This window comes from Myodes glareolus, chromosome 22, assembly GCF_982192425.1.
Source record: "Myodes glareolus chromosome 22, mMyoGla1.1, whole genome shotgun sequence".
Lineage (NCBI taxonomy): Eukaryota > Metazoa > Chordata > Mammalia > Rodentia > Cricetidae > Myodes > Myodes glareolus.
The window spans coordinates 19,161,898-19,233,986 of record NC_142047.1 but is presented as its reverse complement, the minus strand read 5'-3'; the positions used below and the strand labels follow the sequence as shown (position 1 = coordinate 19,233,986).

The 72,089-nt window shown below is 44.1% G+C and overlaps 1 long non-coding RNA gene across 1 annotated transcript; it reads left to right on the top strand.

Annotated features, from left to right (window-relative positions):
* Nucleotides 1-37,449: 37,449 nt before the first annotated feature.
* Nucleotides 37,450-58,577, top strand: LOC146890279 (uncharacterized). Its single transcript, XR_015735942.1, has 3 exons — nt 37,450-37,788; nt 54,421-54,562; nt 56,252-58,577. It is a non-coding gene; the product is annotated as an uncharacterized LOC146890279 (long non-coding RNA).
* Nucleotides 58,578-72,089: the final 13,512 nt, after the last annotated feature.

Below are 72,089 nucleotides of genomic sequence, written 5' to 3'. Positions count from 1 at the left end.
CCAATGCAGGGGTCTTTCTGTGGCTGAATTCTTGTGTTTGTTTTCTTGAGGGGAGGAAACTAAGCTTTGAGGTAGTGAATGAGGCTGCTTAAAGAAAAACAGAAGGGGAAGAGGGGGGCCTGGTCTGTCCGGCTCATCCTCTTCCTGTGAGGCTATTACAGTTTTTCCAGTTGTCAGTTTCAGGACCAGCCTGATGTGGAAAGGTCCCTCTTCCCTTCTCCATCCACTTCTTTCAAAATTCATCCTAACAAAGACCAGTCTAGTGATTCCCGGGGCCTGCACAGGGCTGGGTGTGAGCTGTCCCCTCTTGGACCACTCTGTGGTCTGGTCTCTGTTGAAGATTTTTTTTTTCCCCTTCAGGGGGCCCAACTGCTGCCACATTGTCAAGTGCTAGCTGGTTACTATGGAAACAGGTCTCAAGAGGGCTCTGCTTTTCTCCCTTCTTGAATGAGGAGTAGAGGGCTTTGTGAGGGGCAGTACTTCCCCCTCTATGGCCAGGAGAACTGGCTTTGGGTAATGGGGCTTACATAATTTTACCTAAGGACCCCACTCTTTGTTAGCAAAAGATGGTCTGTTTTTCTTTCTTGCTTGCGGAATATGTCCTTGCTCGCTTCTGATAGTTCAGATCTGATCTCTTGTACGAAATGATTGTGACGACAGAAGGAACAGTTCAGAGCGTGTTAGCCCTTGATAGAGTAAGTCTGTTGATGAACACAACATGGACGAATCTCCAAATCACTACATAGAGAAAGAAACCTTGCAAAAAAGGAGTGGGCGCTGCAAGATTCCATTTATATAGAATTCTAGAAAATGACACAGAAATCAGATCAGATCAATGGTTGCTAGGGGATGGGGGGGCGGATGAATTATAAAAGAGCATGTGGAAATTTGGGAGGGAGATGAAAATGTTGCCTGGCCATGGTGCTGGTTTTCCAGGCAGGTACAGATTTCAGAACTGAACAATTGGTTTACTTTAAACAGGCATAGCTTAGCATACCTCAGTTAGACCCCAGCAATGTTAACACAAAGCAGCAAGCTCTTGTTGGCTCCTCGTTTTTATTTATTCATTTTCGTAATTCCTCTTACCTGAAAGTGGCTACAGCCTTGGTCGCAAGCAGTCTGGGTAGAATTATACAGCAGGCAAAGTTTGCACCTGTTCCCTTTGTGTCTGCCCTGGACCCCCAGGATTCCTGCCGTGGTTGGAGTATCACTTGTTCCCTCTAACTCATATAAGGCTTTACTCTCCGAAACCTTGTGCTAATGATATTAAGAGGGTGAAATCTTAATCGGACTATTGTGTTTGCAGGTAGAATTTTGGGAAGTCATTAGATTAGATTAGGTCCCTAGGGTGGAGACCTATGCCTGAGTCCTGGTGGCTTTATAAGGAGAGGAAGGGACACATAGAGGTGTGTATGTGCTCACTTCTCCATAATAAGAAGCGACTGTACATGGGCCTTTATCGGGTTGTTTTGATGGCACGTCTCCAGAATCACAAGGAAATAAAAAATTAGCCTCTTTTCTCTTTATAGAATCCCATCTTCACCATGCTGTTACACTGACCAACACTGATCTCCAGTGGGTGGGATTTTAAGAGCTAAGGCACCTAACTTGAGTAGGATTGGAAGTCTCTATTTGACTCCCTTTGTCAGACGTTAGAATTAATGATTCCTTCTGTGTTCCTGGACCCTGTTCCTGTTTTCCAGCTTAGTACTTCCTTTTCTATGGTTATCATTCAGCCTGGAGTTTCTCATAAATAAGATACATACAATTGTATGTTTCTCTGTGTGGAGTCACATGCCTTGGAAGGGCATTTCAGACAATAACAAGCCAGACAATGACAAGTGCATACATGACAATGGTCCCATAAGTGCTATTATATAGTAATACTTTAACCATTATACTCAGTGTAAGATCAAGAAGTTTAGACCATGATGGTATTGCCCCAAAACACTTTTTTCATACTATAGACACATATGCACTTGTTCATTTATTTCTGTCAAAAACTATAGTTTTTGATATAATTTATGTAGATGGAGCATTGATTAAAAATAGTTTGCAGTTCCCAAACCAGGTCTCTCCTCCACCATGTACTCAGGACTATTCTGGGCACTGGAGACACACATTACCGCAGTCCCTTGGTTGAAGGTTCTAACAATGTAGTAGGGAATGTAACTTGAGATGCGAGCTACAGAAACTGTGGGGATAGCTGCAAAGATCTTGGTAGACACAGGAAAACAGGACTCGTGGAAGTGAGCTGGAAAGGGGGGGCACGATGCAAAGCCAAGGGACCGAAGGGCTCATCAGCAATGAGCCGGAGAGGAACTCGCTGTTTGTAGTGGAAACAGAGTTCTAGGAAGACACACACCTCAGAGAAGTATTTAGGACCTAGATCATCACGGTCCATTTGAGACTCAAGAAGGGAACTGGATTTTTGTATGTGGTCCATAGGCAGTTTTTACAAGGTTTTTAATCTGACAGAAAGCTAGATCTAAATTTCAAAGGTGTACTTAGCTATAGATGTATCTTTGCATAGACAAGAAAGCAACTGGGAATCAGTCTAGTAATGGTACCCAGATCCAAGCTATGAGTGGGTATGAAGGCAATATATATATATATATATATATATATATATATATATATATATATTAGAGGAGATCATGATTTCAGTTTGAGACATGTTGGCAGGTACCAAAGTCTCACTGAGCAATTGGGGAAGAAGAAAAAATTATATGCATAAAATTCTGGGACTAGGTCTAGTGTAGAGAGATTTAGCACACTGAGGGGAACTGAAGCCACCAGGAAGGTGGCTAGAATTAAAACTGTGGGTGGCTTCCATGCTCGTGGATGGGGAAAAGTGATGTTGTGAAGATGGCATCCTACCAAAAGTAAGCTGCAGGCCCAGCACAATCCCCGTCAAAACCCTGACACCCTTCTTTACTGAAATAGAAAACCAATCTGAAAATTCATATGGCAGCACAAAAGACCCCGGATTGACAGTGATCCCAAGCAAAAATAGTGTCGCAGCACCGCCATAGCTCATCCAAAGGTATGCTGCAGGATCGCAGTAATAAAAATGTCATGGAGTCGGCCCTAAATCAGACAAGCAGACTATATGCAGATTCACAAAATAAAATGGAGTACTCAGATAAAAGCCCACACAGACATAGACAACTTTGTTCTTCCAAAAATACACATTGGAAAATAAAAAAAAAATAGGAAAGGAAATAAAAGAAAAACAAACCAGTCTCTTCAAAAAAATTACACTGGGAAAAATGTGTATCAACACATAGAAGAATGAAACTGCATCCTTATCGCCTATCGTGCACAAAAATCAACTCCAAATGGACCAAAGACTGCAGTGTAAGATCTGGAAATGCTCGAAGAAAAGCTTTTTAAATATGACCCCCTCAGTCAGGCCAACAAGATGCAAACGAGACCCCATGTTTTAGAAAGGGAACTGTTAACTGAGTGAAGAAACAGTCTACAGAATGGGAGAAAATCTTTGTTAGTCACACGCCTGACAGATGATTAATATCTACTTGCCAAGGAATTTAAAAAGGTAAGCACCAGGAAAATGAAAATCCCACCCCCAAACAAAACAACAACAACAACAACAACAACAACAACAGCAACCCCACAAACATGTGTTAAGGAACTGATCAGAAAGTTCTCAGAAGAAAAATGCAAATAGTCAATAAATATTTTTAGTATTTATTCAACATCCTTAGCCACCAGGTAAGTGCAAATTGAAGCTAATTTGCTATTTCTCCCTGAAGTAACAGGGGCATCATCAAGAAAGCTGGTGTGAATGTGGGGAAAGAGGAACTCTCCCTTACCGATGGTCAGAGTCTCCTGGGAACCCAGGGTGGAGTTTTCTCAAAACCCTAAAGTAGAATTTCCATACGATCCAACTCTGCCATTCTTGAACACATCCCCACATGACTCTCCACCCTATCACACAGGTGCTTGCATGTTCAATTCATAAATTCAAGGAAATGGAATCAGCCTGGTTGGCCAGTAATTAGTGAATTGATTAATGTCAGCATTTTATTTTAGAATTTTTGTGGTTTTTTTTTTCCGTTTTGAGACAAGATCTCACCATGTGGCCCTGTCTGGTCTGAAATTCATTCTGTAGACAAAGAAGGATGCAAAGTTACAGAGATCTGCCTGACTCTGTCTCCAGGGTACTACCACACCGGGCTACACAATGGAATTTTATTTGATCACGAAAAATGAAGGCATGAAATTTACAGGGAAATATTATATTGAGTGAGGTGACTCAGGCTCGAAACGACAAGCGTCAAATAATCTGTAGCTACACAGGCACATTTCTGCGGAGCAAGTATGTGACAAGAAGGAATACAGGATTCTTACATCGGAGATAGTAATGGAGTACACGTGATGTGAGAAGCAGGAGAGAGAAGCTGGAAAAGGAACAATTTAACTACGGAGGAGGCAGGAGATGGGGAGGGAGAGCAAAACCAGCCAAACAATGTGAAAAAAGCCATGAGAAAACCTGATACATGATGAGCTAAGTAAGAAAACAAGGGTTTTTAGAAAGAGTGTGGGTGAAGGAAGCTTCTTCTAGAATCGGTATGCTGTTGTCAATGGATGAAAATCCCGGTGTAGACATAGGCAACTTCCCCGTGAGTTCTTAGTCAGGGAGGCCTCTGAGATCATTGCAAACAAATATGGCCACTTTCCACTACAGTGGGTTGCACACAAGAACCAGATGGTGAGATCCTATTGCTGGAGACACTCTATAGCTTGAATGCAAGATAAAGAGAAGTCAAGTTGAAACCAGCTAGACATTTTCTCTCTGCTGGTCTTCCCTGATAGTACCAGAAGGCATTATGCAGGCTGTTATCAATTGGCCAGGCCAGATGACTCACTGGTAAAATAGTGGTATGCTGTGGGTGTAACCAAACGCTTTCTGATTGGATCTGACAGCCGCTTCACAGGAGGGAATTCACATCTGGCCTGTAGACCTGGTCAAGAGCCCATGACCGGAGTGGTCATAGGCCCTAGTGGAGAAGCTACTGCTGTAGTTTCGCTAACTGCACATCATGTGCCTGTCTTAAACCACCTCCCAAATAACTTTATGCCCAAAGAATGGTGTCTCTGTCAGCTCTGCTCAGAGGAAGCTTCTTTTGGCAGTGGCCAACAGTGACTGTAGAGACTCACAGACCAAGGACAGAGAGGAAGTAGTTGTCTTATGTCCAGTCATAAATAGGATATCTATAGCAACCCCTCCAAGGCTCAGGGAATATCACGGAAGAAGGGGCAGAAAGGATGTAAGAGCCAGAGGTTGTGATAGGAGAGAGGTGTGAAACACTGGGCACGGGCAGGGCATGGCTGTTGCCCTTGTGAACTCACAGCTACTCATGGGTACATACACAAGTCGGACCTGTGAACAGCCTATCATGGAAGAGGGAGGGGCTGACAGGGCCATCTCTTCTCTGAGGCTACGTGTGCAGTTGTTGGTTCCTGGGAGAGAGAGGCACAGATATTTTCTCCTGCGCTGCAGTCACTGGTAAAGTGTCCACACTCTTGCAAACACACTGTCACCCTGACGTCTATTACCTGAATGAGTCTCATTAGTTCATCTCCCATCCCCATCAAAAAGAAGGGGAACTAGTTGGGATAAGGGGAGTGGCCAAGGGTAGGAGGGAGTCAAAGGTGCAAGAGTGAGGAATATCATAGGAATATGATATCAACATGCGCGGAAATGCAGTAATGAAGTGCACAGTTATGCATAGTTAATATGTGCTAATAAGAAATTTTAAATTATAGAAATTGTGGGATCTTAGTAGAGACTACCCCATGCTTCACAGGTACTAAAGTTCATATAATGTGGAAAAAAGTCTCTAAATAGTGCTAAGCGTGACTGATGTCTGATTGCTGATTGGACAATTTTAAGAGCTCCTATGCCGTTCCTTTCCATGACTCCCCCCCCCTTTTTTAAACCTAGACGAACATTATATACCCAGGCAGGTATTATTTCTTTGCTCCTTTGCAACCAGCCTTTAAGGCTAGGTACCAGCATGATTTATTTAAATTTTGGCATGTGATAAGGTGTGGTGAGGGAAATTGAGTGTTTCCTCCCCGCAGTTCCCATGTTGAGCTGTGGAGCAAATTGTTCTTGACGTCCCCGTTGACATTTCGTGAGAGCAGATTTAAACGGGGAGGTATTCGCTGAGAGAAGAATTGTAGTCATTTCCGCGTAAGGAAGGAATAAGGAGCTGCAGGTTAGGTTCTGAATGGTGTAGGCATGCCTTTACTGCTATAAACTGAAACCACTGGACAGCTGTTCTCTCGGTGTCTGTGAAAACATTCTGGAGATTCCCTTTTGTTTAGCCCCTGGACTCTTTGATTTCTCCTTAGCTTGCCAGAGCAAATCATCATTCTGCCCAAATCACCCAGCAAACATAAGTAACTCCCGGTCTTTGTTTCTGTCAAACACTAAGAGAAACCAGTCACGGGGACGCTACCCGTTCACGTTCATGTCTTAATGCTAAGTGAACATTTTTCGTGTTTACAGTCTGCATTAATTAATGTAGGGCATCGTGAAAATGGTTTTTGTGTGTGCTGGGTGAGTTTCATAATGAGCAGCATCTCTGCAAAGGATTTCTTCATCATTTAGCAGTGGAGAACATGCTATTATTTTATAAGCACTCCTGATAAATCATTTGACAAATCCTTCTCAGCCTTTTACAATCATTTTGATTTCCTGTGATTTCAATTGTCTCTGCATTTTTCCTTGTAAATAGTTGAAGAGTAAGCACATTTTCAAAGAGCTGCAGGGAGGCTGAGATGCCAGTTGCATTCTAACGATATAGGGCATTATGGTTCCTACTGTAGCCAATTCTCTTTTAAATCATTGCAGTTTCGGCTCTAGCCTCCAGCTATAGAATTCTTTTCAGGCTGGCAGTGAACTTGGCAGGTTGCCAGGAGAAATATAAAGGTGTTTTGGTCCACCAAAGTATTTTGAGTGGTTCTTAGTGATACAGTGTTCCTCAGTACATCTGCAAAACATCCCCCACCCCCCCCCACCCCCGAAGTGAATTTTCATGTGAAAAGCCCGCTTAATCATCCCCAGTATTGTTTATCTCAATGCGGCCATTGCGGTGCCCCCCACCCCGGGGTGCCCACAAAATAAACAAGGGGATAGCCTAAAGAGTTTTCAAAGTGGCAGGTGCTGGGGCTGTGCCCTATTCACTTAGTTTGCAATAACATTTCTGTGCTAATCTGCAGGCAAACAAGAGACAGGTGACACTCCGAAGCAGGCACAGGGCACCAGGGAAGCCGGTTCCAGCCAATGGGGTCAGCTCCAGATAAGAGCTTCAGGAGGCCAGTGTGGGAGGGGAGCAACTGGGGTTTAACTCTCTTGCTCTCTGGGTTCTCATGGTGAAGCTCTCATATTTAAACTGAAGATGTTAAATAAGCCTTTTGGTTTCACATGGAAACAAAAGGGGACTCAAGATGAGAATGTCTTATGATTGACTATTGTATGTGTGTGCGCATACCTGTGTGTGTGTGTTTACACATACGCATATTGAAATGTATTTACATTTAAAGAAAATAAATACATCCAAACACGGGGAAGTAACCATCCGCTTGCTATGTGGGCTCTGAATTCGAGCCAGGTATGTCCTGTTTTCACAACAAGCCAAGGTATTTGCATGCCAAACACCGACACGTGCAGTGGAATTTAAGAAATAGATGATTAAACAGATTTTTCTATTCTTTCCTTTTCACTGATTGCCACACGTGTGAAAAAAAATGACTTCTCACAGACATTTTAAGGAGATGGATTAGGCATAGCCGTGCAGAGGCTCACTGGGAAGGCAGCCGTAGGAAGCTGCAAAGAGGACCACTGTTAACCAGCATCCCCTTGCTTCTTAAAAGTAGTTAGCCAGAAACTGGTGACAAAAGGAATGTTTTGTGCAAGATTCTTTTTCTTCAAAACTTTTTTTTTTTAAAGAAAATGAAGCACAGCTGTCACGAGCAACATTGAATGCACAAGAACATTGAAAAGTCATTAAATCTACTACGCTGCCCTGTAGGACTCTGGGATTGACTCAGTGCTCAGGAAAGGTGGAAGGCTTCCCACGAGATCTTAGAAAACACAACAAGAGCCAGATGGTAGCATTTTCCTTAGGAAGCTGTGGCAAGGTCTGTTTTGCTACTGTGATCAAGCACAGGATGTGCTTGACACGCCTGTTACGTCTTCACCCTTGGCTCTTTTCAAGCCCTGTCTTTGGTGCCGAATCCCAGGTGCTTCCAAGGTGGTCAGCCTTGGTTAACGAAAAGATGTTATTTACTGAGTGGCGAGTGACTAGAAGGAAGCTGTCTCCTCATGGGAAACAGAGCAACTAGAACCCCACATGGCAAGGAAACCTAGATCTTTTGGAGACATGGTGGGAATATGAACTTCAAAATATCCCTCTGGGAATCAGTGACGCAAACATGACACACGGCTCGTCTGAGATTCGGGAAAGGGAAAGACTTCTCTAGCAAGATCAGAGATGACTGTTGTTAAAGCAGTACCAGCTATGCCAAGGGCCTGCTGCCCTTCCTCAGGGGTTTGCTACGGTCGGTGTACCATTAAGAAGCCATCCGTGCAGGTGTGTAACAAGCAGGATTGCCTATTGGCCATCCTGAGTCAGGACCATAGTGGAAACCTTTGATGTTTCCAATCTCGAGGATGCTTTTATTATTATGCTTTTATATGCTTTTATTATTATTATAACAATGACAGTTTACCATGAAAAAGTGACTTGAGATTTTTTTTTTTAAGATAGCTTTTCATGGCTGTCATCTTTGGGTTTGGTTGGCAAAGTCACTCTGCAACATTCATGGAAGGTTTGCTGTTTCAGTGCTTGCCCGAGAACGAAAGTTAAACAAATCAGAAGTGTCAGGGAATGGTAGCTTTTGTGAGAATCAATGCATTAAGGGAATACATCATCTCAGTTTTACTTTTAAAATATTCTTTTAAAAAATGTGAAGAATTTCGATGAAATATAGATGACGTAGGTGATAGGTAACTACTGAATGGAAGCGATACCTCTTGCTAATAGGAAAAAGTTGACCATGGACCTGTAGTAACGATAAGAACACATACATTTTTTTTGGTAGAAGTACACATATATACATTATGAATATATAGTATGCATATATTATATACACACATACAATATATATTTATATAAATATATAATATGTATATATGTATATATTCATATATATGAACACACATGGATGATATAACCTTAGAGGAAGTAAAGACTTCCTGAAGAGAAGCCATGAGTCTTTCCAAGGATTGTGGTGATGAAGAAGAAAGTTCTAGGTAAAAGCATATGGCATGTTGCCAACACATAAGTGTAACCATTTTCTCTGCTGCTAGCACAAAGCCTGGCAGAGTATCTTAAGGAAAGGTTTATTTATGCTCACGGTTTCAGAGGGTTTAGCTCACAGTTACTTGACTTCATGAGCTGAGGCAGAACACAGTGGCAGTGGGGACAGGCGGTGGGGAGAGACATTTCACATTAGTCTGGAAACAGAAAGAAATAGGCATTCAGGAAGAGCCAAGGGCACAGGAAGAGATCTAAGACCACACCTCCGGTACCTCTGTCCTCCCGCTGGCTCCACCCCCTACCTTCCACCACTTCCCATTAGTACATTGTATCACTAACCCAACAAGGAGTCAATCCATTGACTAGGCCAGAGCCCTCAGGATCTAATATGCTCTAACCGTCTCCAGAAATGACCTTGAAATGTGCCCAAGGGTATGTTTCAAGAATCTCCTGGAGGGTTCTCAACTCACGCTCCTGGCTCATTTCATATGTGGGCATCACAGAACATTACGTTTACTTCTGAAACCATCTTTACTCTGATGACCAGCTCCGAGTGGGAAACAAACAACCAAATAGTCCTTGAACTGCGTGTTAACACAACCGAGAGTGCTTGTACTTCCACGGGGCTCTGCACTCTTCGAACCTCATGCCTGCCAACAGCTGTGTTCAACGGAGAACAGGCATGCGGGTATCATGCCCACTTTTCAGGAGAATAGGTAAACTGGGAGTTAATGGCTATGCCCAGCAAGAGACCCCTAACCGTACTTTCTAGATGCCACTTCATTGTGAGAAGGGCTTTTGTGTTTTTTTTTGTTTTTGTTTTTGTTTTTTTGAGTTGGAATCAAATCCCTGTCAACCTTAGCTTTTCTTTCTTAGTTTCCAAGCACTTAGAGTAGGCTATGACATTAATATTAATAGAACCCACTTGTCTTCTTCACTAGGGTCCCTGAGTAGGTAATATTGATTTTAGGCATTTTAGACAGGCCACTCGTTGGGTAATTTATAGTCACACCCTACCCCCAAAATCTCCACATCTTTTGAACCGAGGGAGGACGTTTGCTGTTGTCGGTCTTCTAGAACTTCCGTGACGATGCTATATTCCAAATCTTTCCAGAACAAGGCTGCAGCCCCCGTCGCTGGTTCATCGTCTCACTTCGGACTCCCAGACGCAAAGGAAATGGCGGACAGCGACATCCTTCTCGCTGATTCATGCAAACAAAAGAAAGACAAGAAGAGAAAGAAGAGAGACTCACACTGTCTACTTGATGTCTGCAAAATTTGAGAAAGGTCTGGCCCACGTGATGAGACACGGCTGCTGTCTCCTTGTCTCTTCCTTCAGCTCTTGGAGCCAGGCGCATGCTGAAGAAGAGAGGCACAGAGCCCCTCAGGAATAACGTCCTGGATCCCTGCCCCCTCGGTTTCACATGGCAATGCGCATCTGTTTTCTCTTGCATTGGCACCCGGTTCTGTACCCTGAGAACCCAGAAGTGGATCCATCTCTTGCCTTCCTGAGGATGAGCCATGGACTCAAAAATGTTGGAAATTCAGCTAGGTATCTGAAAGGTAAGCCAACCTCTCAAATTTTATGGTGGTTTTGCATCTACAAAGTAGTTTCAAATTTGTATTTTTGCATGTGGCGCTGGGGCTCAAATTTATGGCTTCGTCCATCCTAGGTCACAGTACCCCACCATGGGGCTACACCCCAGCCTTTCTTACCACATTTCATAGTCCTCCGTGGAATCTCGTGCTTGAAAGAGGACAAGTTAGCTGAGAGACACTGAAGAACCCAGCAGGGAATCAAGGTCTTCTCAGTGTGCCCCCCCCCACCATGGTGTTACTGACATGATTGTTTTGCTAGGGAAGGGCCAATGAAGTCGCTCCTTACTTTCTACTTCTTTCTTCTGACCCCCCATGTCCTTGCAGGCGGCTCCTCAATTGACTTTGAAGATTCAGGTAACCGATTTTCTTGCTGTTTGCTTAGGAACACTCCTTTTGGAGTACACGTAGCTGGCTTGGACTTTTAGACAGATCCCCAGGGGATGGCTTATGTGTGCAGTGCTGAAAGTCGATTTAACAAAACCATTAATTTGAGTTTCTGGGAATAAACAGTAGCTGTCAGCCGCCATCAGAAAATACACAGATAGCGCTTTGTAGTCCAAATCACAAAGGGCCTCAGCCGACGCAAGAATCAAGGAAAAATAACTTTGCTGGTTGTTCCAGTCTCTGTATTGCTTTAACTTTCTGGCCAGGACGGCTCATTTCAGTGTGGTTTTCAGAAAACTCGATATTGTGTTGTGCTTGCCACATTTCATCAGTCACGCTGTGTTAAGTGCATTAGGAGGCCCTATGAATTCTTTCACTCTCAGATTTACTGCAAGATGAGGCAGAAATCCATTTCTGAACCCAAGGAAAAAGACGGTTAAAGATGGTCCCCTTCACCAGGGGAGACGGACCTCATTTTTGCTCACCATTCTCTTGTGACAATCCTCCTGCCAAACTCAACCAGTACCTGCCGCCCACCCCCGGCACTCTGTCCCCCCGCCCCCCCTGTAAAAAGACTTGGAACTCAAGGAAAGCTAAATTTCCAATACGGGGAAAATAGTTTTCAAAGATGCATGGCTGATCTTGAAGTTATATTTATGTTTTAAAAATTGCAGGAGGTAGCATTACTATGATGAACTTTAAAAAAATATAACAATTTTCGTTCAAATCTCCAATGAGCTGATGAGCCAGGAGAGAGCACCTCCTGCTAATCTCCACCGCCTGGAGTCCAGGCTTCTATAGGAGCAGGCTCATTTATTTTCTGCTCTGAAATCTTAAAAAGTATTTAATATGGAATATTTCAGATGCACAGAGAAATAGAGTGCCATATCTCAAAGCATCGTTCAGATAAGTGTGAACATTTTGGCATTCTTTTTAAGATCTCCCCTTTCTTTTTTTGAAGATGTATTTATTTTTATATTGTGTGTATGAGTGTTTTGCCTCCTTATTCACCTTGCACATGCAGTACCCTAGGAAACCAGAAGAGGGCGTTGGATTTCCTGAAACTAGACACAGATGATTGTGAGCTGGCGTGTGTGTGCTGGGAACTGAACCCTGGTCTTCAGCAAGAACAGCCAATGCTCTTAACCAGTGAGCCATCTCTCCAGCCCCAATATTTCCCATTTCTTATGTGAACAACTGAGCAACACATTTTTTATGTATAGATACGCACATATACACCGAAATATTTTGGGCCTACACATGCAAAGACACATGCATAAAATACATGCGTACATTTTTTTAACATATGTACACATATCACTGGCTAGAGGTCATACAATTTGAAGACATTATTATTCTGCATGCAGTATAGATTTCTAGGCTCACATTTATGACACAATATGCTTGCAAGCATTCCTGGGAGGAAGTAAAGAACGATCTAAGCAGAGTGTTGTTGCATGTACCTACATCCTAGCCTTGGAGAGTTGAAACAAGAGGATTCCAAGTTCAAAGCCAACTGGGGCAAGAGAGAGAGAGAGAGAGAGAGAGAGAGAGAGAGAGAGAGAGAGAGAGAGAGAGACTATCCAAAGATACAAGAAAAACTCTACCAAACCCTTTAAGTCTTTGTTTATTCAAAAGCATATGACTTTGGTCTTTATTTAGACAAAAATATAGTAAAACAAAAACAAAACATTCTAGCTGGAAGCCCGACAGATTTGCTTACATGCTGCTTGTTAGTGTTAGTGTATTTCTCTTCCATTAGAGGCTATTAGTGGGTTCTCTCCTAGGGTCCCCTGTAGTTTTTTCCTTGTTTTTTTTTTTTGCTTATTTTTGTTTTTGTTTTTGTCTCTTTAGCCCTTTACTCTTAGTTCTTTGGGGGCCATGGCCCAGGTCCCAAATAATCACATTGGTTATTAATGCCTGGTCTTTGCTTGACTTATTTCTCACCCAACTTTTCTTAAATTACCCCTTCTGCCTTTTGCTTCTGGGCTTTTACCTTTTCTATTCTATGTTCCTTTCTTTCCTTCTTACTCTGTGGATGGCGGTGTCGCTGGGTGACTGAACCCTGCCATCCTTTTTTGGCTTTTCCTCCTTTTCTTGCTCCTTGATCGTCTCTTCCCAGTTTCCTCCTATTTATTCTATCTGCCTGCCAGCCCGACCTATCCTTTCTCCTGCCTCGCTATTGACTATTCAGCTTTTTATTATATCAGTCAGGTATTTTTGGCAGGCAAAGGAACACAGTTTCACAGAGTTAAACAAACATAACATAAAAGAATGCAACACATCTTTGTATCATTAAACAAATATTCCACAGCATAAACAAATATAACACATCTTCAACTAATATTTTATAATAGTTCCCTCTTCTTGACTCTGGCCAGCCTGAGTTGTAGCCAGACTCAAATGCTCAGTGGGAGGTGAGACCTTTGCTGTGAGACTCCAGCTTCATCTAGCTTGTCGCTCTGAATTTGATTTTCTTTTCTGTCAAGATATGAATCTTTTAGTCTTTGACTTGGTTTTACCCCCTTTGTTTTTCATATTCTATTGGTAGGTGACACTGATTTAAAGGGGAATAATAATAATAATAACAACAACAATAATAGCAATAACAATTTTGGGGATGGAAGTTCAATTCCAAGCCCCTTCCCCTGGGAGTTGCCCCAGTCTAGACTCCACCTCTGAGAAAGTCTGCCAAATGATGACCCCTCCTCAGAGATGCTCAAGACCACTCCTACAGGGTATTTAAATTGTACCCCAGGGAGCAAACGAGTGATTTTCTCATCTTCCTTCCCAGTCTTCACTCTGTGGGGCTGGAAGGCCACTGGGGAGTGTTTGTATCCATTAAACCTGGGTTTTTCCTAATTCAGTTTGATTTTGTCTGATCTGGATTATCGTGTCAGCAGAGAGGCTTATTAGGGTGCAGAAATCTTTCAATAATAATAAGCTAAAATTTTAAATTTTACTCTCATTACGATTGTGTAATATTATTTAAAAGTAATAGCAATTCGCCCTGCTTCAAAAGACATGAAGTAATTGGGCACGAGAAGAGTTCACAGGAAATGTATGTCACACAATTAAAAAATAGAAAACGGACACAAAGCAACTGAATAGTGAAATAATAAGCTGAGAAAAGTGACAGAAAACCATTTCAAAACAGAGGAAAGACCCAAAAGTTACACTAAAATGATGGGTAAGAGAGTAGCTATACAATATAAATCAAAGGGAAGGCAAGATTCTCTTCTCCTTCTGCGTTGTGCATAGGCATGCCTGTTGGGATTTGAGTGGGTGTGCATACATGTGAGGATGAGTGTGGGGGCCTCAAGTTGACATCAGGTGACTTCATTTCTACTCCATTCATCGAGGCAAAGTCTTTTTCCTGAAACTTGCTAATTCCAGCCAGTCATCTTGGCCTGGGGATTCCGTCTAAACCTCCCGAATGTCAAGATTGCAGGAGACCCCCTACACTTGTGGAGCTTTGACATGGATCTGGGGGTCCCAATTCTGGTCCTCACCTTACCAGGGAAAGTGGGCTGTCTTCCCAGTCTCCAGAATAGGATACGTCAAATGGGAATTATAGAAAGAGAAAACTGGAACAAGGAGAAAGCAACAACAGAGTGTCAGTACTCTTAGGTCACAAAATTTAGCTCAGTGGATACCAGGTAGAGACGTGAAAAAAAAAAAAAAGACGCATATGTGCACCCATTAGCATTGTGTTTTTTGAATCATTGGCATATGTAGAAAATAACCTATCCAACCTCAGAATAAAGAAAGAATGTGGTTTATGTTAAGGAAGGAAATTCGTCAATCAATGGATGGCACATGCACAGCAAACTGTGCCGAGTCTTAGAGATTTTCAGTGTTTTAGAGATTTAAGTGTTTCTTAGAGTTTCAGTGTTCTTTGTCCCTTTAGAGTTTCCCTCACGTGTGAGAGCAAAAGCATGGAAGATCATATAAAAGCGATTAGGGCAACAAAGTTAAGGAAAGGTTGTTCAATTGCAGGATGATTTTGTCTAACATTTCAGGTAGGGTGTGGACATATGCTGCTTATTTCTTAACAGAGACGGATAAATTTGTTTTCATGTATTAGTGTTTGAATAGGGAGCTTGGTTGTGTTGTATAGGGTGAAGCATCTTGGAGCTAGCTGAGGTAAGGGGCCTTCTTTTAAGAACTGGGCAGCTGAAATCAGTCATAGAAATTAAAAGTTAGAACCCAGTGGAAACCAAAGGCCCACACTCAAACTCAGGGGCTACTTGATCCATATCTCCCCTTTAGGAGCCACATGGTCTATACTACCTTGTAATATGAAGGCCGGGCTTGCTTGTTGGGGTTTCTGTCGTGCCTGGTACCCCACAGCTGGCAAACACCAAAGAAAATCACACAGAGGACTCCATAAATTATAAAACTGATTGGCCCATTAGCTCAGTCTTCTTATTAGCTCTTGTAACTTTTATTAACCCATTGTTCTTATCTTACTTCTTGGTGGTCTGGGCAGGAATGTGGAGTGAGCTTCCTGCTTCCCAGAATACTCCTGTTCTCATTGCCTTGCCTCTACTTCCTGTCTGGTTGACCCACCTATACTTCCTGCCTGGCCAATCAGCATTTATTTAAAACATGATTAGCAGAATACAGACAATTCTCCCACACCACTATCTTTATTTCTTTTTCAGTTAGTCTATCTGTCCATAGCTCAAAGATGCCATGCATTGTCAGTCTACAGAGTAGACAGCCGGGCCTGGTGACAGATCACCTACATGTCTGTGACTCTTCTTCTAAGGCTCACGGACAAGGGCTCAACTTGTTGACCTCAAGTTGCAGACAGTTAGCCAGACTGTAATGGTGGCATAACTGGCTAATTTTCTAAGAAGCTAACTTCTGACAACATACCCTACTTAGGAGAGTTCTTTCTGATGATGAAACACGTCTTTTCCACATTTAACCAGATAATCTTCAGGAGTAACATGAAGGAATGCTATTCTGTCTTTTCTGTGCAAGTCCCTCAAATCTCCACAGAGAGTGGTGCAGGCCCTCAGCCTACCATTTTTTCTTCAGGTTGTGCTTATGTTATTAATTTTATTAATTTTAAAGAGTTTTGAGAGAAATACGAATTGACACTATTTTGGTTCCGTAGATGTTCCTGGAATTCCTTTTGTCTCACTGTTGATCATGCATTGCCCACCTCACTTCCTGAGGTGGTCTTTTTTGTTTCTTATTTTGTTTTCTGAGATACTGACCAATGAACCTCTATGGTCACTGGCTATGTTTGTCAAATATTCATTTTACTTTAAATTAGGTATTTTATTTTATGGTTCTAGACAATTTTATCCTATTGGTGATCATTCCATCATGAGGTAGGTGTGCTAACTTATATTGCATACTAGCCAAACATCCCACCTTCTTCAGTGCCCCTTCCAGGCAAATGCCTTCTCGACAAAACCATCACAGTGTTCCAAGGCATTGGGAAGTCAGCCACAGTCCAGAGACATAGAGCCAACTTCTCCTGGTTGTTTAATTACTTGGGGAGAGTGAGGGAAGGACATGGACTCTTTGACTTTTTCCTCTGGAGTGCTGAATGACAGCCACTGCTTTTAAACAATAATTGATATTTTCAAAACCATATCAACACGGTTTCTTAGACTGGGTAACCTAGGGGTTCTTGGTAACAAAAGACAGTTTTTCAGCTATGGACTCTTGTGACCCATGCAACCCTGTACAGCCATCTACTGTTGATTGGGAAGAATGAAGCAGATCATGGTTGGACTGTTGAGGTGAAGAGCAGGTGCATCGTTCAAACTCTGTGCTGAATCGCCTTTACAAGGAAATGTTTGTCCACTTACATCTGTGTCAAAATAGCAAAAGCAACCTGATCCAAATGGAGCAAGCCATTTTCTGCTCTGTTGCCACAGTCAAGGGGCTAAAGAGAAATTAACACCCATGCTGTTGGTGATGGGATTCAGTGCCCACAGCCCAGGCCTGCTTATTACAGCCTTCCATTGTTTCTTATCTGACCCAGATTCTCAGCGCTGCTCAGAACTTAATTCAAGGAGTGGTTCAGTATAATGAGTTTCCAACTCTGTGCAGAAAACAAATTTGCATTTTTTCCAACTGATTAGTTTCTCTACTGATTAACTCAGCAAGGTCAGCCTTTGGCCACTGATGCTGAAGATAGGCAGGGCTGATATTTTCCAGTTCCAGAGTGAGGAGGCCTACCTTACAGTTCTGCTTTTCGTGTTGACGGACAAATTACAGCTCCAGGAGGGAAGGAAGCATGGTCAGGCTTCCATTTTTAAGGGATTTAGCAAAACTGAAGATCCCCTTCCCTTTTCTTTCTTTCTGAAAAGAGGGCAGGGCTTTGCTATGTAACTCAGGCTATTGTCAAACTGGTGATCCTCCTGCCTCAGCCTCCCAATCATAGGGATTACATAAGGATGTCTCCACACCCAGGGCCTCTTCATTCTTATCATCAACCACAGAGCTTTTCAGTGAGACTTGGTCATGATGGCCTTGGGTCATCAACTCAGTTTCACTGGAAATAGTGTGGAAAAGAACGGGTTCCGGAAACAAAGACCTCTGGAATGAAACTACCATTGTCCCATTTACAAAACTTGAGTTAGTTTTGTTCCTTGGTTCACTCATCTGCTAAAAGGTGACCATAGCAACTTCCTTATGCTGTTAGAATCGAATGAGGAAATATTGAAATGCCTAGCATTGTGTTGGGAACAGGGTAAGTTAAAACTTACTCTCTGCCAGTGTTAAAGTCTGAAGCTGATAAACCGTCGGTTAATACAAAAGCTTAGCACGCTTGTCCCTTCCCCATGTCTGAACTCTTCCCTGTAGACAACCCAGTTATTTCTGCTCCCTGGTCCAGCGGCTGGCCAGCTGTGACTATGTAGTCAAGATGTCCTCAGATGCTGAATTCTCCCTTGGTCATCAGCAGGTCCCCAGACCAGACACTGTTCCTTCATCCCAATCCCAAAGAGTACATCTGTGAGTCGAGGACACACCCTTATGGTGGGGTGAAGATTGTTCAGGGTGAATTAAAACTGATTTGAGATTATAGAGACACAGACTTCTCAGCCTGCTGTGGCCAAAGGTCTCGCTCTCTGACATTTTGCCATTGTCATCGTCTTAGCTGTTTGTTGTGCTTTCTAACCTCCGGCAGATGGCAGGGATTTCCATTTTTGGTAGCGTTCTAGTTTCCTCTGACTAGTGAGTTCTTTAAGAAAGATGACTGATTTTATTCATACAACACTGATGAGCAAGCGTAATGAGTAAGGAAGGCATGGGAAAGAGGCCACCGGAGACGCATCCGATTATCTTGCACACGCACAACGGACACCGAAGAACACTGGCCTGTTTCACCCAGGGTCCACTCAAAGGGCCGCTCTCTGTTCATCCTCATCCGAGTCCTGTGTTCTCCTCAAACGGACAGAACATTTCCTAGGAAAGAAGCTGTCTTTCTGCTGCCCACCCCAACAGTTGTACCACTCACCTGCAGAAAATCCAGCCGTTATCTGTCTACTGAGGAGAATGGTGCTCAACAGCGCTTCGTACTCTGGCGTTCACCCGCAGCAGTGTGATCCAAAGGAAACTGCTTACAGTGTGAACAGCTAGATAGCGCATTAAAAATGGAAACGTACCTCTCCTCGGCTTACCTTTCTTCCTCGTTAGCATTTCTTAGGGCTGGACATGGATCATGATGGGGGGTTTAAAAATCGTGAGAGGCTGGAACCTATTCCGGTTGGTTATTAGATTGAACGCAAGTTTGCCTTTGAGGTTCCACCAACAGAAACTGCCTACTTTGTTTTTCAGGAACTGGCAGCTGTTAGAGGAGCCTTTTCGTTTGGTGGCCCTCATTTCTCATTTTTTTTTTACAAGGCAGAACTGATTTATTCTTTGTTTATGCAATGTCATAGAAGGGACAAAGTTTGTGTCCTGATTCCAAAGGCAACCTGTGCATCCTCCCATCTGCTTTTTTTTAAAAACTGTTTTTATTGAGCTATACATTTTTCTCTGCTCCCCTTCTTTCCTCCCACATCTGCTTCTACCCTCTCCCATGATCCCCATTCTCCAAATTTACTCAAGAGATCTTGTCTTTTTCTACTTTCCATGTGGATTATATCCATGTATGGTTCTCTTAGGGTCCTATTTGTTGTCTAGCTTCTCTGGGATTATGAATTGTAGGCTGTTTTTTCTTTGCTCTATGTCTAAAAGCTACTTATTAGTGAGCACATATTATATTTGTCTTTCAGGGTCCGGGTTACCTCACTCAGTATGATGTTTTCTAGATCCATTCATTTGCCCGCAAATTTCAAGACACCAGAAAATGCAAAACTCTCCCATGCTCTTGGGTAGGTAGAATTAGCATATTAAAAATAGCAATCTTACCAAAAGCAATCTAGAGATTCAATGCAATGCTCATCAAAATCCCAGAAAAATTCTTTCATAGACCTTGAAAGAACTATACTCAACTTCATACGGAAAAGCAAAAAACCCAGGCTAGCCAAAACAATCCTGTACGATAAAGGAACTTCTGGAGGCATCACAACCCCTGACTTCAAACTCTCCTACAGAGCTGCAGTACTGAAAACAGCCTGGGATTGCCATAAAAACAGACAGGAGGACCAATGGAACCGAACTGAAGAAGTGGATATTAATCCACATATCTACGAACACCTCTCATCATAAAAATCCTTTTCTACTAGATCATTGAAAGTAAAGCTTAGCTGGGTGGTGGGGGAACACTCCTTTAATCCCAGCATTTGGGAGGCAGAGGCAGGGGGATCTCTTTGAGTTCAAGGCCAGTCTGGTCTATGGTAGCCAGGGCTGTTATATAGAGAAATCCTGTCCCAGAAAAAAGAAAGAAAGAAAGAAAGAAAGAAAGACAGGAAAGAAAAAAAGAAAAGAAAAAGACAAGCAACCAAACAAACAAAAAGGAAAGGAAAAGTAAAGAAAAAGAGTAGCGCTTTACTTAGTAGAGGGGGCAAAGACTGTGCAGGAAATCCTTTGTTAGCATACAAAGGTCAGCACTCATACTTAGCAAAGGTCCCACACTCTCTCCAGAAGAGTTTTATTTGGGCACAATTAGCTATGCACCTGGTGGAGGGATTATGTTTCGGGAGTTCCTCAGAGTGCCTTATGCCATCTGCTCATACTACCCTGCCAGCGTGGTGACACCACTCTCCCTAAGGTAACCTTTCCAGAACTTTGTTCCCAAGTCAAAAGTGGCTGGCACCTCTTCTTCTCCGTTCTTTTTAAATGATTCATTTAGGCCTCTGAGGCTGGTGCTTTCCATCAAACCGACCTGTAAGATGTCCTCATAGGACGCACGCACGCACGCACGCACGCACGCACGCACGCACGCACGCATGGCTGGCCAGCTTTTCGTTTTCAAGCACTTGCTGTGTCTTTTGTGTTTTGTTTTTGTCGATCTTGTTCATCTAGCACCAGGCAACCCAGCCATCCTGATGGTGTGATATACTCTTTAGGGTTAGTATCTCTCTCTCTCTCTCTCTCTCTCTCTCTCTCTCTCTCTCTCTCTCACACACACACACACACACACACACACACACACCCCTCTTTAAAGGTAGATGGAACCCCCATGAGATGACATGTGTAGAGTAAGGCAATAGAAAGGTCCTTTCTGCTCATGATTTTACTGCGTGCTGGGCATGGTGGGAAGAAAGCCAGAGCAGCATTTGTGAACTTCTGTAACTTATGCATAGCCTGGAAGAAGAAAACCACGCTTTGAAGGGTGAAATCTAACCATATATAGGATATGAATCTATAACCAGATATTATACAGTATTGAGTTTTCTTAACCCTTTGTTGTTTGGCTTTGAAGTTTCTTTGCGGCGTGAGGGAGTAACCAAAACCTCTTTAAAGCAAAAATAAGACACTGCGATTAAGGTTATTAATTTGAAGAGTATCAGTCAGTAATATTTTGTGCTAATGTCAACATACATTCATTTCACACTAGCCGACAACAAAACAGTTGTTTTCTTGTTTTTTCCATATCTTAGAACTGGCTCATACAGCCTATAAAATTTAGGGGCCTGGCTTAGGCTAACTAAAGACAAGGACAGGGCTTTTGTCCTTTCCCTGTCTGTACACTAATGTCATCCTGTCCAGTTGTCAAAGGTCTACACAGTCAAGGAATTATTTTATAGTACTCTAGGACATGCGAGGAAACGACCCTGACCGTCCCAGCCTGGGTCACAGCTCTATTTCTTGGGCAAATCACTGTGGAGATGGAGTCAAGGCCATTTATTTGAATGAATTTTACACTTGGAACAAATGCTAGAATGTTTTCCTTTTCCTTCCTTCCTTCTTTTCTTCCTTCCTTCTTTTCTTCCTTCCTTCTTTTCTTCCTTCCTTCTTTTCTTCCTTCCTTCTTTTCTTCCTTCCTTCCTCCCTTCCTTTCATTAAGGCCTCACCTTCTAATCTAGGCTGGGATCTTAGTTTCTTAGCTTCTCCAGTGCTGAGATTATTGTCTGTGGTCCACCAACCCTGACTCTGAACTTAGAACTCTGGAGGTGGGAGTGTGTGTGAGGAGACTGAGGAGGAGCTAGCAACACACAAACACACACAAAAGGAAACAGAAAGAAAGGAGACTTCCGAACAAGTCTATGTAAATTTTGGCTGTGACTTTGATTTGTATTTGTCTTAATGAATGAAGGGAACGGAGAATCAAGAGTAAGGTAGAATGCTGGTGGCATGCATGGACAAATGGTAGGGTGGACAATACATCTTGAGACTGAAGCTACTTAGTTGAGATGAAAACTATACTTATATTTTAAAAAGGACCCTAAGCGCAGACCACCTTGATGGGCGCTTGTTTCTCTCTCTCTGCTAATGGAGTCTAGTGTTGGCAGAGGTAAAGGTTGCTGAGTTCCTTTGTTCAGAGTGTTCACCTAAGAAGCAGGGTTAATTATATCTTGTCACTGTGCCCTAGGTGTAGCTTCCTCAAGTAAAATCCGGGCCTCACCATCACCTTTACACCCCAGCTTACAGGAAGGGGAGAGGAGAGAAAGAACAAGAACCCACACAGAAAACTCTTTAAGGTGCACATGCAGCTTCTGGCTTCATCTCCTCCATCCGAACATCATCAGTTGGTTGCCCTGGTTTACAAGGAAGTCTGGGGAAAATGCTTTTTAGCTTCATCTTGAGCTCAGGTTAAGTTTAGAGGATGCTATTGTTACAAATTCAGGAGCCCATTAAGCGCTTACCATTCCCCAAAGGTAAAATATTTCAGAACAATCCTACCTTTAGCGGTGGTGAAGAGGGGGGAGTGTTCAGTGTTGTGATTGATGAAAACACAAGCAGCCAGGAAGATGAAGTTGGCCTGGGTTTCTACAACCCTGCCGCTGCCAGTCCCTCCTTGTGGCACATGCTCTACTTCACTATCAATGTTTCTCTTTTGCACCCTGCCCTATGTTTCTCAAGCCAAAGGTTGGTGATCTGTGGTAGCACATCTGCCTGGTTTAAGTGTGAGCACAGAGAGAGCGAACGGTGGAGAGAGGCTCCCTGAACACGGGAGCAACGACACACATCCTGGCATCTCTAATGAGCCCATTTGGACCACCATCCCCTTTATGCCTCTCTTGTAACGTTTCCTATGTATTCATCCCAGCTTCCAGGGCTGGGGAACATTAGCCCTCATAACACCTCTCCTGTCTCAGGCTCTGCCAGCCTTGTCTTTCCAGGTCTCCAAGCAACAGAATCTTAAAAATGAAATATTCATTTTCAGAAACCTAATTTAATTTCAGTGATGACCGAGCCGCTTATCAGATCAAATATTCTAAAAAAAAATCTCTGAATTAACAATTCTCTGCTAGTGATAGGTATTGCTTATTTTATTTATTATTATTACCCCCCCCCCACACACACACATACTTTATTAAAATATACATGTTTTAAGCTTGGTTTACCTGGCAGTGATTAATTCACTTGAGATCTCGGAGTAATGAGGAACATTTCAGGCAATCATCTCGCTGTCAATAAATGAAATACATCATTATTTTTCTAAAACAAGGATTAGTGTTTCTCCCCAGTGCTGATTCAATTCTGAGAGAGAAGTAAGCTAATCTTTAGTTTTATTTTGGGAGCACGTTCTAAAGTCTGGTAGCAAGGCATTCATGTTTCATAACTTGTGGGGCTGATGAGGATTTGCTGACACGGAACATCCTGTTAGAGCAGGGACGGGTGGAATTGTGTGCCACGCACCGTGGGGGTGACATAGTGTGCCATTCTGAAAGGCGTGTTCTGGTAAATGCTGTTTTGCGGAAAGACTGCAATTACAGCTTGTTTTTCAATGGGCTGTCTTTGTTTTAAACACAGGGTAATGGAGTTCTAAATAGAGAGACTGAGTTAAAAGGCATTTCGGAGGGGAGTTTAACCAGGATAACTCCCCGCTGGAGCTTGGCTACCCTTGTCATTTCTGCCGGTAGCCACTATCTATCCAAATGCCTTGACTATGACTGTTCCTAAAAACGTCTGGTTCAGGTGCTGAAGTTCTCTTGAAATCCCTGGGACCACTGGGCTGGCACTAGGTCCTTCCTTCCTGTTGTAAGTTCTCAAGACAATACGGAAACTTAGGAATTGTTTTGAAAAGTCTATATTCAGACAGCTACTGAGTCTATCTTGTATTCCTCAGAAGTTACCGTCTTGCTAGGCAAGTGGCTGAATTTTGAAGTGGGAAAATACTTTTCCATTTCTAGGTATAAACCTTCTAGAGTTTTAAGACTGTCCCTCTCTTATGTGTGGGCCTGGTCTAGAACCCGATCATTCTTGATCTTAATAAGAAGATTAGGCTAAGTGGTGAAGACGACATACTGTGTTCTCTCTTTTTGTCAAACCAAGGGCGATGGGTGTTAAATATCCAAGCCGTTCTCAGACAACGTTAGTACTGAGAAAATGCTACTTCTTGCTGACGGTCATATTCTAGAAACATCACAAAGCCCTTACAAACTCATGAGAGTAACAGGTTCTATTGATCAGGAGCCCTGCGGTGCTGAAATGATATCAATTTCAGTGTTTGCAAATTGCTTCGCTAAGCATGGAGTACCCGACTCCAGATATCTTTGTTCAGAAATGCATGGCCTCTACCTGGAAGAAGAAACAGAGTGCTGTATAAAAATGCATCCGCATGTCTACTACAGCCCAAATGTTGCTAACAATATTCAGCTACAAGTAGATTATAGACTCCAATTTATGCCTGTCGGTCAGATATTTGCTTTAATAGTGTGGGGACCATTTTCAATTCTTGTGAGCATGGATGTGTAAACCACACACAAATATCTCAAGTAAATGAACTTACAAAGAAAGAAGTTAATTTGAACTCCCAGTCGAGAGTTTTCTGTCCGTGACCATTAAGCCTCATTGTTTTGTGCCTCCTGTAGCTCAGGAGGGCAGGTATGAAACCTCCTCAAGAACATAAGCTTCGGGTAACCTGGAACACCTTACTAGGTCCCATCTGTTAAAAGGTTTTACCTCCTTACTACAGTACCAAGCTAACGTTCACACACGGGCCTTCATCCCAGAGGCCTTTGGGGGATTTTCGTGATCCACACCACCGTGATGACTGAGAAGGCAACTTGTGTGGTGTGTGCTGTGCTGTGCACATGAGGAAAGAGGAAGGAAGTTTAAAAGGATATAGCTTTGAAGCAATTGGAGAGCCTCCAAGACAGAAGGGATTCAGGGACCTTTAGCCTTGTGAGAAGAGGGGCACAGAGAAGTGAGTCCATAGTTAGGGCCCTTTTCTGCTCAGAGCAATTTCTACGTCCAAAGCAGTACAGCTCAAACATGGCAGAAGGAAGTGTCCACAAGAATGAGAAGCAGGAAACACTGGACAATTTGCAAGAAATGGGTATGTTTATAAGATAAGTCATTAAGATTTGCTTCAGAAGGAAAATGATTTCAATAATCCTAAATCAAATGAAGTAAAAAAATACACAAAACCAACTCAGGCCTCAAGGCCATCACTAAGAACTGGTTGGCTCTGCTAAAGAATACCCAATGCTAATCTTACAGTGACAGAGGTATCGCTTCCTGGCTTATGGGCTGCCGTCAGCACGACCGCTAAAGCAAAATCTAATAAAGCATTGAAGAAAATAAACATAGATTAATTTCTCAAAACCACAGATGTGAAAATATATAAATGTAAAATTCTTAAAAATGACATCAAAAGGTAAATGCAAACGAGGTTGGCTTTACTCCGTGAAGTAAGTTTAGTCTAGCATTTTGAAGTCGCTATAAATTACTGTGTGAATTAGAAAACAAGGTGACAATCTCAGTGGATTAAATCATTATCTCAACAGAAACAAAAGCCATTTAATTAAATTCAGCATCTGTTACTTAGAAGGTAGTAGGGGAAGAGAAATTAACACCTAGCAAAATGCACGGATAGAAACATGAGCATCAGCTAAGAGATGGAAGGGCAAACGCTGACTGTTTTCTCCCAAAGTCAGGAATGAGACAAGAATGTTGGCCGCCATCATCTGCATTTCCCACCGCAGCAGTGTGCCCATGCAGCAGGGGAAGATGGGAAAACCCCCATGTCTGGATTAGACGAATTGAAATGAAGATGTCAACTCATTCTGCTTCGCATGCATTAGATTCTAACGTGGACCAGGAGCCCAGAGCTCCCCTCAGATCACGCTTTCTGCATTTCACAACCGCTGCAGGGCAAGAAGCAGCTTTGCCTGAGATGACTCCCCTTTCTTAGAGCAGCCATGTCCAATGACTTGTGGATATAAATTATAAAAATCCTGGAACCCTTTCTTCAATTTCATCACCCACACACAGCTGCCTAGTGGGCCTTTGCTGAGACTATACCATAGTATCTATCTCTATTATGGATGCCTAGCCCCAAAGCTGCCTAATAAGCCTCTTACACACTAAACTCCACTTTAGATTTCTGCTTCCTGGTGAACAACATTTGCCAATTGGTAACAGAAGTGGCTGTAGAAATCAGGGGCTAAGATGGGATTTTTGGAGCTGGGCCTCTTGAAGCCTGAGTGGCAATGAGTTCACATCGTTGGAGGTACGAAAGGGAACAGGGCAATGATGAGATGTTTTCGTGGCAATAAGGGATAATATACTAGCAGAAGGGAATCCACAAACTGGTGTAATGACTCATCTCTGGAAAGCGTGGGGGCCACTGCTAATGTAAAGAATGGTGTTTGTGGGTAACTGTTGCTAAGTTCCATTGCTTCTCTATAGACAATTGGCAATTGAAGGATAAGGTATCCAGAAGGCCTTGATGGTAGCAAATATAGAGGCCTTAATCTCATAGAAGCTAAGGGCAAAGAAGGCTAAGGAGCAGGCCCAGGTCATTAACCTCTGAAATTAGGAAGGTCTGCTCTGCCTGGGTCCTGCTTAGGAAGAGGAGGATAAAAGCATAATAAAACCTTGCATATGGAGTGTCCCCAGTTCCTCTGAGCTTCAACATTACTGCACATCTCTCTTGATTGCCATTATTTGAAGATTACACACACTTCTTCCTTTTGGGACATATGTCACCTCTCCTCTGGGATTTGCTCTCAGTTTTTGACCAATAAACTTACAAATCGTGAGTCACAGTCAAAATAAACAGGGCAAAGAAGCACTGGGCCTGATAAATGTTAAGAACGAGATATTCAGAGAGTATCAGATTAGCATTAAGCAGAGCGCAGAAACCAGAGAACTTGCACACGGCTGCACTATGAGGGTGCTGGATCCGTGAGCTATCTGCACGGAGGGAGGCAGGGTTTGTAAAATCCGGAACACTGCCCAAATCCACAGCTGAGCATCCTGGGAAGGACCTCACAAAGATGAGGAATGATGGATACTTCTCTTGGTGCATGGAAAATGCCCTGACAGAAACCACTAAATGGAAGACAAATTTGATGCACAGTTTCATGGAGGAGAAGGAATAGAGGTGTTTGTGCTGGAAGCTGAGCATGAGGCTGCTAGCTCATATCTCCTTGAGCCAGAGGGTCAGAGGAGGAAGGGACTTATGGTTTCACTTATGTGCCTGCCATCTTTGCCCCTGTCCCAAAGCAACACCAGCAGCTGGGGACTAACTGCTCAAACAGACGAGCCTTTGGGGGTCCATCCAGACCAAACCATCCTAGATGAAGGGGGGAAGAACAGGCCGTGCAGTCACAAGCACCAGTAGCGAAGAGTCACACCGGTGAAGGGAAAAACACTTACAGAAACTAGTGTGTTAGGTAGACATGCAAAACCAATGTGGGAGATCCACAGGGTATCCAGGGGCGGAGTCATGGCCTGATACATAGACAACTTCCAAATGAGGCAGATGACACCTTTCATTATATACCTTCTTACTCTATGAGCCACTCAGAATGTCAGTTACAAAAGGTTGATCATCTCCAATCTGGAAACTCCAACACCAAATGCCAGGTATCAATTGCCGACAGCTTCTTGGTTAGGGTAGGAGCCTGATTCCACTTCTCCTCTCAGTGAACAGTGTTAGTTTTAATAGTAAATGAACCAGAGAGTGTAAAACAGAATGGGATAAGAAGACTCCAGCATATTCAGTCGAGGATGGCCAAGTGATACTTTATTTGGAAACCAGCCTCACTAGAGTAGCACAAACCGGTCTTAAATTCACGATCCTTCTGTCTTGCTCTCCTGAATAACAGGCAAGTACCTTGATTCCCGAATACCATTTAAAGAAATTAAAACCCAGGCAAAACTGATCCGCGGTGATAAAAGGGGAAGGCTAAGTAGCACACATGAAGTGGACTTCTTTGGGCGGAGCAGTTACTGAAAGCTCGGTGTCTTGATCTGGGTAGATATGTGGGTGTATTCACTTGGATGAATTCACCTATGATTGTGAACATCCCTGGAGGCTACACTTCAGTTAACGTGTTAAAAGTAAAATTAGGCAGCCAGCAGAATCCAGGACCTGTCATCCACCACGTAAGTGGAAAAACAAACAGAGGTACTCTCAGCCCCGAATCTTTTCGTGTGAGTGGCTTTGTGCAATGCCTTCTGTGCACCTCTATCGCCTGTGCCCTCGGTCATGTGCACAGGTGTTCTCTAAGCTGCTGGCCTATTGTCCTCGTGGCCCTAATTGCTCTTTGAATTTGTTTGCTTGTTCTAATGCAAGGCCAACTCGATGACAGGGGTAGGAGCAGAGATAACTGTTTCTAGCTTGTATCTTTGCCTCCTGCACCTAAATCAGTGTGCGCCACACAGCAGGAGCGTAGAAGGATCTTTTCCAGGAATAAATGAAGGAGAAGAAGTCTCCAAATGTCTGTGTGCTAGGAAGACAAAGGGCTTTGAGCAGGAGTTAAACTCACTCCACGGTCATATTTGTTCAGTGGTATTTACATTTTATAGCCCTGCACATCTGTTCTTACATTTGTGCAAGAACTATAACTTTGTTCCTGCAAACACACAGCTCTCGATCTCATAATCCCCATTCTCCCCATCAAAACAACAGGTTTTAAACAGTACTTTTCATAATGATAATTTCTTTGGGATGCAACCACACATTAAGGTGGAGAAGGATGCATGTAGCAAGGTGTCGAGGTGGGAGGGAGAGGTTGTAAAGACTGAACATTTGGAGGAAGAAACAATCTGGGGCTGAGGCATCCAGAAAGTTCCATGAAAGATGACTAGAATGTGAGGAAGGGTTAGGATGTAACAAAGGCACATGGGACATGGGGCCTATGTCCATATTCTGTGGCTGGAGCCAGGATGACTGCCAGGACAGGGGTCAATGGTGGAAACCCAGAGAAGGAGGAACAAATGGCCTTCAAGAGCTCAATGTCTGTGTTTCAGAGCTGTCCACTTCTGCCCCTAGAAGCATACTCTTTAATGTTGTTTATAGCTAACCTTGGTTTTTCATCCCCAATGGGCTTAGAACAGGATCTGCTGTGGTTAGGATGATATTTTCAGAGGTAGGACATACACACATAGGTGTGTGTGTGTGTGTGTGTGTGTGTTTTATATGCAGCATCATAGGGCATCTTCCTCACTCCTGTAAATCAATAAATTTGCTCTTTGTAGAATCAAAGGTATAAATCTTTCTACCCACAACTGACTTTCAGAACTGTGTATAGGGCACAACATGGTAGAGAGAGACAGTAAACGGGGAGGTGAGGCATCAGGAAAGATAATTTGCCTTCTTGATCCTCCTGGAGATAGTGATTGGGCTGTTCTGAGTCAATGATGTCTTCAGTACCAATTCAAAACAAACCAAAAGGAGAGGGAGAGACAAATGAAAGAAAGCTCATGAGGTGGACACACACACACACACACACACACACACACACACCACACATGTGTGGGTAGGTATGCACATGCTCATACATGAACGCTCACACAGACTCACATGCACGACCCACAACCACAATACAGACACATCTGTGGACACATACACATATACCAAGACATGCACATACAAACACAAACATGCATGCAGACACAGACATGCAACTAATGCACATGCACAGATAGGTACACACCCATGCAGACACACACACACACACACACACACACACACACAAGCATCCATGCCAATGTTGCTGACAGGGTTGAAAAGGAGAGTGAAAACATATTGGTTATCACTTAAAGGTGGGTTATGGCAGCAGACCTGGCATCACGGCTTTCATGTCTCACGGTAGCAAGTAGATCGAGGCCTTGGGTTTGTCACAGTCTGACTTAGCCCTTGTCATGCGATTGTTCTTTCTTGCTGGTCCCTGTGAGGATTTCAACTTGATCCTTATTTAATGGGAGGGTGGGGGCAGGGAGCAGCTGAGAGCAGGTGTAACCTACGACACCCAGGAGTCAAAAGCTGTGCTTTGTGTTAGAGGACTATGTGATCGTATGTCAAAGCATTAAGAATCACGCACCTGCTGGTTAATTAAGGCCCACACGTAAAGGACCGAATCAATAGCAGCAACCATTTTTAACATGCTTCTGCCTTCTGAGTGCGGTGAGGACTAAGGTATAACAAGCAGAAGTGGCTTACGAACACAGGAACGGGGGGACCCCTAGACACTAACAAGTGATACAAAAACTGCCCCACTGTGGGCCAGAGGTCTCCTGGTAACGCTCCTCCCGCTGCCTTCAGTATCTACGGATGAGTACCGGAAGTGACTAAAGTGGTTGTAGACATTGGTTCCAACCCCAAACCACACCCAAAGTATCCCTAACTTTCTGTTGGTTTTAGACCCCCGTTAAATGAATTTAGACATTTTCCAGTCTGTTGAGCGGTAAAGCAAACAACAGATTTAAAATCCAAGAGAATTAGCAGGCAAAAGTGGCCTTGCCAATCAAAGCAGGTTAGAAGTCCGGCAGAGTCGCGTCAGCCCAGGGGATGTGGGAGGAGCTTTCCAGTCACGTGTGCAGCCTCTCTCCTCCAATGAATACTCTCTCTTGAGATAGAGTTCTGCGCGGAGAGGTTCGGACAGTGCTCTTGGCGATTTTCACGTGCAGTCAGTGCGAGAGGGAGGCAACCTTTGAGACTTAGGTGTTTCTGAAGTCCTAGTGACGTCATAGGGGTCAGCCCTCAGGCTTCTCCAGAAAGACCAGAAAAACAACGAGTGAACCCCTTGAGGAGACAGCCCCAGAGACCCCTTGCTTTCCTCGACTTGCCTCTTCCTCCTTCATTGCCTCTCTGCGGAACGCCCATCCACGCTTCCAGTGTCAGAATCTCGGGGCTTCTTCGTCTAACCAAACTTTTTGAGTTTTCCACTCTCTGAGATGCTGTTTAGCAAACTCTGGCCATAGCCAAGTCGTTCCTAATCCTCTGGTACCTCAAGTTGGCTGATTAGAACACTCACCCAGGGTGAGTGGGAAACTGGTCCCTAGCTTAGTTTCCTGGGTTCCTGAGAGTTTTCTATAGGAGCTTCTGTCAGCCTGAACTTCTGTCTGTTCTCTGATCCCAAGGGGCCAGAGACATTCTTACCCTAAAGGGACCTACCAGTAGGAGGCAAAGGCAGGTTGCAGGTTCCCAGACCCATGGGGCGTGGGTAGGGGAAGAAGCCATGTTCAAGGCAAGGGTCAGTACTGAGCTTTCTGATTATGCAAACATTAAGCCTCTTTTGTTCTTCTGTTATGTTTTGTTCCTTCTATTAATGCTGGCATGCGTTGCCCTTTGCCACAATTCCTCATCTTGGTGGAAATGATGCTTGTTTGTTTGTTTGCCTTTCTGTTTTTGGTTTTGAGAAATATCAGCAAGTTGTTGGTGTGGGCAGCTGTGGTTGCCCTGAAGAGAGAAGATATCAAGGGGTCCCTCCCTAGGAAGACCCCAGCTGATGCAACCCACAGCTCAGACACAGTTCAGGTGTGGGCTCCTCTTTGGGAAAGGTATGTGAAGTTTAAATGGAATCACTTCTGTCAACCCTGGCAAGTAAATGAAGGTCAAGTTTCTAGACTGTTCTTGCTTATGAGTACATATAGTGATTTCCACAAAAGGCTGCATACAACTGCACACAACTGCACACAAGGGTCAGTGCAAACTCACACGACCAAAAGCACACTGCAGAAAGACCACAGGGCAGGCACCGTCTACTCAACCTCAGATGATCGTCATTACTGTGATAATCCTTGAGGCCAAAGATTATTGTGTCAAAATACCTGACGACGTATCACTTCTCACTGCTTTTAAAGCGGTCCCATGTCTCTGCCTCTTTGAATATAGCTGATGCCATAGTATGCTAAGTCCCACTGTCATACTCTGCCAGCCCCATATAACTACCATTATGCTGGGGGACATCTCATTTTGATTTCTATTTTAGGTTTCCAATTTTGGTGTTGTGTCTCTTCCATCTTCCTGGGTAGGGGACAGTACAGACAGCCAACAGAAGACAGGTCGAAGCAGGCTCCTCCAGAGTTCCTCTCATGGGGAATATGAAGAGCCTTGTAAGAGTGGTTGTTTTGAGTTAGTTTCTTTGCTGTTTGGTGAGAATCAACTCAAGCTTGTATTCTCCCCAGGGTCCAGTCCACAAAGGGAGACCCACAGAAGAGGGATTATCATTCTCTGACAGTGGCTCCATTGAATAAGAGGAAATATTGTGTAAAATTCTGGGGCACTCAAGAGTGTTATAGATAATAGGTATTATTTTGGTATTAAATTGTAAGCACTAGTCACTGTATTTGTACTTAGGCATAGATACCAGACTTTATAACATGTAAATATATAATACATTCATCTTATATATGCCGTATAGTCATAAGAGGCTATTCTTGCTTTTGTGTTCATTTCATGCATGAAAAAAATCAAGACAAAGGGGCTTAAGGACTTTGCTCATAGTTACAGTCATAGAGTTCCAGAGGTGGAATTTGAACTCTAGAATCTGTGTTCCAGGACCAGTAGGATGCTTCGTTCTAACCTACACAAGGCCACGCGCCCAACACAGGACAATTTTGTCCATTTAATGGAAGGTGAACAAGGCTGCAGGACACAGAACTATAGATGGAAGCTGTTGACAGGTGGCTTTCTCACATGCAAGAGCACGGAGACACCATTTCCTCCTGAGTGAATGTTTGCTCCATTGGACCTGAGCTCGGCTTACATGAGTACGTGCTGATTAAGGGCTATTTCAGGGAGCAGAGAGGCTAGTGACTCAGGAATCAAGCTCTGTCACCATATTGTCAACTTCAGATGCGGTATTCCTTCAGCAAAGACTCAAAGGGTGCTTTGTTGCTAGAAGGAAACGGTTAGTGACAGTTCCTCTTTTAATTTAATATGAAAGTAACACTTGATTCCCTGGGCGTTTTCACGTCTAACTAGTACTCCAAACCACAACTTAATTAGCAGCATAGACTCCAAAATGGAGTTTTTCCTCTTTCATGGAATGAAGGGGCTATTAGAGAGGCTTCCTGTCCATGGTCTCCCGTTTTCTCTACACTGATTTCAGCTTGTTCAACTTCTGTCTCCTGGCCCCAAACAAACCCCGGGAACAAAGAGAATATAATCTCACTTCTGGCCACACCTCACATTCTGCTCCCCTTTCCCCACTTCTCACTAGAGCTGAAAAACACAGTGTTTCCCCCATGGCTGTGCTCTCCTGTGGGTGGAGAGCCGCCCCGAGATTTCAAAGAGACCTCCTTTGTTCAAGATTTAAGGAAACAATCACCACACGGCAAATATTGATATGACTTTTAATGGCCATTTACCTGATTAATATCCTTTCATGCTTCGAGGCGGCGTGAGGCTCCGTGCTTAAATGAAAGCCAGCAACAAAGCGTGGACCAGGTGTGTTACTAAGAAACAATCTTTTGTGTGATTTAATTAGTCAAAGCTTTGGCTGGAGCAATTATAGGCAACCTTAGAGAAGTGTCAGCAGTGTGGAGCCCTCTGCTATAAATTGGTTTTCTAAAAGAAAGACATCATGGTTTAATAACTGCACATCTCGAGTGGAAGGAGAGCCCACTTTTAATTGGGAGCACAGAAGGAAGAAAGACAGACATGCCCATGATAATGCTTAGATCTTCCTCGTCCTCCTCGTTTCTTCTTGGGGGAAAAAGTATAAACAATTTACAGTTGTTTCTGGGATTTGACAGTGACTGTTCCTGGTAGGCTTCCCCTTTTCCTTTGAACTCCTCATTCAATAGCATTTTGAAACTGGCGTTCCCATTGGTGTGGCAACTTTAGAGAAAATGGAATAATCCACGTGGTCAGACTGAATTCAGGACATAAAAGTTGGCTTTATTGCATTGTGGCATATGAAAGAATAGGAGGAGGGGTGGCTTGATAGGGCTGTTTTTTTTTTTAATCCTCATGTGTTGGTTTTAATGATGTGTCAACCTGCCACCGAAAGATTGACTGCCATAATGCTTATTACTTAAGATAAAGATAGATTCCTTGTGCGATGCAGGGGCTTTGCAACAGATAGGGTCTTATCAGGAAAGGCTGCCTAACCCAGGTAGGATTTGTGACTGACTCCTCCATGTCAGCTCTCTGTCTGTCTACTTAAGTACGAAGACACACTGTAGATCCAAAAGTGAAACTTCTTCTCCACTGGGCTCGTTTGATGACAGTTTTCTCTGCGGGAAGAGTAAATTTGTACACCCTGAGGACTCGAATTTCCTGAAAACATCAAGGAAGTGAACGTCGTGTACCCGTGTAGAGAGTCCTTTCACTGGGTCGCTGGGTGGAACCATGTACAGATATCTTAATGTATAAGTTAATGCTACTTAGCGTTCAGGCGTTCTACATGGCGCTGGGTTTGGGCATGTGGGGCCAGGGACGATGTATAGATAAGATATTGGTAGGCATCCTCAGCCTAACCTGCGGCGGTGTTGGTGAAGAATGGGTGTCACACAGTCACCCATGTTGTTGTTTGTGCACTACAATGGCCTGGTTAAATGATCTGCATCCCTGTTCCACAAACTCTATTTCTTCAGGACTGGCCTTTGTGCTTTGCCAGAGATGATTCTGATCGACAGTGCTTGCTGATGTAGCCTCTTATTAAAAGTGACCCTAGAAGGATCCACGTCCATATTTCTCAGTGTCTGCCTTCGGGTTTCTATTGCTGTGATAATATACCGTGACCAAAAGTAACTTGAGGAGGGAAAGGGTTTATTTCACGCACAGTTCCATAGAACAGTTCATCATCAAAAGCAGCGAGGGCAGGAACTCAAGCAGGGCAGGAACCCAGAGGCAGGAGCTGATGCAGAGGCCATGGAGGGTGCTGCTTACTGGCTTGCTCCTCATGGCTTGCTCAGCCTGCTTTCTTATAGAACCAGGACCACCAGCCCAGAGGTAGCACTACCCGCAATGGGCTGGGCTTTCCCTATCAATCACAAATAAGAAAATGCCCTATAGGTTTGCCAACCGATCATTGTAGGCATTTTCTTAATTGAAATTCACTCCTTTTAGATGACTTTAGCTTGTGTCAAGTTGACATACATGTGTCCATCTCAGAACGGTGAGGGGTCTTTTCCAGGCAGGAGCTGGGATTCCAGATGCAGTCTGAGTCCCTCTGGAAAGAACATGGAAGCCTTCCTTAGCTTTAAATTATGGGTTGTGAAGTGGATCCGTGTATAAGTTTCTGTGCTACAAAGCCGTATGCTCTGAACTCTTTTTGTAGCCGAAATACATATGTTTTGCACATATAATTATTTTCGTATGCGTAACGTTTTATTTTCAGAACAAACATGAATTTGGTTTTTTTTTTCTGAGATCATTTGTACAGTAAAGAAAAGGCTGATGACCAAGGATGATACTCAAATACCTAACCCCAGTGGGCCCATGCACTGGCCAATCAGAAGGGTGCCAGCCGCCAGCAGTAAGGACTGTCTAATGATTTGTTCTGGTGCAATGCGTACTCTACAAATGGCCCCTTTGACCATCCACCCCTGACCCCCATCCACTTTGTTTTCTTTCTCTTTGTTCTTGGTTTGACATATCACTTTTTGGAGAACGTTGGATACTTTCATGTAAACATCTAGTGAATTTAGAGCACTTGGAGATCCATATTTTTAATAAATAGTACTATTCTACAATGCATTATTTAGCAACTTGTTTCTTTTGACTTCTTTGGTACCAGGAGACGATGCGACCCCATTTCTTCTAGTCACTGCATTGTACACATTAGACAGATGCTCTTAAAAAATCTCTAAGTGCCTCTTAAAAAAACGACTGCAGATGTTAATAATAAGACACCAGTTTACTTGAAATGTCACCAAGTTAACTATTTCAACCCGGGGAAACAGAACTAGTAGTTACCGTACTATCATGGTGACTAGCAAATGTTCTTTGTTTAACGGAGGGGCAGGAAATGAGCATCCATCGTGTATATTCATATGCTAACCTGCTTGCACATGAAAGTCTTCATAAGGTTCCAATACAGGAAACTTGGAAACAGAGGAAGCCGTTGCCTTTCTGACGCAAACTTGGGAATACGACGTCGGGAGAAGGGGAGATTGAATTGTGTGATTCTACTGTTTGTTTCAATGACTAAAGCAAAAATATGCCAGGAACAGAAGCAGGAGGAAGTGTCCTGGAGTGGATGCTCTGGTTGTCTGGTCAGATCTGTCACTCCTAACAATTATTTTCGGATCAGACCAAATCACCAAGCACTTATATCCCTATCAACACTCCCAGGGGAGAGCAAGGGCCCTCCTGAAATGAACTATAGATTGAATATTTTCTGGGAAAAAAAAACTGAACGTAGAATATAGATCCACTAAATTAAGATCATTTCATTGAAACTTAAACAAGTAGTCCCCTGAGGACCCAGTCCAGCACTCAGCAGCTGCTGTTCCTTGGGTCCCTCCCCGTCCCAGGCTGTGCCTGACCTCTGGGTCCCAGGGGTCACCCATTCAGATGTGCCTCCCCTGACCCATACAGCCTGTGAGTGGCAGCCCACGAAGGAGCAGCTGTTTTGGATGCAATAGACCCAAATACCAAGGCCAGAATTCCAGGCTTAGTCCCAGCCCCATCCCCAAACAGCATGGCTGCTTAGGGACCTTTGTCTGCCATTTCAGCACTGAGGTCTGCAGGACCTCCAGGAACTCTATTAGCTAGGGTGGGAGAAGAATTTTGTGTGGACTTTTTTATTAAAGAGAATTTCTCCAGACTAGCAGCTAGAGTCTCTTTTGGTTTTGCTTGCTATACTAGGGAACTTTTTTTTTCTTACTATGTGTCAGTCAGCTTATTGAGTGGGCTGTTGAATTACCTTTGAGATGTATGATGATATGATACCCAATTTACTAATGAAGAAGCAGCTATGAGCTTTGAAAGTGGTTAAGAACGTCAATCATCCATCCAATCACACTTCTCTTTGCATCTCAAAGGCCCACCTTCACCTTTAGTTGGATGAGTAAATACTCAGGGTAGAGAATGCCGGCATGCTGTTCATTGTGACGAATTGCGTGTACGATTGTGACCCGAAAGAGCTGCTGTTCAGTTAGAAAGTTTGGTGTCCTTGTCACATAGTGCAACACCGAATCAGCTGACTCTGGGGCTGGCCTTGTAAACAAACCTTTTCTCTGCCCGTTATAAAAAGTAGAACCCAGTGGCTGTGTACTGGACGCGATCCTTGATTACGATCGTTAAGTAACTCTGCTACTGGCTTAAACATTTACCAGACCACACTTGTAATCATTCTCCTTAGCATACCTTCCTACTCGGTAAGAGAAAAGCAGAAAAGGGTGCTGGATCACACTAACCCTATGTACTCTGTGCTTACTGAGCCTCTTTGAATACACCAGGAGGCCACATTGGGTGCTGCCTTGCCTCGCCTAGGTTCCTGTAGGTATGCTTTATGATGTTGGCACAAGATTGTCCAATTACCAGTTTCTCTGAAAATGTTCCAGTCATTAAGCCACACATATAATGCCCAAGACCAACTGAGTACTGGGGCAGGCACTACTGCTGGAGCTCTACTTGTCACATTGACTCAGGTCATTCTCTGGAGGAGCCCTGCTATTTCTGTCATTTTATAGCTGAGGAAATGGAGGCCTCGAGAAGTTCAGCGTCTCATAGGTAAGACAGGTTCAGAACTGGGAGTCACACTTTGATCTCTTTTTATACAATATGTTCTATGGCATGAATTGTGGTATTCTATAATAGCATCTAATTGATCCACCACTGATGATATTAATGGTTGCCTCTTGCTTCATACGCCTGGTATGTGTTCTGCTGTGTTCTCCTTCTCACAGCCTAGAATGGGAAAGTAAGTAGCTACATCTAGCCCACACTCACAGGGAGGAGATTGATGTAGCTACATAGCAAACCTGGGCACTTTCAGTGAGCAAGATTCGCCCTTTCCTCCTGCACTCGCTCATCTGAGTCCTGACATCTGTCCAGACTCATATGTGTGTGTCACATGCTCGGTGGGACAGTCAAGTCTATCTAATTTTGTTGCGCAAGTCACTTGGACTTGGCCTTTGAGAGCCTTTTGGAGTTAGCTTTCTTGTCACTTGGCCATGTTTTGTGCCATGTTGTGTTTTGTCTTTGGGGCACTCCCTTAACTTCTGTAATACATGGTGATCAAACTCATTTTAATTTCTGTACATCATCATGAAAATCAATTGTTTTTCTAGGAACCCTGGTTCCTTTCAATGAATAAGTGTCTGAGTATGCTCATTGTTACCCAGAATGCTTCTGCTTGCAGCTGTTGTTAGTGGGCGGAGCTAGAAGATTATATATACACATTAATATATACTATTGCATATAATATATAAATATACATGCTGCTATAAATAAATGCCAATCATTGTATAAGCACGTCTATAACTATTTTTACATCCATTCACTTTAGGAGTTTAATCTGTTATCTCTGTTGCTAATTCAGCACTTAACCTTTCTCTCTTATTTGTCTGTAAACTTTTTTTCAGAGAGTGAAAAATCTGTCTCCCACAAATCTCCCTTTTACATTCTTTGTTCAACTTCAGTGTGCACGTAGGTTCAGAATTGTAAGTCCTTGCGCACAAAAGCCATAACTTATCAACTCGAGTGTCATGATTACACGCGATTCTTTTTGTCTTTAGCATGGAGTTTCCGATCAAAATAACATTCTACCTGGTGACTTAGCTCAACCCTATGCTCTTCTCAGGTGTAAATAAGCTAAGCTGTGAAGACACACTAAAGTTGGCATCAGTGATGCTCACAGATGTTCTCAGTTCTCTTTTGTAAGCAACATGGGAGGTTTGGATTCCCCTACCCTCATTTGAGTTAAATAAGAACATGTCACTTTGCCCAATGGAATGAAATAGAGGATGTTATGTGTTGTTCCTAGAAAGAAGACCATAGCTTGTTCCTAGAGTCTCTGGGTCTCTCTTCTAATCTCGCTGATTATGGAGGGGGTCCTCTGCACTGAAATTACAGAATTCATCACATGGAAGATAGCAGCCTAAGAGGACACTTAAGACTCATAATGAACCTTATATTGATGTAGGCAGTCCTTCCGTATATGTGTTGCTCTTATTGGTTAATGAATAAAGAATCTGCATTGGCCTGTGATAGGGCAGAGTAGAGCTGGGCGGGGGCGGGAGGGGAACTAAACTGAATCTGGGGAGAAAGAAGGAGGAGAAAGAAGGAGAAAGAATGGCTTCTCTGTATGTGAGAAGCCATACAGCCCTGCCAGAGACAGACATCGGATGGAACCTTGCTGGTAAACCATAGTCACATGGCCATACAGAGATTAATAGAAATGTGTTAAATTAAACAATTAGCCAATAAGAAACTAGAGCTAATAGGCCAAGCAATGATTTAATTAATAAGGTTTCTGTGTGGTTACTTTGGGAGTCTGGGCAGCTGGGAACAACCAAGTAGCCTCCTACATCATTAAATGGAATACTACCTTTGCTGTTTTAATACCTGAGGTTTTAGAGTTATTATGCTTTTGTCCAATATGAAAAAAGCATGAGTGAGAACAATGAAACATGAGAAATAATTCTGATGTATTCTGTAGGGGAAATGACGACTATGAAGATATGCTATGCATTATGGTTTTCAAAGCTATCTGCGCTCAAAAATTCATTTGGAGATCTAATGACCACAGCTGCTCTTCTCAAGTACAATGGGTACATGATAATTGTTCTTCTCATCTCTGACCAATTTCCTGGCAGAAACAACTGGAAAGAGGAGGATTCATTTTGGCTCATGGTTTGAGGAGTTATGGTCCATCGTGGTGGGGAAAGACATGGTAGCAGGTGGCCAGGTCCCTGAAGGTGGGACCTTGTAGTAGTTGGTTACATTGCCTGGGAAGTCCAAGACAGAAAACTCAACCAGAAGTAGGGCCAGCCTAGAGCCTTCGAAGTCTGCCTATGCCCTGCATAAGCAGCAAGGCCCAGTGTCTCAAAGGTGGGTCAAGGATTCCAAGACCCCAAGAGTGACAAAGTTCAAAATCTTCAGTGCTCAGATGTTGAATCTGGTGAAGGACAGCATGGTGTGTAGCCGACTGCGGTGAACTAAATGAACCATGGGGCCATCTCAAACACACACTGTGCACCATCTTCAGCAGCTGCCGCCCTGAGGGAGTGAGGGGAGTGTTCCATCATTCCAGGCTCTCGAGGGGAAATGTCAGTATGGTGGGTTTTGGTGAACTGCTCTCATTTCTCAGAGACAGACAAAATGAGAGCAGTTGGCATCCTGAGCCACCAGATCCTGTGAAAGTCCTCCAGAGAGGGGCTCCCCAGAGGAGCGAATGCCTGGTTGTAACGCACACATCTGTAGAGAGGGTTGGAGAGACTCAAGCAGCCCATTCCCAGGGGTCCTCCATTTGCTGAGGTCCTCAGGGGCATCTTATTTTCCATGTTCTCAGCAGGCCTTCCCTGGAGCCGGTGAGAACAGTTCACAGGGCACACGGGGTTCCCAGCGGCCCACCTTCTGCTCTGTACAGGAAGCCCTTGTTCCTGCATGGGATGAGGAAGATCTTCATGGTGGGCCTTTGGAGTTCAAGTAGCTGGCTTTTCTAAGTAGACACTGTATACCTGTTCCTGTTATTATGTGCACCAGCATTTGTTGACTTTTCAGGAGACCATGCAGATCTGATCGCATAATTCTTGTCAATTCAGACAAAGAAGAGAAACAGAAGCAGGGTGAAATTACACGTCATGAGTGCCCTCTGCACCGCACACACGCACCAGGAACTTGGAGAGGCGTGGACGTCTAAGCTACCATTAGTGGACCTGATAGATTTCTCTAGTTTGTTCCACATACATGTACTTCCCATTCCAGGATCCTCCCCTGTTGGGGTTTTCTGTTTACCTCTCTTTTTCTTGGGTTATACAGGTTGGGGTAACAGCATAGTTTCAGTTTTCCTTACAGCAGCAAGCTTGGGCCCCCTCCCCCAGGCCTCAGAGAGCTGAAATCATATGAAACCTTCAGAGTACGATGGTAAACTCCAAAGCTCATTTCGCCGCCTTGTTGGGAGAGAAAGGGACTCTGGTCCAAAGGCTGGTGCTGTGCTCTACGTCTGTTTCAGGGTGCTGAGAGGGCACAAGGCATTAATGGATGTCATTAATGGATGGTTCTAGAATTAGGAGGTCCTTGTCTGATCTGGTGGTTCTCAACTGGGTGCATGAAAAGTTCTTCAGAAGACTTGATTCATGGGTTTTCAATGGGACCAAGGTCTCAGCAGAGCTTTAAATGTTCAAAGGCGATTGATAGCAGAGCCAAAGAAGACACATGGCTATGAGATGGGTAGATGATTGAATTGAGATGGAGCAGAAATGCAACAAAGCCAAACCAATTACAACCATACAGGTGTAACAGATTTGAGGCAGGAATCTTTAGCATCATAATGTAAACCTAAGTTTCACAAATTCCCCTCCACTGGCATGGCATTGATTTTGGTCCTGTGACGGCTCATGGTGTTCAGCCATGAAGGACCACTTGGGTGAATCGCAGGTGGATGCAAGCTATCCCACCTTAGTTACTCATTTAATAAGTATGGATCATGATTTATTAGAATAACAATAGAAAACAAGTATGTGAGCATATACATGTACACAAATATGTACATACATGGAACCATACATACACACATGTACACACATGCATGGACACACACAAATACAAACATACCATACACACATGCACATACAAATATACATATACACATACAAACACATACATACATACACAGCACACACAGACATAATGCTTGTACACACATGTGTGTACAATGCACACATATACAAGAACAAACAGGTACACACAGACAAACATACCCATATGTAAATACATACATGTACACATGCAAGTTCACACACATGCATGCATACATGTACACATGTACCACCTGATTCTGCGTTACCCTCTCGGTCCGGTTTGCACGCCTCTGTACCTTATGCAAGTTTGGGCAAAGGCCTGGAGATTGAAAGAAACACACAAGAGACCTGGGTCATTTGTCAGGAGCCGAATGCCACTTTATTCAGCTTTTAGCAAAACTAATATACTTTGGCCCCAGTAAAGGAATCCCCTCCCAGCCAGGGGGAACCTGGTGCCCAGGTGGGAAATTGCCATACCAAAGATGAAACAATGCCCTACAGCTAAATCACCAGGCTATGGCAGAGAGAACAGGAACTAGCAGGAAGCTTAGCTGGCTAACCAAAACTGTCCTCGAGATGCACTCCAGGGAGCAAGGGAAGACCGGGCCTTACACTGTGATAGCTATTATGTGTCAGTTGTATGAAAACATATTCAGAGAGCTAGTAAAGTGTTACTGTTGGGTGTGTCTGTGAAGGTGGTTCCGTTGAATTAGTACAGTTAGTAAAGAAGTGCTCCATGCAGTGTGGATAGCCTCCTCCAACTTATAAGACTCTAAAAGAACTAAAAGACAAAGGAAGGATGAATTCTCTTCTGGTTTGTAAGCCTGAGCTAATGGGTCAATCAATTTATAACTAATGTTGACCTCTGTGTGATTCTTTGGGACTTAACGGCTGCAGGACTGGACAGGACAGAAACCTCAGTCAACAGACCAGCTCACCAGGAGTCCACAGTGTGGGAAAAAAATGAAAGGCTCAGCCTCAATAAAAAAAGGAGGAACTAATTCCTTAAAGTTGTCCTTTGACCTCCGTATGTTCATCAGGGTACGTGTACACAGACACACAAACACGCAGACGGACAGATGAACAGACAGAGACAGAGAGACATGCACACACACACACACACACACACACACACACACACACACACACTATACAAACAACCCTTCAAACCTAAGCCAGTAAATTTGTAGAGATCATATGAATGAAGACATCAGAAGCTCTCTACATATGAATCTGTAAAATACTGTGAGGAAAACAGACTTAGATAGGATTTTACCTCCTCAAGCAGGAAGACTCAATCTCATAAAGATTAAATTCTACAGAAATTAATTGATAAAGGTTTAATGTAATTACAATCACAAATCTGTCACACTTTTTTGATAGGGATAGATAAGCGGCTACTAAAATTTATACACGATTGTAAAAAACCTCAGATAGTCAAAAGCACATTAAAAAGGGACCAAATTGGAAGATGTATCTGACCTTATCTTCAGACTTACTACAGTTCTACAGTATCTAAGACAGTCTGGTACTGACTGAGAAAGAGACAGGCAAGTAGTTCAATCAAATAAGAAAGAAGGTCCCAGAAAAGGCACTCAGCACAACCAATTGATTTTTGAAGCAAATACAGATCAGTTTAAAGGTGCTGGGAACACCTTTTTAACAGGTGGTGCCGGGTTGCCTGTCAATACAGGCTAAAAATCAACCTTCAGTGCATGGTTCACATCATACCCCAAAATATACTGCAAACCGATTACAGAGCAACATACAAAAACTGAGCTGGGAAGCTGGAAAGTGGAGTGACTATTTTGTGGCCTGGCTAGATAGAAAAGACATTTTTTTAAAAACAGAATTCAAAATGCAAATAATAAAGAACAACGACTGAGCATGAGGTCATCAAAACTTTAAACTCTCAGTGTGAATGGTTGCCACTGTAGAAATAAGAACGCTCAACGTCAGAACGAAGAAAACCTCCACAGCGGTTTTCCCAAGGAACTCCAGATGTTCTCGCAGGTAGAACGTGTGAAGTCTAGAAAATGCAAATCACAGGGATAAAAGACCCAATATATAATGAGCAAAAGACCAGACAGTTCTCTGGAGAGGATATATTAATGCCACTAAGCCCATGAACAATTACTCAATTGTTCAGGATTATAAACCTGTGGGCAAGTTATATTAAAAACATAAGAAACTCACTAAAAATCTACACAATTGAAAATACCCAATCTTGAAGAATGCAGAACAACTAAGCTGTTTGTGTATTTGAAAGGTAAAAGTATAAAATTATATAACTTCCTTGGGAATCTGGCAGTATATTATAATATTGACTATATACCAACTCCTATGATTCAACAATCGTGCTTTTTCCTGCTTACCCCAAAGCTGGTGTGTGTGTGTGTGTGTGTGTGTGTGTGTGTGTGTGTGTGCAGTTTGATCTGTGTTGAATTCTTACTGTGATTTTACTCATAATAGTTACAATACAGCACTCAGGAGGAAAGGGAAGGAGGGCCTTGAGTTTAAACCCAACCTGGGCTACGTAGTGACCTGTCTCAATAAACCAGAAAGAAAACAAAATCCAAACAATTTACAAGTTCATCAACAAGATAATGGATAAACAAATTGAGATAAATCTATGCACCAGAATAATATACAGCAAAAGAAGTAAGATAGAAATGTGAGTAAGCTTCAAAGATGTCATAAGAACAAGTCAGTCAAGATACAAAATATTGCACAGTGTATGATTCCATTTATGTGATGTTAAAGGGCAGACAACGTCATGGCTGAGACTAGAAACCAGGCTAGTATTTGCCTCTGATGGAAAGATAGGCAAAACTGGATAGAGACAAAGAAAACTTTCTGGGGTGATGGCATTTCTCCACACCTTGATGAAGATTCTGCTTAAATAACGGTAGACGCTTGTTTAAACGTTCCTCTGGATGTTCACAGAAGAGCTTTGCTCTTCATTGTCTGCAGTGACATCTGAGAAAGGAATGTGAGGCTACTCGTGATGTCCTGACCTCTGTGCTCAGCCTTGGGATGCTAACATGGCTTCGTGGAGTTCAGAAATGAGAAGAGAAGAAAGGCATCCGTGGAAAAAAATCATTCACTTGAAAAGTTTAAAAATACAGATGTGTTACAAGTTAGAACGGAGGAATGGAGACTGAGCATGCGTACTGCTCCTGCAGACAACCAGAGTTCAGTTCCCAGTACCCATATGGGGGGAGGGGCTTGAAACAGCTTGTAAGTGCTCAAGGAGAGCTGATGCCCCCTTTTGGTCTCCCAGAGCACTTACATTCACATGTAGGCACACACACACACACACACACACACACACACACACACACACGCACGTGCACACATGCAATCACATAAAAAGTAAAGCAAATGCTGGAAAAGAAAAGAAAACTGAATAAAGCTTTAAAAAGTTAGAACCAGAAAGAAAATATAAAAATTTTGTTTTTCAACAATAATGCCTCAACTCGGGGGTGTAAAACCTACTATTGGCTCCATTCATCCATTTCGACTCATCTTGGTTCTTGCGTGGTCTTGGCACCTAGGGAGCTCCATTTGTACCAACACTGGAGTCACCTCTGCTTCCTGGTCACTTTAGACACAGCCTTTCCTCATAGTACCCGGACAATAAAAAGAGTTCCCCCAATTTCCACTGTTGCCCCTGGTGAGTTTTGTTTGGTGCAGGAATGCCTCAAGGAGTGGAGACGCGCTGCCAGCAGTCTCATGAGGAATTCTCCAGAAACGCTGTGGAAGTACATCTCTTTGGGCACTGCCTAGGAGAAGAAGTCTCCACAGTTTAAAGAGTTTCTCAATCTTTTGTTCACGCCACACCCCACCCCTACTTCACCCCACCCCAAACCATCCATCTCTTCTTAGATGCCAAAGCTCTCTGTTCCATGGAATTGTCCTACTTTCAAAGGCTGTATAGTTGTGCTTTCTAGTCTACAAAGGTTGATAAGGTGAGGGGAAACAAAACTCACAGGCCGGAAGTGCGAGAAAGAGGCAGATAGTGGTACGTGTGTTGAATACATTTCAGTTAATCATTCTGGCCAGGACTATCCACTAGAGAAAATAGTCTGACAGAGGAGGCTGGGGATGAGCTCTGAAGAACCTGTTACTGAATTGAAATTTGAAAGAAACATCAAGACAGTGAACAGGGAGGAATGATCCAGGAAGTGGGACACAGAACATGCCAAGACCATGCTTCATTAAAGAATGGAAAGGAGGCCATTGTTGTACAGTGGTCACAGCCAAATGATACAGGACAAAACAGACAAGCAGGCAACAGGCTTGCAAAGGTTAAGATTTGTCTTAGGATAAGTTGGGACCCCTTTCGGCTCCTCTTTCCTTTGAATATGTTTGCCTGTCTATTTACATGGGGAAAGGCTGGTCCTCAGTTCTACCCACTTCTGGGGATACTTCTAAATGGAGGAAGAAAGTTTTGGCAAAACATGATGTTACAGATTTAGGAGGGCCACTCTCCCCAGAGATAGATAGCCCCTTGCAAATGGGTAATATACTCCAGCCAACTTTTGCTAAAGAATATTTCAGCGATTTGGGCTATGGGATCATTTTCCCGTTTGATTCAAAGTAGTAAGGTGAAATGGCTGGAGAAATCAAAGCAACTTAGGTTACAAATGAGAATGCTAACCACATGGTATGTTTCTATAAAGGAAGAACAACATTAACGTGCTGGGATATGCAACTTGAACTTAGGGAGGGATGAATTATAGTCTGCAATAATGAAGAGGCGAGAAAGTTACCTGCGTCCTTACTGCGGGGAGAGTAGTTTCCATGGTGAGTCTTTCCCGGCCGGGTCCATGCCCATACATAAGTTCCTTATGAGTCTTAGATACTGTATGCTGCGTGTAGAGACAGAAAGGGTTAGTGTCCAGAGGAAGAAAAAAATCCCTTATTGAAACTCATTAATTTCAGGTTTCTGGCTGCAGAAAATTGTGAAAGGCAGTCATTTCTCGGCTCAAAAATAGTCTGCATGACATTTCTAAGTGTGAACTTGTGAAAATATTGAGTACATGTGTTAAAAGAAGCGAATGCAGGGTGAAACCTTGTTTATTTAACCTCCTTTGGTTGGGAATAGAGGAAGGGTGTCTATGAAGATAGGAAGGGTCTTTTTAAAAACAGAACCCAGAAGAGAGAGTAAAGGGGAGCGATGTACTTCCAACACTGAATAGACCCCATCTTAACTTCTGGTCTTAGTCCCATCTATTCCTTCAGAAGCACACATTTTCATATCAGTTATAAATCAGGTGCTGACTCGGACAGCATTTTTATTTGGTGTCGGTTTGGATGTGCTGTGTTGGTTTAAATGACTGTGTTTCTGGAAGAGGCCAAGAAGTTCTGTTTCTTTTCATGTAAGTTCCCTAACCCAGGACAAGCAGCTTTCCCTGCCAAGGAGTCCTACCTCTAAGGGTTAGGTGCCAGGAGGAGATTCCAGTCGGACATCGCTGGCTAGGGGCATGTTCACGGCTACAGGAAACTATAAGGTCCAACCAAGCAAGGGGCCAGAGGGGAGAGCACTTGGCCAGGGACATGAATATATGTTCCAAAAGAAAGTGTCTTCACTGACAGTGCGACACCATTAAGGACTTTCAGCATCTCAAGTTCTTGTGAGCGCAACTCCCTTGTCTCTGAGAGGCTCCAGTTTTCCATCAATAACTAGACTTTTCTGGATGTTTGACCTTTGCCTAATCATACTTGCTCATCGGAGCTGACAGAGACAAGCAAGGAGAGCCAAGAGAACACTGCTCTGTAGACCCTGCCTCCTTATGTCATGGGACAAGCTGTGACTCCCTAGCCGTACCCAGTCTCAGCTCTCGCTGACTTCTTTGCCCTTCTCTCCTTTGCTCACAGTTATGTCCTTGTTAATTGTTAATGTTTTATTAGCACATATTAATTCCACATAATCCAGGTTTCATTATGATATTTTCACGCATGTTTGTAATGCCCTTCAATCATGCACCCGGCCCCATTATCCTTTCTTGTCTTCCTTTTATGCTTGTGGATTTCTTCTTATCAACTAGTTTCCTTTCTACCCCTTTTTGTTGTTGTGTTATGGTCCAGCGAGTCTCTTTCAGGTCACAGGAGCACGATCACTTCCCAGTAGCTACACAACAACCAAAGAAAATGTCTTTCCACTTTCAGCAACCACTAACTGTCTATAGATCCTCTGGAAGTGGTGGGGTCCCACGAGTTCCTCTCCCTACCCCAACACTGCAATGATAGGATGTTGTTGGGCCCAATCTTGTGCAAATCTTAAGCAGATAATCATAGCTTTTGTGAGTCCAAGAGTGTTGTGACCTTGTCTTGCCAGGAGGACAGTATTCCACTTCACTCTACCCCTTCCCCATGCCCTTGTTCTCTCTCTGTCCCCTTTTCACTGTGCTCTCTGAGTTTTGGGGGAAGGAAGGGACATGAAGGCTCCATTTACGGCTTAGGTTTTGACAGTCCCTTGTTCTCAAGACGTTGGCTGGTTACTTGTCTCTGCAATGATGGCTGCCCTCTGGACAAAGCTTGCTCACGTCTTCCTCCACCTGGAGAGAACTATTGCACTGTGGAATTCCTATGTGCACCCTTAGACTGCTGTCCTTAGCCTTATTTGTTCATTTACATCTTTTTGTGTATAGGAGAAGAGAAAACATCCTCCGAGGCAGGGGCTGCGTGGCTTCAGAGACTCCAGCTCTCCTCCCCAACTGCTCCTACTGGGCAAATGCCCTCTATAATTATGGGTTTGAATGACCAGTTGTGCCACCGACTGACTGTGTGGTCACTGGGTTCTTATTATTAACCTTTATGAATCCTGGGGCTTTCGTGTTTTAAAGCAAAGTAGCACCAAATAGCATCCTTGGGTTTGTAAAGATGAGTGCGGATATTGACAAAGTGGTTAAAGCTATAACCGGAAGAGGACTCTTCTTCATTTTGTTTACTTTCTGAAACAGAGCCCAAGTTAGCCTAATGCTTCACCAGGTAGCCCAGGTTAGTCTTACACTTGTAATCCTGCCTCAGTCTCCAGGTGTGCACCACCAGGCCCTGCTCAACAACGTGATAATAAAGTGCTATGATGTCATTTATAAAGAAAATAAATCTTATCACATGTACAGCTTCATAACTTGTCATTTTCCTGAAACTCTTATTCTGAACATTCTAAGGCCACCCACTTCACATCAGTAGATTAGTCTTTTAGATATAGCAATTTAAATGGTTATAGAATGCTCCATTGTGAAGCTTAACGAGTTAGTACTCATCGTTGGAACTGTTTTCAATGTTATATGAGAAGCAAGGCTTCCAGGCACTTCCTCAGCCGTGCCTACATCTTTCTCCCCATGTGTGGTTTCGGAAAATGGAATTCATGGGTCGGTACAGAAGCACATTTTAAAGACTCTTGAATTGCTGAACTGACTTTCCCTCCCTGTCCCCATGATGAGGATAAAAGAAGTTTTTGTTTTATTTTTCTATTTATTCATTGTTTCAGGAAACCTCAGGAACTTGGACTTAGAATGTTTCACTGTGTCCCACACAGCCGGTTCCTTTGTACACAAGTGCATCTTCCTAAAAGGTACCTGGCCTAATAGGTACCTGGTACAGACTCGATTGGTGGTTGAAAAAACACATACTCATGAGACTTCAGGAGAGGGAGAGTGGCCCCTGGGTTAGCTAAGGCCTTTGGGAAGGTGCTGAGAATTCAGCTAGACCCTCGAGGTTGTTCTTTATGAAGAGGTCCACACATTTGTTTATGTGTTGTAATCTCGGTGGAGGGATTGGGAGCAGGGCATAAAGACATTGGCCTCAGTGGGTATGGAGTAGGGCCCAGGCACTGAAATCATCTGAAAACTCTGCAGGTGATTGTCATGCGTGATGGGACTTAAGAATGGATAAAAGTCCTTTATAGGCAAGGGACTAATACATACACCTGCTAGAGGTATCATCCCATTTCTTTGCCACAATTCAGTCACATCCACGCCCAATACACAGAAAAAAAGAATGGCTTCAGAGTAGTCATGTCATTTGGGAGCTCTGGTAAAATACATCACGCGTGTCCACTTTTCTCTTTCGGCATACTGTGGGGGGCATCCCAACAATAATCCACAAAGCCACCAAGCCACCAATCATCTCTCTGTAGTCAGATCGCACCTCTCTCAGGACACTGAATCTCTCTTTTGTTGGGGGTGATTCTGTCTACTGTTGTGTTGCAAAAGTTAAGCAGGAAAGAGAAACCATTGGTTTTTGCTTAGTTGTACCTATAAGACAGCCTCGGCTTTGGTTGTGTGTGTGTGTGCAACGTAAACTCTTGATGCAGCTCGCTGAACTTGGACTTTTTCAAGCCCTTGGGAACCTTCAGTAATGGTTCCAGGTAGTAGCAGGGATATCATTTGATGAAGGTTCTGCACCAGCATCTTCCTGTGTTTTCACTGGTTTATTTCAAAAAGCACGTGTCGTGGTATGCCAGTGAACGCGTGTTGTCAGGAGGTAACACAAGTTCAAGTTCAAGGCCAGGCCAGGCTGGGCAGCGAGACCTGTCTCACACAAACCAACAAACACACACACACGAAAGACAGGATTTAAGAAATATAAATTGCCAACCCTCCTACAAGAAGATAGTCAGTCGTAGTCTGCAATTAAGAAACAAAGTCTGATAAAGACAGATGGCTGCACTCACCAGGCTAATGAGATGTGGCCACAACTCTTGGCAGACATTTAAAGTTGGTGAGGACGTTTTGAAGAGATGTTTAGCAATATTCCCTACAGTTAAAATGGAATATCTCCTCTGACTTAGAAATTGCTAATCTAGGAATTCATAATGTGGATAGTCTTATTAACATGTTTCCATGCATATGTACGAGGTTGCTCATTTAAGCACGAGGGTAGCAACACCAAGCCATCTGTGATAACCCACATATCCATCAACAACATCCCCTGAAAAGGCAGATCCACCTGGCTGCGAGAAGCAAGGCATCTGAGTGGGATGTGCTGCCTGGGAGGACTCTTAGGATGTATGATGGAGGGGGAAAAAAGCCAAAGGGTGGTCTCCACGATTGCCCTTATCTAAACTTAAAAACAAGAACGCAAGTATGGTTTTGATTTTTTTTTTAAATCTAAAGGATAAGTGAGAAGCTGTTAATGGTGGTTGTCTTTAAAACATTAACAGTCAGAGAAGACAGATTTTATTATACCTTTACTTACTCTCAGATTCGAAGGCCACGTTTATGTATTGTTTCACAACATGAGGTAAGATTATGGTGGTCTTCTAGGTAGGGTTACTCAAAAATGGCAGAACTAGAAGGAAGGAAAGAGGTAAGATATCAGGAGATGGCAAGTCTAAGTTCTTTGCCTTTGTTTCCCTTTCTTTTTAAATTCTGAAATACGTTCTACTGTCTAGCTCAGGATAGTCTCTTATACACAGCTTCCTCTTGCTTCAGCCTCCTGAGAGCTGGAATTGCAAGGGGCTTCTACCAAACCGGGTTCTGTTTTTTTGAAAGATAGGGTCTCACTATGAAGCCCTGGCAGGCCTAGAATTTACGATGTAGACCAGGCTGTCACTGGACTCATAAAGATCCTTATATTTCTGCCCTGTCAGTCTGGATCCAAGGGTATGTGCCACCACACCTGGCTAAATCCAGCTTTTGAAACTTTTTTTTTCTTTTTTTTTTTTCTTTTTTGTCTTGCAATCCTGGGGACATAAGCCCTGGCCTTGTGTATGCCAAACAAACTCCCAGCCTCCCTCCCTCCCTTTCTCAGGACAAGACATTCTTAGTAAGCTGAGACCAGCTGGGGAAACCACAGCATTTGAAATTCTTTTCCCTATCTGCAGAGCTGTGTGGGATCTGTTTCATACACAGGCAGGCTTTTGATGGGCTCTTCCATGGAAACAGTAGTGCCTCCTTTCTTCGGACCACTCCTCAGCTCAGTACTATGTGTACTCTCGGACAACAGTTGCTGGGAACTCCGGCCCTGGGGGAGGAGCGGATTGGAGGATCCCAAGCCAGGGAAGCAGTTATTAGCAACTCCCAGACCACGGTTCTCTCTACAGGAAGAGCACCCTTTTGCAGGCCTCTGCTGCGTGGCTTCCCATATGGGATGACCATCTTTGGCATTAACCACCGTGGTCACTAGTATTAGAACCAAAGGATTAGATCAGGGTCTGAGCAGCCACGGAGCCTCTAAGCTACGTTTCAGTACAAAAGCCCAATAGAAGTAGTATACCTTCGACTAGGGATACAGCTCAAAGAGACAGAACTTGTCTTGCCTGCCCATGGTTCTCGGTGAAATCCTCAACATTATTTAAGGAAAGAAAGATTTAAGTATCTGTGGCCGTGTAAGCACCGCATTGGCTAGTCCCGAGTTGGTGCAGTGCGTGGCAGGCAGAGTTTCTGAAGATGTGAAGTCTGGAAGAGAAAAGTAACCAGAGTTGGAGGCCAGTTGTCTATTCTAGGCATCCTTGGTGTCCTTTAATTCGGCCCCAAAGGTCCATGAAGCCCCAGGTCCAGGCAAAGTGCACTCTTCTCACCTGATCTTTTGACTATCTAGACCACACGTTCTTGCCTATCTAGAACGTAAGTTACCGCTGGGGCAGTGGGCTTATGCTGGGTAGGTGTCCGGATCAGAGCTTACCAGCGCTGTCTACCACTCTGATTCATCAGGCCTCTGTTTAAACCCAGGCATCAGAAAATGCTTAGGTGTCTGTTTGCCCTTTGTAGTTCGGATCTGCCAAGAGCGTTTTCTGTTTGCCACTACGTCTCACCACCTTCTCTGTCTGCTGCATGCATTTTCTGGTGTCTTTCCCAGCGACTGGGCATGCTTGAGTCTGTGCTCTTTCCTGGGGTCAAGCTTCTCCACCGTGGCCTTGTGGCTTTTCCTCACAGGCTGGTATTTGCCTGACTATCAATCGTCATGGATGCCTAGTCCTCTTGGAGCCTTTCATGAAATTGCCTCTATTAATATGATAAGTGAATACTAGCAAATGAAGTTCAATTAACATTTAGTAATCAAAAGGACATGGCGACGCGTCAGCTGTAGCTCTCCCCCGCCGTAAGGATGAGCAAGAACCTGTTCCGCTGTGCGCTTACAGTTAGCTGCGTGAGTGCTAAGCATCGCTTTTAATTAAATAATAAAGAATGTTACAACCTTTACAGTATCATTATGAATTTTGATGTGGCACCGCAGTTTGATTCTTTAAAAATTAATTGCCTAGGAGCATATTTAAGGAGTATTGATTATGTTCGTACCTCGTGTTGATCTGTGATACTTAACCCAACATTTAAAATATCTTTTTTCCATTATATGTTGTGATGCAAGAATAAAAGCAAAGTAGAAAACAAATAGGCACTTGAATTCTAATAGCAATAAGCAATAAATGTCAGGCATCTGGAAATTATGGGCGCAATTTTGCCAGAGTACACTTTGTTCTTCTATTATGCCTGCATGAATTTTGCTACAGGCAAAATCTATTACAGATAACAGTTAAGAACCTTTCTAATCTACACAGATAGACATGGCAGAATGCGAGAAAGCTAAATGTTGGAAAATGTAATATTGCTGGGGAAAATTGACACTTGCAGAAAATAATGTGGCCCTATTTAGAACCACAAATGGCAATAATTTCTTTAGGACCATGGTGTATTACATGTGCCTGTGATGGGTGACCCAGATGAAGGACACAGCCCTGGTAATGAATCCTGCTCTGCCGCCAGTGGACGTGTGCATGTAGGTAGATGCTTATCTGGAACCCGAGGGGCGGGGGTGTGCTTAATGATTGCCAACCATGTTGTCATTACTAAGGCAGGTCGCACGTGAGAAGCCTGGGTTTTTTCCACTGCCCTTGGGTACAGTGGGGAGGAATATTTCTATTCTGGGCCCACTTGAACCCCTCCAGAGGAAGATTAGTTAGTATTCACCTCTCTTGATGGCACACAGTGACCCTGGGCAGTTGCTCGGTAAATTTACCGAGTTTTAGGGAAATTGGTTGCTGGCTATTAACTTGTAGAAATGGTTTTTCTGCACTCAAGTTCAGCTTACCCCGCCACTTGGAGGTCTCAGAGAATTGGAAGAACTGTTTGAAAATGAGGACTCCGTCATTTTCCTGATTCCCTAATTCTTTTTTTTCCCCTATCCACTCAGTATCTGTTAAGCGGCACCACCAGGATTAATTATCTATAGCTGTATAACCAATCACCCTCAACTTCACAGCTGATAGCAACAGATACTTAAAATCGTCCAGTTCATGTGGTTGGAACTAGGGAAACCCTGTGGTGGTTGGCTCTGGCACTGGTCAACTATCTGATGCCAAACTAGGGATGAAGGACCTGCTTTCAAAGAGTTGGTTGTGGCCAAGAGATATCCATTTCTTGCCGATGATTGACAAGAAGCCTCTGCTCAGCACCTTGTGGGTTTTTGCATGGGCTGCCTAAGTGACCCGACAATATGGATGCTGGCTGACTCAAGATCAGCTCAGCCGAGAGTGAGGGAGGAAGCCCCGCGCCTTTCTAGGGGCTGATCTGAGAAGTCACGGTGGTCTCTTCTCCCACAGTGGTTAGGATGGAGTCGTTGATTCCTACTCAAACGGAAGAGGACAAACACACTTTATTTCTTGCAGAAATACTGAGGATTTGTTGAAGCATTTTTAAAACACCGCACCAGGAAGGACTCAACTTACTTCCCAGGCCTGACTGGATGGATGGCAGCTTGTCTGGAAGATCTCCCTGACTTCTCAGAAACACATTTCTCTGGGAATCCAGGTAGCTGAGCCCCACACCTCTTAGAATGTAAGTCTTTCATTGCTAGGCTTCATTATTTCATGTGGTTTCTATTTCTCCCCGGTAGAATGTGAGGTACTTATAATTTTATTTTCTTTTGGTGCCATCCCATCTTAGGCAAACAGTTGGTGCTTAATCAGTCGTCATAGAGGACAGAACTGTTTTTTATGGTGAACCACAGCTCTTCTCTAGAGCTGTGGAGTCCTAGGCCAAATTCTGACCCCACCTGACAGATTATATAAATCTGTCCTACAGGAATGTTGTTTAAACATAATCCACAAGCCAACTGTGAAGAGGGAGTGGGTTACTGTGTATTGGGATTTGACAATGACAACATGGGAGGCATTGGGATTTGACAATGACATGTCCTTCACAGGCTCCAGTGTTGAGCACTTGGTCTACAGTGTTGGTAGGTAGAAGCGCTGGAACTCTGGAAGGTAGGATTTATATAGAGGATATAAGTTGCTGGGGGCCTTGCTGGGGGCCTTTTATTTATTTATTTTAATGGAGGTTCAGTTGGTCTTAGGTCCCCTTCTCTCTGTTTCCTGTCTGTCATGAAAGGAGCTGCTTTGCTTTACTGAGCACCTCCCCCTCCCCCATGACATTCAGTTTCACCATGGCCCAGAAATGATGGAGTCGGATGAACACACACTGCTTTAGAGACTGAAACCAGGCAGGCCAATGGCACCGTTTCTGCCACCGCTTGTCATTTCCTCATTTCCCACCTTGCAGAGGCTCTTGTTGACCTTTGTCCTCACTGAGCTGAGTCCTCTATAAGTAGAGAAGAACTTCTGATGTCAGAGGGAGAGACCGCAGAATTCAAAGGCCCCAAATCTCGCTCCACATCCCCTACACCCACTGGCCCTACAGATCATTCATTACAAACAGCCCGGGACCCTTGGATGGGTCTTCAGTTTGCGTCGCTCCATTGCTTGAAACTCTTTATCTGCCCACAAAGAAAACCTAAATATTTGTGTACTAAAAGGCTACACATCTTAACTGTGTATATAGTCTTTAGCTGGAATGCTAGGCTTCTGTTCCCAGAAGTAATTAAGGTACATCGTTATTGTAGGTTAAAAGGCTATGACATATTTTCTTTCGACTAAATACCTCATTCTGAGGCAAGTCTAAACTAAATGAGCCTAATTGTAGCGTGCAACACAGTCGCCCCTTGGAAATGTGTTTCTTCCCGCTTTCTGACCGCTCCCTCTTTGGAAATCAGAGTTAGACGGCTTGTTTATTGAAAAAGAAAAAAGAGGATAATTTTTGAAGCAATTTCATGTATGTTTCCAGTGTTCAGTGTTTCCAGGGGTACTCAGGGCAAAACCCTAAAAGCTCATGGACCAGTGGGCTGCGAATTCTCTGCTAAGGCCCCTCCATTTGCAATGTCCTCCGTCTCTCTTGCCCACCCTCTGCAGACAACGGCCTTCTTTCTACCTCTTTGCGATGACATGGTTCTGTTTGGAGAACCCTTACACTTGATGCCCCTTCTGCCTGGAAGGCTCTGGGGAACATCTTAGCACAGCCGTGTCCTTGTCATTCCCACTTCAGGTCTCGGTGTCTGTGGAGGAGTGTCTCAAATCATACGACCTCGCGAGACAATTAAAACCATGGCGATTGTCTTGCTCTTGTATTAATTTACTGATCTAGTATCGGTTTCCTTCCCTCCAGTGCCTGCTCCGACACAGCAGAGACGAGCGCCTGGTTCCTTTGGTGGTGTATTTCAAGGCTGTGCCTGCACAGGCAATGAGGGAATGTTCCCTGAAGAAATGAAGTGATCTTGCCTCTGCCAGTTGCCACCCGTGTGACCTTGGGCAAGCCACTCTGCTTTATGTTAAGTTACACTGTGAAATCTATGAAGTTATGAAGTTATGAAGATTAATAATATGTACCTAAAATGTTTAGCGCCATGCCGGGTGCACTGAACGCATTTAATAAGTAGAATTTTGCTTTCCAGAAGGGCCTCATGGGTGTGTGTCCATGTGAGCACATGCAACAGACACTGGATGGATGTGTGTTGATGGAACATGGTAAGTTCCCCAGGTTGTTGGATCACACTGCTAGGCTGTCAATCAAGGTTCTTTATCCTTGCTTAGGATTTGATGCATCTTTGGCAATTCTCAAGGCCTGTGGTTTGGGCTAGAGGAGTTGCGGTTTAGGGAGGTGGAATACTCATTTCTCAATGACTTCCTGGAGCCATTGCTTCTGGATACAACTCTGCCTAAGGGGAAACCAAATCCTATCTCCTACTGACTCAGCATCTGGTATGGGGAGCAGAGGTCATTCCTCTAGCTTTTCTCTTCCTTTTTAGTAGAATCTGTCACTTGCTCTGTGTCAGGAGGGGAGAGACAACTCCACCCGCATTGCCTGTGTTCTGACTCAGGAGATGAACTGTAGATATTTCTTCCCAAGAGCGACACAAGACTCCACCAGCAAAGGAGGTCAGAGGACAGTTGCTGGCTCGCTTGGTCACCAGAGGCTATCGGGGCCTAGAGTCATCTGGAAGAGAGGTTTGAATGGACTCACTGGACTTGGCTGGATGGACGTGAAGTGAAGTAGCACAGGGGCCTCCATCTTGTTCAGAAGGGACTATGGCTCACCCAAAGGCAACGGATCTGTTGTGTGTCCTTGCCACTTGTCGTACCCTAGGGAACATGTGGGGTCAAGCCTTCCTTTCTTCCTGTTCTACCAGGTACAGTATGGCAAAATGGCAGAAGGATCACAGTTTGGGTCAGAAAACAGAACTTGTGTCTAGACTGTTCTCCTCACTACATTCTTGGAAGACGGCTTTCCATGAGTAGTAAAACCACACAAAACCTCAGTTTTCCTCCATGGAAAACAGGCTATGCTACAAACTTTGTAGGATCATGGTGGATTACATTGTAAAATAAAGTGTAGATATCCTGTTTGGTTCAAAAATATTGCAAATGAAAAATGACATGTTTTTAAATACATGGAAAATTACTCAATATTGATTGATTGATTGATTGATTGCATGCCATCTAATAATTGGTTAGTCTCAGTTAGGGTCCACATGAATATTTTTCACACTTCTTTCTCGGTCCAAATTCAGACAGTTTTGCTGGTTTGCTTGGCAGGAGCATCCGGTTAGCCTGAGAAGGTGGGATCAGTAGATTTGGGGCACTTTCTCTACACTGAGTCTTGAGGGAGACACTCCTCTTCAGCACTGGCCACAGGAAATAGGGGTTGGTTAGCTGAGGAAGCCGAAAATTTGCGCATTCCAGGGAGGGTTCTCGGTGATCCTGTTTTTGAAACCGCTTTCCTCAGCCTTCTTCATCTCACCGTTCATTTCTTCTGAAGCATTCACAACGAATAAAACTTACCTCATGTGCTTACTGTCTTCATAGTCTTCTCCTGGCGCTGGATGCCAAGGTGAGGCAGGCCCTCCTTCCTTTTGTATTTCCTGAGCAAAGGACCTGTTGCTCACTGCTCGTGTTTCTAGTATGACCTCTCCCGCACTCACGCAAAACCAGCCGGAAGCCAATTCCCACAGTGCAGGGAAATGCCTCAAATGGTAGAGGTGTAAACACGGAGCCCATATCTTTGCCACTTGGAAAGTTGTCAGGTGCAGCAAATTAAGTATGTCGCTTTTGATTGCAGTGGTACTTGTGACCTCCAGAGAGCTACGGTTTAGGAAAGAGAGTTAACTGCGCATGCGCAGCCTCTCGGTGGTCGTGGAGGCCAGGACAGTTTGGCTGCCGGGTCCGCTGTTAAGTTTTCCCATTGAGGACGTTTCCCACTGAGGATGTGCTTCGGGAAGCCCGGGATGAGCCATATAGGTATGTGCAGAGAGGGGTCCTCCCTCTTTCCTTCCTGCAGAGGCTGCATGACACATGACCTTTGGGACCAATGAACTCTTTCCTGGCGGTTTGTGTTCATTATTATTAAGTTACCCGTCAGCTTGCCGTTAGCATGGTAACTTCTATCTTCATGCCCAATGCTCCCTTGAATAGAATAAACGTAGCATTTGAAAGTCTGTCTCTGAGTTCTTACTGTGATTTCAGCTTGGAGAATGCCTGATGTGAATCAGAGGTGTTGATCGTGAGCTGGGAGTTTGCAGTTTCATGTAAATTTCAGAAAAGCCCTTTCTCTTACATATTTGACATTAATATCACCGGGTAATTTTGAGATCAGTGTCCAGGGGAAGGATGTATTTTCCATCAACCTAAAGACCAGGTGTGTTGTAAATCTTAGAAAAAGGCGGCAAGCTAGTGTGCTGTTTGGGTATCTCCTCCAAACGCTCCATGGATGCTTCACAACAGGGCACCGACAATGCGCACTTTGTCTATCACTGCAGGCTTTACTCAGCACCTCCTCACTTAAGGCCCACAAGAGTTTATGTGAAGCATCTCTGTGCATTGCAGTCCTTTGAGCATCCCTTTGATTCCTTTGCATTAGCTACCGTTAGAAGTGGGGAAAAGGCCAGGGACAGATGTGTAATCCAGCAGCGCCCAAACTCATTTTTGTTGACTGCATCCCAGTCAGACACCTGAGGATCTTTCAGCCCAAAAATCCCAGGGCTCCTGCTTCCTGGTTACTTACTTAGAAGAGCAAAGCTGGTCCTAGAAGTTTTATCTTTGAAAAGCTGGTGCATACCTGGGTTTGGGGACAGAGTGTTTCAAGCTCAGCCTTCTGATTCTGTAAACGATGAAGTGAGACTCAAGAAGGGTGGATCACAGTTAGCCAGTAACTGAGAACAGCCAAGCCTGGGCCCTTCCTTTAGACTTTGTCAGTGTTCATTAGTTAGGATAACAACGGAACACTCAATAACAACTCTATGAGTACAGCTGTATAAGCTCATGGTAGATGTGTGACTGTATATATAGCTAATTTATATATGACTATACATTCATTTGGTTCATATATACATGACATATCTCATGCACACGCATACACACGCGCGTGCGCGCGCGCACACACACACACACACACACACAGAGAGAGAGAGAGAGAGAAATAGATAGATAGATAGATAGATAGACAGATAGACAGATAGATAGACACACAGAAAGACAGAGAGAAGAGAGATTATGGATTCATAAGAAACTCCCCCAAATATTTGCCTGATCAGAGTTCTGCTGGACACAGGACTAATTAATCCAGATCTGGATTACTTCATAGGACATGAGATGGGTTGTGGGAGGGGAGAGAACACAGCTACATGGCTAGAAGGTATTTGTGAACACAACTTGATATTCTGGAATGCCCCCCTTCTCCCAGGAGGACAGGGGCTACTCTCCTGGGCAGGAGAACGAGAGAACTGACACTCTCAGGAATTCAGGTCCCTTCTTTTGGGATTCAGGTCCTTTCTCTTGAGATTCAGGGTCCTCTCTCTCTCTCTCTCTCTCTCTCTCTCTCTCTCTCTCTCTCTCTCTCTCGGGATTCAGGGTCTTCTCTCTCAGGATCCAGGTCCCTTCCCTCAGGATTCACAGTCCCCTCTCTAGGAATTCAGGGTTCCCACTCTCTGGATTCAGGTTCCTCTCTCTCTTGGGATTCAAGGTCCCCTCTCTCTTGGGATTCAAGGTCCCCTCTCCAGGATTCAGGGTCCCCTCTCTCAGGATTCAGGGTCCCCTCTCTCGGGATTCAGGGTCCCCTCTCTCGGGATTCAGGGTATCTTCTACCAGGAGCCACGACACCATCTCTAGGCTTGGCAGATCTCTCATGTGCTCAAGTTGTTCAACCTAACCTGAGCTTCAATTCTCAACACCTTTACCTTTTGCCTTTAAGTTGGTCGTACCTTTTATGATCAAAGTAACTTTTCTTTAAAAAGAGAAAGAAAGAAAGAAAGAAAGAAAGAAAGAAAGGAAGGAAGGAAGGAAGGAAGGAAGGAAGAAAGAAAGAAAGAAAGAAAGAAAGAAAGAAAGAAAGAAAGCGAAAGAAAGACAAGACTAACTTTCAGGTTCTCAGAAGACAGAGCAGAAAAGCAGCATGTTCACGTGTTCCCCTCTCATCAGCTGTCACCACTATTGATACCTCACACCAACAGAGATGCCCTTGTTACAGTCAACAGACCAACACTGACAAGTGTCATCATGCAAATCCACAGGTCACACTAAGGTTCACTCTTGGTGCGAGAAGTAAGTTATCATTACTGTAAAAACTCTGAGATAGCCAAAAAGTGGAGGAAAAAGTTAAGAGTAGTGTTCTCCTCCACCCAGACTTGAGTAGAGACCACCTTGTGTCTACCGCCCCCTTTCATCCCTGTGTCTACGCGTGTGCACGTGTAAGCGCTCCTTTGTTTTGACAGCGGAGTTTCATAACGTTAATAGCATAGCTTGTGCATTTTAGATCTCTGGTAGGCTGCCCCTGCTGCTCCTTCAGATGGAAATACTGTTGTCACAGTCTTGTTTGTGCAGTTGTAGCGAGGAGAGGTGGTTTCCCAGCAGACGCTTGTATTCTGGCTCTTAAGAACTTCCCGATCCCTCTCCGGTGATGCTCTCTGAGCTACAGATGGAGGGGCGATGATCTTGATGTATTCCCTGGGGCTAGGATCCCCATGGTCTGTTGGGCTGTGCCCTCCATCCAGTCTGTGCTGGTCTCCATTTGTTGGAAAGCAAATCTTTGATGATGGGTGGTAGCTGTTCTCACCTGTGAGGATGAGGAGACGATTCCGGGTGAAGTAAGGAATTATGCTAGTCTAGCAATGGCAAAGTGGTAGCAATCAACTCCCTTTAGACCTCATTAGCTCTTGGTTAAGCCCTAAGCCCCATTACCAAGCTTTTAGTGACCAACGACATGGGAGTGCCACTTCAAGCACCTTCGCGGGTTTTCTTGCCATGATAGCCATTGTGATTCATAGGAATTGCAGCTGGGTAGGCTACTCATTGCTTCTCTTTCTCAACAGCTTCAATGATTGTTTATAAATGTTTGTTTACATTTAAAGGGGGATATGCTATAGCGATTTGCATTGGTATGACTCGTGGTTTATTGATTCAAATTTAAGGTCAATTTTGTTATATATGTATTTCTGCTCTTGATTAAACTATTATGTTTTTAAAATGACATAATATGACATAATATAATATTATATTATGTCATTTTAAAAATGTAATGTATAATTAAAAACACAGTTTAATAGATACTCACCTATAACAACCAAGTTTGTAGCCATGTTAGTTAGGTTTTCTAGATATATAGAGATATAGTTCAGTTAGATAGATAATCGTCAAACTTTGGACTGAGAGGAGCCTACGCAAAGTCTCAGTGTTGAGGGAGGTCTAGGGAAGTACAGGAGCCCTGGCCGGGCCTGAAGGAGTGGGATCAGTTGGGACTTGGGGAGAGAAGGTCAAGTGGTGAGGGATTGGTGAGGATGGTTTTCTTGCTTTCTTGTTTCCTGGTGGGAAGAAAAAGGACAAGGGAACATCGAGTGGGAGGTGAGGCCTGCAGGGCCTTGGGTAGGGCCGGCTGAAGAAGTCCTCCACTTCACAGTCTGTAAGTAGCTTTCCTTTTCCTGGCACCAACCTTGTATTATTTACTTGTTTGTTTTTCTGGATGTTGTAGAGACGGTGTCTTTCTGTATAGTCTGTAATCAAGGCTGGTTTCGAAACTCAGCATCCTCCTGCCTCAGCTGTCTGAGTGTTGGGATGAGTGGTGCCTGTGTGCGGAGGGGAGGGATCTCTGAGTATGTGAAGTCCTGAGTGAGTTGTTGATGTGAGCTGACGTGTTAGGGACTCTAGCCACAGACCCATGGTAAAATGACAAAGCGCTCCCTCCTAGCCTCCAGTGAGGCTCTGAGAGATAGCAAAGCCTTCCTTGGGGGTCCACGTGTAAAAGTCAATAGTGTTTGAAGAATATGTTTACAGCATCCTTTTCCCCAGGATCTTTCCAGCCTGAAGACTGCTCCTTACAGAGCCTGTTCATACCGGGATTTGCTAAACCTGCTTCCTTGTTCCTCTACATGGAGTAACCCCACCTCCTTGTTTGTCTCTATATAATAACCCCGCCTCCACGTTCAGCTGTATGCGATAACCTCCCCTCTGTTCAACTGTATCTACTAAACATGCTGAGCTTCTGGGCAGCTGTGGCCACCTCAGAGCACCCACCTGGTCCCAGCTTTGTTGTCTGTCTGTGTTTCTGTCTGTGAATCTATGTTTCTGTCGTTTCTTCACTCCCTTACCGCCCTGGTTAGGTCTGTCCCTGGCAAGTGGTACAAGAATGAACCACCATGTCTGGCCAGCCTGTAGTTCTGAAAGCCCAGCTGAAGGATCATTGGCATGTATGAACTTCAGGAGTGTAAACCGGAAGTTAGTTCAATGGCAACATTATCAGATAGCAAAGGGTGCCAGGGCACACTTCAATTCCAGATTAAACATATGATTTTCAAAATTATAGGCATCTGAATTATGAACGTGAATATGAGTGTGAAATCCTTCTAGATTCCCTACATCCTCACCTCTAAGGTAGGTTAGGTCTACCAGGAGAACTGCAAGGCCAGAACCAGGACTTTTGCTCTCCCACAGAGAGCATATCAGATACGAGTGTACACCCTGTTTTGGTCCTGTTTCTTCTAGGACAGATCCAGTTATTTGAGATTGGTTTCTTTCTTCCGAGAAGCCAATGATGACACGGTAATTGTTAATAGATCTGGATCTATGTCTCAGCGAGACTTGCCGCTCTTTGGAGACCTAAGTTTGGTTCCTAGTACCAGTGTCAGGCGGTTTACAACCCATGCTAACTCTAGCCCCAAGGGAGCTGGTGCCCTCTTCTGGCCTATATGGGGCACCTATGCATGCATTTGTGTAGAGTAACCCTCATAATAAAGAGAAAAAGCGAAAGAAATCTTTAGAAATGAAAAGACAATAGCTAGTGAATGTTTAATAGCATGGCACGGGGTCGCTTCCCTTCACATGACTTCTGTGAGGGACAGCTGCTCAGCCAGGCTTCACGGTCGGAGGAGGAGGGAACATGAGATGGTCACAGACACACATCTTTGGAATTCAGGATGGTTGAGGAGAGGGTCAGCATCCGCTTAGCCAGGGCAGTCCAGTCTTACTGCTGTCCCACAGTAGTTCTGAATTATCCCACCCCTCACTCCCATAAGTGTCCTGGTTTGAGATGACATACGTCATGGCCATTCTGTGAGGGGCAGGAAACTCAGGCCAGCATGCCCATTTTACAGCGTGGGCAGTCACATGATCTGCTGGGTTTCTGTTGCTTCACTGGGGAGTGAGGAGCATCAAGAAAATCAAGAAAACTCTAGGCTCCCCTGCTACTTCCAAGACTTTTTTTTTTGTCTGTGTCTGGGCAGGGTTGGTAGTCAGAGGACACTGGTCACCTTTCCTGTTTGGGAAGCCTGAGTATTCAATGTTTTCCATATGCTTGTTTGCTTATACTTAGCAGAATTATATTAGTTTCCAAAGATCTAAACCCTAGAACTCGTTTCTCGTCCTGGGGATGCGGAGACCAAATGCTAGTTAGTGCCTGAAGCAATCGCTTTAGTGAATAGCAGATCATAAGAACCACACATGACTCCGCTGATCGGGGCCAACTTGTGTACGTGACTTTATGGACTCTTTAGAAAAGGATTGCACAATATGATAGCATAGCATGGTAAAAATTTCCACCTTTTAGCTCCGTTATTGGGTTTACAATGATTCCCCCAAACCAGCTTAATGTGAACCCCTTCAGACCTTGTAAACAGAAGTTTACGTTTGTAGTCAATTATACCCATACACATGTGCTTTAAAATGTCTATCCTGAGTTTTTAAATGCATTGTTACTAATATTTCTCTGCCACCCCTACCTTGTATTAAATGCATATCTGTCTCAGTACATTTCCCAAGCCCAGGACCATATTTGTGATAGGCAATTTTGACACCACCAGCTTTGGTCTATCCTCATGATTTTATCACTTTTTGTTTGTTTGTTGGTTTTATTTCTTCTTTTTTTAGCTGCAAGGTATTTTACAGTGTGGATATATCAAAGTATATGGAAACAATTCCCTATTAATGGGGATTGAGGTTATTTCTAATTATCTGTTACAATAAATGCCTTAGTGGGTTCTTCCAAATTATTATGCATCTATGTGTTTATGTAGGGTAAATTTTTAGAAAAGGAATAACTAATTGTGTGTGTGTGTGTGTGTGTGTGTGTGTACAAGTTTAACCCATGCCACAGTGAACCTCTAGAGATCAGAGGACAACCTCAGATATAGGTCCTCGCCTCCCATCTTGGTTGAGACAGGGTTTTCTGTTCACTGCCTTGTATCAGGCTGTCTGGTTCATGAGCTTTTATGGGTTCTTATTCCCACTTCCCGTCACACAGTAGGAGCTCCTAGGATTCTATTCCCACCTCCCATCCCACAGCGGGAGCTCCTGGGATTCTCCTATTCCCACCTCCCATCACACAGTAGGAGCCTCTAGGAGTCTCTTGTTCCCACTTCCCATCACACAATAGGAATGCGGGCATTTTAGACGCACATTATTATACCTGGCTTTGTGTGGGTTCTGGAGCTCTGAACTCCTGTTGTGACTGAGCTATTTACCCATTGATCTAGCTCCCCAAGTAGGATTAACTGATTTTTATTAGTGATTGGTCAATTGACATTTTAAAAGGTGTTTTTCAATTGCATGCCAATTTGAAGGTACTTTTCAGAACTTGAAGAAAACTTTTCCATGAAGGAAGGCCTCAGGTGTTGGCCCTCCACGGCAGTTATCCCTTGACCTGCACAATTGGATCAAACTGAAACAAACCAACTCTGACTTATGTAGAAACTTGGTCTCCACGACCTTGTATTTATGTGCTGAGTGATTTCTCAGCCTAGGCTGCAGCCCAGCCATGAACGAGCCTGACAAGGAAACACTTTTATCCCTCAATCTATAGAAGCTGAATTGGGCTTACTGGGATTAGCTGGTACTGACGGGCTTGTTCATCTACTTTAATTATCCTTCCAATGAGAGCTTTTTCCCAGACTGGATTTTGAATCAGAGGAAGAATGGCAGCTGGAGAGCGTGATGGGCGAGATCAGCTAAAGATCTTACAGAAAAGGTGCCCACAAGGAAAAGCGCCCATCTAATGAAGTCCGAAAGACTTTAGTTTATTTTCTAAAAGACGGGCCAGTAAAGAAAAGCATGTCTTGTAAACTCTGAATGATTCTGCTCATCGACAACATTATTTTTTTTTTTCCTGAGAATTCACGTTAAAAGGCAGAGGGAAGAAAAAGAATTGCTTTCCTTCTTCTCAAACCAGCCAGGCTGTGCTGTACTGAAACTTGCTCTCAAAAAGCCAAAAGTTAACAAAAGGATGAAAGCTGGGAAAATTGAGGGAACCTGGGAGTGGAAGACAAAGGCTGGACAAAATGGCCCTGGCCATCACCGTGTTCTCTGCTGCCCTCCCGTGGCCACGCGAGGGAGCTGGGTGTTAAGCTGTCTCAAGGTCATTTTCACACAGCTAACCTAGAACTGCTGTCTTGACAACGTCCTCTCACAGAAGGCAGTAAACAGAGGCGCTTCTGCTGTAATGACGTGAGCAAACATCAGAGAACGAAACTGGAGGGAAAAAGGAGTCGTTTGCCACGTAACTCAGTGCGGTCGTTCATGCTCGGCACCAACGGCGCCACATTCCGCGCCCGGCTCCGATGGCACCAGGCAGAACGAAACATGACTGCAGCCTTTGAAGAGATCCCAGTGTAGACAGCAGGGCACAAATAAACAAGACAGCCTGCAACCGAGCATGCAAGTGACAGTTGACAAGATGTGTGTTCTTGATAGTAATTCTCCAGTCAGAATGAGATTACTTGCCGAGTTTCCATTTGCTACCAAATAGGAAAAAGCAAACAAACAAGACAAAACAAACAAAATGCACGTTCTTCGTTCGAGTAGAGATGATGCTGTGGGGGATGAATGATGTTTTCTTTCTTCCCCTGCTTCTGTAAAACATTGGATTTGGGGTGCCGAGATGGCACACACATGACAGTTCAAAGTTGAAGCCTTGGTTTGAAGATGAAAGGCAAACTGGGTACACGTGCTCTTTATTCCCGAGCAAAACACAGCACTCTGTGAATGGCAGGGCAGTAGCAGGCTCTGAGGAGGCCGATGCCACAACCCCACACCACATGCAGCAGGCTCAAATGTGGCCAACTGCCCTTCTCCGGGAGGGGCACCAAGATTGCTGCTCAAGGGACATATGTAGACTCCTGTCCTCAGCAATCCTAAGGAGCCCCTGTATTCAGGGACACCTGGTGCTGCTAAACATTCTTCCTGCTCTTGCAAAAGCTTTAGGATGAATTTGTAGGAGCCAATCTAGTCTTTGCATTAAGCAATCATTGAGGATTGAGGAAACTGTATTAAAGGCATAGGCCTCTTTTTCCAGTGTGTAGGGGTGTGTGTGTGTGTGTGTGTGTGTGTGTGTGTGTGTGCGTGTGTGTACTTTATCAGAAGACCAGGGAAACGCTTCCCATGAGTACTTGTTGCCCGGCTGACAGGCTGTCACCTGGCTCTCCGAACCCATGCTGGGTCTTCTACAGGCGACGCCTCGTTCCTTCTTTTTCTTTGTGAGTCACGAGTTCAAAACAGCCCCAACCTGTGAAGGATGAACTGGCCACCCAGGTGTCCTCAGACGACTGTGATGACTTCAGAGAAGCGCATGGAGGCTGAGCTGGGCCAGCCAACACAAGTGGAACTCCCCCGCTCTCTCTCCTGGAGTAACCAAGAAGATGGTAGCATCCTGAAGCTGGAGCCATCTTGTCAGGCTAGAGAGAGAGATGCTATCTAAGAATACAGCCATGCTGAAGAAGAGATGAGTGAGGGACAATGAACACAGCTGTACCAGAAACATTATGTATCTGTTGATATTGCGATTTTGTGGCCCAATCTATTTCTCTGGTTGTTGCTCAGATCAATAAGCCTCGTGTTTTGGTCTACATTAAATAATCTGAGGGGCATGTAGAGACGCGGGCTGCTGTTCCTCACCGTCAAGAAGGTCTGGGCTTCAGGACTTGTATGTGGAGCAGTTTCCAGGAGATGGAGTTCTCGCTAGTCTGGGAACCACACCTTGAGAACCCTTGGCTTAGAAACCGTCTAGTTGTTTCTGCTACTTATGACCCAAATTAAGTGGATTGATAGCAGAAGACCTTTCCTCAAAGGGCAAGAATTTCGGAAAAATTACTAGAAGGAGCCCGAGGATGTGCTTGAAGTATGTTAGGAAGCACTTGAAAGGGTGACGTGATCATACCCCGTCATTATGGGACCCATTTTAGTAGGTTTTTTTTTTTCTGAATCTTTTTCTGCTCATGTCCCAGCCCCTTTGTGGCTTGAGGCAAAACCAGTAGAGTAGATGACAAACGAGCCCGAGAAGCAGGACTAATGCGTGTTTTGTCAAAGACTTAAAACACATGCGCTGAGAAAATGCACGTTTTTTTCACTCTGATCCAGTCTGTCAACAAAATGCTTTTCAGGAGAAACATCAAAGCCGTCTCATCTGCAAATTTCATTTTTTCCCCCCAAATCCCTTCATCTACACTGTTGACAAAAATTCCTGTCAAGTACCTCAACGCATTGTATTAACAAATCTCGTTTTTGTCAATCATGATTTAGGCTGCTTGCAAATGCATTCTGTAATATTCCACTCAATCCTGCAGGAAGAATACCTCGCCATCGCGGCCTCAATCTTAATACCGAAAGCGAATGAAGAGGCCAAGGAACGGTGGTGTCAGAGGCTGCGCGTTCAGCACGCCCATTGGATGTCCCAGTGCAGTTTGAATAAGCGTGGTGCATCTCAAGTCTTCCCTTAGCAATGCAAGCCTCAAGGAGGGGAGTGAGGCTGGGAGGGTTGGTGAGGCTGTACAATGCTGTTGTTCCTGCTTCCTCCCCTTTAGTGTTTTATCTGTGAAAAACAGCCTGGTGCCTATTTCTCTTAGATGATTAACTGTGCCCACTGCTGGTGGCTCCCCTGACCTTTTCTAACACCCCCGACTATGAATTCAGGAGAATGTCATGCGGGTACCAGTGTTGTTAGATTGCAGCCTGTCTTTGCATCAGCTGTCACACCATCGAGCTGGAGATGGCCACTGCTGTCTCTCCTAGCTGCTATGAGAATGGCTGGGGATTTCTTCTCAAAGAGGAAGCTGCCATGGTGGGAGAAGTTCAAGCTTGAGATGTCTGTTTTCTGCCTGGCTTATTCCCAAACTCTTCATAGCGGGATGCCCCGCAGGCGATGGCGCTGGGGTTCTCAAGAGCCTCTGACATGTGAAGCTGCTCAGTTTTCTTGGTACAGACATCACCGTGGCCAGTAAAGTGTGGTGGATGAGATACCAGTGACTGTGGGAAATAATAGGTGTGCTAGGTTATGTGTGAGATATTCCAAATGTGAGTCCCGACTCTACCTCCTAAGAGTTACTCCATATGAGAAGCCACTGGACATCTCTGTCCCTGGACATCTCAGATGTATAATGACACACAGAGAGAACCACTAAGCTATAGGAGCAGCAGGGGAAAGGACTTTATCAGCTTATCAGAATGATAGTCAAATACAAAGAACACAGCCTCCAAGAAATGCTGGTTCAGAAATTCTGGCTATCTCAGAGGAGGTGGATTCTTTTGTACTGTGAGACCAGGCAGACTGGTGATGGGAACTCATCTCAGAGAGCTTCAACCCTGTCCTTCTAGATGGTCTAAAAACCTGTTCTTAGGGATCATCTGTGTAGGGTACCCATAAAGGTTGCATACTATGCCCATGTGAGTTCCACCTTGGCTTCTTGTGTGACAGTTTGTGGAAGCAGAGATGGGGTGATCTGAGGAGGAGGAGTTGAGCCCTGGAACCTAGAAGCCTGACCTTGACTGGCAGGGGCCCAGAAACCCAGCCTTGAGTAGCAGGAATGCAGAAGCCTGGCTTTGAATAGCAGGTAGCAGAAGACTTTAAGCAGTCCTTTGGATGCCCGAGGGAGGTAGGAGGCCACACCTCCACACTATGAGGAGGTAGTGGCCAAGGCTCACTAGTGTTTGTCCCTCTCACCACAAACTTGCTTCCAGTCTATCACAAATGAAGGATGATTTTATCCTCAAGAAGTTGTGTCTAAGGACTATGGTGATCGCCAGAGTGCCATGCTGGCTCTGCCTTCCATACCCAAATCCCCATGATCAGCACTGTAATTGGGCCAGGGACTTCTTGTTGCATCACGTACTTCTTGATGGCTTTACACCATCCACAAGCTTCTCTTCTCCCCGCCAAACTACCCCGGCTCCTCTTCACTCTTCCCAAAGCCTTCATCATCTCCATAGCAGCCATAGCCACCCAGATCCATGCTCTCCCACGTGACCAGTGATGTGTCATCAGTAATAGGCTTCCCGGAGTTCTCGGCCCTAGATTCCGCTGCCTACAGCTAAGGGAATCGAGATTGAGTACACACACGGAGAGAAACAAATCAATTATAATAAGTGACAAACAAACAGACCCTGTTCCCTCAGAAGCCAGAGCTAATGTACTGAGTTCACAAACAAGGACTCTCGGGGCTGGTGGTTTCTGGAGAATCACCTTCAGGATAGGTGTCCCCAGACACTGGGAGAGAAAAGGTCAGGGGCAGCGCAAGGGTAGAGAGAGAGAGAGCTAAAGTGGTAGCCTGTGGCTACAGGCTCTGCACATTCTATTGTACATAATTGGCTTTTCCCAGGGAACATTTGCACTAACCTTCGGCTTCTGGAGGCAGAGACAGGCCAACAAAATGAATGAGTGTAGTGGGCAGTGTGACAATCAGGGCTTTATAATTGTCGAGGACGGAGCATGCAGCCCCTACCTGTTTGCAGAGAAGGGAGAATTGCGCAACAGCCCTTGGTTTAGGGACCCCCCCCTCCCTCTCCTAACTGCAAATCTTACTTTCGGCATGACTGGAATCAAGAGTTCATGCCACTATGGAAACGACTTCCTGTTCTTCATCGACTCAGCTTTCTCTTTGCAGAATTCATTTTCAGATGCTTCAGTCTCATGGATGCAATACGATGTTCCTGCCACCCAAAGTCACATCCCACAAGCTCCAACTCTGGCAGAACAGAGTTCTTGTTTCTCTCATTCCTAGGAAGTGTCTTAGATTTGGTATGACCAGAGAGCCTTGGACCTTCTACTCAGACATGAAACAGGACTTGGTCTGGGTTGTAAAAGCCTAGAAGGACCAAGGTGAGGTAGGTGGGCTAGGAAATTGAGAATCAAAAGTGTTGATGGGAAAGGACTTAGTCATGGATGGGTGGAAAACTCACAGGTTGCTCTCAAGCTAAAAGCAACTAATTACAGGCTATTCCATGAAAAGGTGTAAGAAGGGCAAGGTCAGGTTCAGCAATGACTTCTATAAGAGTCATCCAGATTTGGGCCACACAAGGAACTCAGAAAGCTGAGTACCGAGATTTTCCACTGTGTCTGGACTCTGGGCATATTACTTTTGTATGCTCTAAGAGTCTCTATCAGAGGCGTTGTCTCCAGCAAAATGGTGCTCTAAGTCCTGCCATCTGCAGAGTTAGTGAATTCCTTTGATGGACCCTTGAGAATTCTACGGTTTGAAAAACAAACAAAACCCAGAATTATTCTCACAATACTAACCAGCAAAATCATGCTCTCTGCCTCCCTGGCATTCCTGACCCGGACGCCAAACTGATGAAGCCTAGAGACGGGAGTTCAAGAGTAGAGAGCCTTCAGCTTCAAAGCTCTTAAAACCAGTGGCCAAAGAATAAGAGTAGAAAGGAAGTTGGAAGGCCGTCTTAATAACTCCCATGGAGGGTCAGGTAGGGACCTCCCTACAGCAGAGATTCTAGTTGTACACAAAGAAGGTCTATATGCTCAATGCTTCCTGGCATGAACACATGTGGACAGACATGCTGTGTCTGTGTTATCCATAAGTACTTAATTAGCAAAGAAACACAAGGATGTGAAGACGGGGTGAATATCAGATTCATGCGATACCCGGGCAGGCGCTACGGAAGCATGCCATGGAATAAGGAAGAGTCTAAGATGGAAGGATCATTACTGACTCCTTAACTTCACAGCCACAGCAAGTCCTGGTTCTGTAGACCCAAGCCTGAAGCTGTCACCGTATGTACTGAGAGTTAACAACCTGTCTGTCTATCTCTTCTTATGGACATTGCTATAGTAATGTTTCCTGGATGCACCCCATGCACAGTCCTAGTCAATGGAGAATAATCATTCATTCATTCATTCATTCAACTAACACTTGGTGGCTACTTTATGTAATGGTCCCAGTCCTCTGTGATAGGTTTGTAGCCACTAGCAAAGCAGACACAATTTCTGTCCTTCTGGTTTTTACATCCTGATGGTGACTTACCTCTCTTTGGTGCAAGAGGAAATTGAGACAAGCACGCCTTCTGGCCGGTGGTGACAAGCAACATTTGAATTCTGGCACCCTGGGAGCATGGCTATTTCTTACCGAGCATCACATCTACTCTGCAGGGCTGCCTTGAGAGAGAGAGTATCAGAGAAGGGCCTTTATCCTACCTCACTGATGGGTGAGCTGAGCCTCTAGGCTCCTGGTTGCCACAGCCCAGGTGATAGC